Here is a 72,089-nt window from a genome sequence, read left to right on the forward strand (position 1 = left end):
AGTAAATATCCTAATTATCTATATAATACATAATATTTTGTGGAGGTACATTTGATTTGCAAGTTAATCAAATTGTGCACAAATTACATAAGTATATGTACTAAAATCTTCTTTTATATTCATCTTTATCAAATTGTAATCTTTGACTAAAATTTTTTACTATACAAATTAAACAACTTGCTGTCAAGTAATTTCATGAATCTTTACTTGATAAAAACATACTTGATTTTAGATAAAGCTTAAATTCTATAATATTTTCTAATTTTTTAAAATTTTATCATACTCCACTTATATCACTTATAACTTCTAACTATATATATAATTTTTACTTCAAAAAAAAAGAATTTCGCTTTTACTTTTCACATCAACAAGGAGTTCAATACCAAGATCACTTCTGGCAACCATAACCTAAAAAAGAAAAGGAGTAGTAAAGTCAATGTGCATTCTGTAAGATATACTAAATTAACCTAGCAACAAGCATTAAGAGTAATGCATGGAAAAGGTTAAACATTCTCACAGACAAAGTGATAATGAAATTCGAATTTGATATAGAGTATGCACTTTTAATTTTTATGATGACATGTATATCAGTTTCACAACATGTAGTATTGAATGAAAAATTTATAGTACTAAATTTATCAATTTCACAGTTCGCAATATTTAATTACTCGACAAACAAAACAAGTAAAAACTCTTGCAATTTGAAGAGAGGAGAATATGAAGATGTTGCTATAATTTTGGGGTTTAGAGTTTTATATTGGAATAATAACTATATTGAGTCCACTCAACCAATTTAAAACATTATTTTGATCATATTCGAATGCCATGTTAGCACTTAATAGTCTAAATCAACACTGCATTAATGAAAGTTTGGATTGATAGAAAAGAATGAAAATTTAGGAAAGTAAATTTGAGTTGGCTACTTACGAGAGTGAGAGAAGAAAAAAGCTATCTTGATTTATTTTTGAAAATTTAAGTACCATTTTGAGTCTCATTTTTCCAATATTTTATAGCACAAATTAAATTAACATAAATGGTAATAATATAGATGAAGTAGAAACTAATTATTTCACAAAAAGAAGACAAAATCTAATATTTCAGTCGAAAAGTGAGAAAGAGTTCCAAAAAAAAATTGATTTAGTTGATATATCTTAATATTTTTTATTTAATTAGGTAATGGCTTATATGCTTTAATTTAATTAGGCATTAATTCTAATTATTATATCAAAATGTCCATTATTTATTAGGTTTTTGAATGTAAAATTGGATTCTTGGTTAAATTTATTATCCGTGTATTATCACATTTTATGAGAATAAGATCAGGGTTGAATGCATAGTCAACTAGTTGTTTCATACAATGAAACAATGTAACGTTTACTTGTTTTTAGTTGTATGAAGACATCAAAGAACTACAAAATAAGTGACATTCATCTAGTGATTTTCTATATTCCGATTTCAATTTCGCTAGAATAATCATGTATGTGGGTTCTTTATGATACTATAATACTACATTCAATGTACTAACTAGATATTTCATAATGTTTTTAATCCCACTAAAATGGAGTTAAATCCCAAAATGATTCTTGAAATTGACGTTGTGCACTAAAATTGTTTTTGAGATTCCAATTTCACCAATTACATCTTTAAGATTAAAAAAAGTACACTATATTAGTCCCTGGTCTATTTTTCATTAACGACGTGATGACATGGCATGATGACGTGGACTGTAAGTGACACATGTCACTTCATGATTTGGCCACGTGTAATGGTATGATGATGTGGTGACCAACGACACGTGGCATGCTGATGTGGATGGTTGTGCCACGTGTCACAATATTATTTGATCATGTGTCTGTTTGTGCCACGTGTCGCAACAGTATTTGTCCACATGTCATCCATTATGTCATCGTTGTATATGTACCAAATTAGTCCTTCACTTTGCATTAAGTGACTCATTTTAGTCCCTAAAATTGAATGTCGTGCACCAAACTAGTCCATTTTCACCAGTTTTTTCTCTTTTTTTCTATAAATTCAAAATTCTCAATATTTTTGAATGCATTAATTTCAATTCTATTTTTTCACATGTTCTTCAAATAAAAGTGTTTTTATAAAATATTTTTTCTCTTGCGAATATCCTAACCGCTGACTTGGAGTTGACGTGAAGACATTTCAAGTACCTTCACTACCATCTCCGACTTCTTTCAGTACTTTTATAAAATATTTTTTTTCTTGCGGATACCCCTAATAACCGCCGTTTTCGAGTTGATGTGAAAGCATTTCAAACTTTCTTCATTACCATCTCCGACCTCTTTCGTCTAGACTGTAGATGTCAAAGATTGTAGTGAGGATGCTTAAAGTGCATTCAATCTAGCTCATTTACACATAACGAAAACATGTATTTCATAAGAAAAAATGTTTATTTTAATTATTATTTTCTTGTTAAAAACACATGTTTTTTTATGAAAAAAATGTGTCTAATCAATCATATAATTTTTTTTATAATAACATACTTATATATTACAAAATTTAACACTATTAAATTATTAAAAAAATTATATAATTAAAACTAAAATCTTAAAAATTTTTATGAAAGCACTTGTATTTAAACGATATATGAAAAAATAGAATTGAAATTAGTGTATCCAAGATATTAAAATTTTAAATTTAAAAAATGAGAAAAAATTGGTGAAGGGACTAATTTGGTGCACAACATTCAATTTCAGGGACTAAAATGAGTCACTTAATAGTGAGGAACTAATTTGGTGTATATACAACGATGACATAATGGATGACACCTGGACGAATACTGTTGCGACACGTGGCACAAACGGACACATGACCAAATAACATTGTGACACGTGGCACAACCATGCACGTCAACATACCACGCGTCACTGGTCACCACATCATCATACTATTACACGTGACCAAATCATGAAGTGACACGTGTCACTTACAGTCCACATCATCATGCCATGTCATTACGTCGTTAATGAAAAATAGGTCAGGAACTAATATGGTGCATTTTTTTTAATTTCAGATGTAATTGATACAATTGAAATCTCAGGAACGATTTTAGTGCATAATGCCAATCTTAGAGACCATTTTGGGGTTTAACTCCACTAAAATATGATTCTCTAAGATTTACTTGGTATCTAATACACACAAAACACTAAATATAATTTATTTCTTGTAAGATAGAGTAAAAAACATATTATATCTCGATATTTTTTTATATATATCTACTCCTGTTATTTTTCGTTTTCGTCGAGATAACAAAATATATCTATTAGTGTGTCCATTATTTGGCTGTTTTTTTTATATAAAAATTATTATTGTGTTATTCTTAGTAATAAAAAAAATATATTTTAATTTAATATGGAGGTATTCACAAATCAAACATATTTAAAGAAATTTTAATATTGAAATACAAATTAAAGGGTAAGTTTTGTGTTTTAAAAATTTTAAAAAATTAAAATTCACAAATCGAAGAATATATTTTGTGTTATTTCACAAATTAAAAGATGAATTTTGTGTCAGTTCACAAATCCAAGGATAAATTTTGTATTTTAAAAATAATGAAAAAAAAACTTCACAAATCAGAGAGTTAATTGTGATCTCTATATAAAAAAAATACACCAAATTTTACATATTATTAAAAAATACTACTATAAATCCAATATCAAAATTAAAAACTCCCATTATTTTAGTATTGTCCATTCCAAAGTTTTTGAGTAATTTTTTGGCTTGTCTAGTTTAACTAATGCAAGTTCTTTTAATATCTGAATATTTTTGTTATAAAAAAATTATTTTTTCTAAAAACCAGTTTAATTTATTTATAGATAAATTTATCATTACTACAAAATTTTATAAATAGTGTTGGATTTTTTGGGCTTTTTTTCTATATGGAGAAAAAGTCCAAATGCTAGTATCCAAGTCCATGAAAAGTTGAAGTGGCTGAGGTGAGTTAGGATTGAGTGAGAGAGGTCATTTTGAAAAGAGAAAACCAAACATTAGAAAACAAAGAAGAGAGAAAGTTATTTTCGCACATACACAAAGTTGTCTCTGTAAATTAGTCGCTACAGATTCGTCGTTGGATCGAGTTCAAATTTAAACAGTGTGTTCTACACATCTGGTTCTTTGATTTCACCGTTCGGATCTTCGATTCGATGTCTGTAGTTGGAGATATTGGCCACGCACAGTAGCTCTATTTTTGTGGTATTTTCATCTTCTTGTTCTTGTTTTAAAAGCTTTGAAGCTTGGGTTGTTTGACTTGTTGTATGTACGTTTTGTGCAGTAATTTGTGACTTTCTTATACCTTATTTTTTCATCATAGTGAAGCTATATCCTGATCTTGGTGACTTGTGGTTTTTACTTCTCTCATTGAGGAGGTTTTTCACGTTAAAAATCTTGATGTGTTAGCTTGTTTCTAATTTCTGGTTTATGTGATTTTTTTCGCTATTATTGGGTATTATTGTGCTGGTGTTAATATTTGTTGTGAGTGGATATTATTGCTCCTCTAATTCTTGCAAGTAGGAAATTGTGTTTTATTCCTATCAATTGGCATCAGAGCTCAGTTTTGGGTATTTAGTTATAACTTGCTTGAAAGATGGAGGCAAATAATTCTACTAGAATGATAAGTTTGAATGGCACTAATTACCATCTATGGAAGGACAAAATGAAAGATTTGTTGTTTGTCAAAAATCTACATTTATCCGTATTTTCTACACAAAAACCAAAATCTAAAACAGATGAAGAATGAGATTTTGAACACCAACATGTTTGTGGTTTTATTAGGCAATGGGTGGATGATAATGTTTATAATCACATTGCTAATGAGACTCATACTAGGGCTTTGTGAAATCAAATTGAATCCTTGTATGCTTCCAAGTCTGGCAATAATAAATTGTACTTGTTGAATATATTGATGAATTTGAGATACAAGGAGGGGTCACAAATATTAGATCACTTGAATGAATTTCAAGGAGTTCTGGATCAGTTGTCAAGCATGGGAATCAAGTTTGAAGATGAGGTTCAAGGATTGTGGTTGCTAAATACTCTACCAAATTTTTGGGAGACATTTTGTATCTCTCTTACTAATTCTGCTCCGAATGGCAAAGTGAGCATGCAACTTGTTAAAGGTGGCATTTTAAATGAAGAGATGAGAAGGAAGACGCAGAATTTTTCATCACACTCTGAAATGTTAGTTACTGAAACCAGGGGAAGAAATCAGAATAGAGTTCAAAATGGTAGAGGTAAAAGAAAGATGATAGTGGTAATGATCGTGTATCTTCTATTTCAGATGATCTTTTTACTATTGATATTACTGATTATGATTACAAGGTCAATCTTGTTTCTGATGATGAGTTCAGCTGGGTAATTGATAGTGGCGTCTCAATACATGTTACACTGAAGAAGGAGTTCTTCACTTCTTATACTCCAGGTAATTTTGGAGTACTTAAGATGGGTAATGATGGCTTGGTCAAAGTTATTGGTATAGGAGATGTTTGTCTTGAGACTAATATAGGAATGAAGCTGCTACTCAAAGATGTTAGACATGCTCCAGATGTTCGCTTGAATTTGGTTTCAGTTAAAAGGCTTGATAATGAAGGCTTTATAAACACTTTCGACTTTGGACAATGGAAGCTTACTAAAGGCAACTTAGTGGTTGCTCGAGAAAAAGGTACTTCAAGTTTGTATGTGATGCATGCCATGATTGCAAAAGATAGTGTGAATGCGATTGAAAGTAAAGAAGTTTGTAGCTTGTGGCACAGACGACTTGGTCATATTAGTGAAAAATGACTTAATTATTTAGCTTGAAAGGATGCTCTTTCAAGTTTGAAGAATGCAGAGTTGGAAAAATGTTCTCATTCCTTCAAGAAGCATCAACCTTCAAGAAAATCAGACTTCTTAGAATTGGTGCACTCCGATATTTGTGGTCCTTTGAAGTATGGTTTTTTAGTGGAGCTATTTACTTTATTACTTTTATTGATGATCATTCAAGAAAGCTTTGGACTTAGGCTTTGAAAACAAAGAACCAAGTTTTGAAAAAGTTCAAACAATTCCAAGCTTTGGTTGAGAGGCAAACAAGTAAAAATTTTAAATGTATTCGCACTGATAATGGTGGTGAGTATTGTGGACCATTTGATATGTATTGCAAGTAGCAAGGTATTAGGCATGAAAAGACACCTCCTAAAACACCTTAGTTGAATGATTTGGCAGAAAGGATGAATAGAACATTGATTGAAAGAGTTAGGTGTATGCTTACTGAAGCTAAGCTACCTAAAGTCTTTTGGGGTGAAGCGCTACTTACAATGGCTCGTGGGATTAATCTGAGTCCTACAATTGCTTTGGACAATGATGTTCCGGATCATGTTTGGTCGGACAAAGATGTCTTGTATGGTCATTTGAGAGTCTTTGGATGCAAAGCATTTGTTCATGTTCCAAAGGATGAGATGTCCAAGTTGGATGTGAAGACAAGACAGTGCATTTTTATTGGATATGGTCAAGATGAGTTTGGTAACAAGCTTTATGATCCAGTTGAAAAGAAGCTTGTAAGAAGCCGTGATGTAGAGTTTATTGAAGACCAGACCATTGAAGATATTGATAAGGCAGAGAAAAGTCAATCACAAGAGAGCAGTGACTTGACTGATGTAGATCCAGTTCAGCCGCCTCCTTCGTCAGAACAAACAGAGAATCAAGATCAGAAGCATATGCAGCAAAATGAGCCTTTGGTTCCTGATGACCAGGAGATGGGAGATCCAATTGATGCTCTAGTTGATGATGATGCTGATAATCAACCTGAGCTGCCTAAAGATCCACCAGGTTTCCATCCTAGGAGGTCTACTAGAGAGCGACGACCTTCAATGAGGTATCCTTCTAGTGAGTATGTAACATTTACTGATGGATATATGACCTTGACTGATGGGAGAGAACCTGAATGTTATGCGAAAGCTATGGAAGGTGACGACAATAAGAAATGGTTTGATGCAATGCAAGATGAAATGAAATCCTTGTATGATAATCAAACATTTGAGCTTGTGAAGTTGCCAAAAGGAAAGAAAGCTTTGTAGAACAGGTGGGTTTATAGGTTGAAGCATGAAGAAAATTTTCAGTGTCCAAGGTACAAGGCTAGATTGGTGGTCAAGGGCTACAGGCAGAAAAAGAGAGTTGACTATAATGAAATCTTTTAACCGATTGTGAGAAGATCTTCTATTAGGACTGTTTTGAGTTTGGCTGCAAGTCTTGATTTAGAGATAGAGCAGATGGATGTGAAAACTACCTTCCTTCATGGTGATCTTAAGGATGAAATTTATATGGAACAACCTGAAGGTTTCATGGTAAAAAGCAAAGAGGATCATGTTTGCAAACTGAAGAAGTGCTTGTATGGCTTGAAGCAAGTTCCAAGACAATGGTACAAGAAGTTCGAGTCTGTTATGGCAGAATAAGGCTACAAGAAGATTACTTCTGATTATTGTGTATTTGTTAAACATTTTGCTAGTAAGATTTTATTATCCTTTTGAGATATATTGATGACATGCTTATTGTTGGTCAGAATGCTTCTAGGATTGATATGTTGAAGAAGCAACTTGCAATGTCATTTGCAATGAAGGACCTTGGGCCAGCAAAGGAAATTCTTGGCATAAGAATCGAGCGTGATAGAAAGGAGAAGAAACTTTGGTTGTTACAGGAGAAATACATAGAGATAATGTTGCACAGGTTTCAAATGGAGAAAGCAAAGGCCGTCAATACTCCTCTTGCTACACAATTCAAATTGAATTGCAAGTAAAGTCCATCAAGTGATGAAGAGAAGAAAGACATGAAAAAAGTTCCATATGCATCAGCCGTGGGTAGTTTAATGTATGCTATGGTGTGCACAAGACCGGATATAGCTCATGCTATTGGTTATGTTAGCCATTTTGTTTCAAACCCAGGAAGAAAGCATTGGAATGCTGTAAAATGGATAATGAGATATCTTCATGGTACTTCTAAAATGAAGTTATATTATGGAAGTGATAAGCCTATTCTAGTTGGTTACACTGACTCAGACATGACAGGAGATATTGACTCTAGAAGGTCCATTTCAGGCTTTTTGATCAACTTTGCGGGTGGAGTTGTGTCTTTGGCAATCAAAATTACAAAAATGTGTTGCTTTGTCTACTATTGAGGCCGAGTTTATTGCCATTACCGAAGCGTGCAAGGAGATGATTTGGATGAAGAAATTCTTGAAGGAACTCGGGTCTACTCAAGAGAGGTATGTGTTATTTTGTGATAGTTAAAGTGCTATCATCTTGGTAAAAACTCTACTTTTCATTCTCGATCCAAACATATTGATGTGAGGTATTATTGGATACGTGATATTTTGGATGTAGAGTTGTTGAAACTTGAAAAGGTTCATACTAATGAGAATGGTTCTGATATGATGACCAAGGCATTACCAAGATGGAAGTTTGAAGTTTGTTGCTTAATCGCCGGATTGGCGGTTACCTCCACATAATCGTGAGGGGGAGATTTGTTGGGTTTTTTGTGCTCCCTTCCTATGTGGAGAAAAAATTCAGATGGTAGTATTCAAGTCTATGAATAGTTGAAGTGGCTGAGTTGAATTAGGGTTGAGTGAGAGAGGTCATTTTGAAAGGAGAAAACCAAACACTAGAGAGAAAAGAAGAGAGAAAGTTATTTTCGCATATACACAAAGTTGTCTCTGTAAATTGGTTGCTGCAGATTCGTTAACCGTTAGATCGAGCTCAAATTTGGACAGTGTGTTCTACACATATGGTTTTTCAATTTTACCGTTCGGATCTTTGATTTGATATCTGTAGCTAGAGATATTGGCCATGTATAGTAGCTCTATTTTGTGGTATTTTCATTTTCTTGTTTTTATTTTGAAAGATTTGAAGTTTGGGTTGTTTGGCTTGTTGTATGCACGTTTTGTGCAGTAATTTGTGACTCTCTTGTACCCTATTTTTTCATTATAGTGAAACTACATTCTGGTCTTAGTGACTCGTGGTTTTTATTTCTCTCATTGAAGAGGTTTTCCACGTTAAAAATCTTGGTGTGTTAGTTTATTTTTAATTTCTAGTTTATGCAATTTTTTCGTTACTATTAAATATTATTGTGTTGGTATTAATACTTATTGTAAATAGATATTATTACTCTTTTAATTCTTGCAAGTAGAAAATTGTATTTTATTCCTATCACATATAAATACTGATTTACTATGTATGTTACCTTATCTCTGATGGGGGAACTAAGAGTGATAGAAAAGCTATAAACGTGGTGTTTCCCACGCAACTTAGTTTTGGATATCAAGATTGTGACATTCAGAAGCTAACAAAATTTCCCCTTTTCATCTTTCTTCGATACATCTTCAATCTCCTTTATCCTATAGCACCCCATATCTGCAAGATAAATCAATGATATGGTGTGACATTTTCCCCTCAAAAATTAAATAATGAAAATATTATGGAAAAATTTCATGCTTGATTTAATTCTAAAGGTTTTAGTAGATATAGTGTATGTAGTCTTGATAATTAAGAGAATTTTTTAAACTAGTTATTAGTCAAAATTGGACCGTTTATTTAGAATAATTAATATAACTTAAGAACATATATTTCTGATTAAGCTTTATATATAAATTTATTAGACGATTTTTATTTATCATAAAAACAAAAAGTGAGTTCCTTTGGACGAACTTTATCGGTCAAAGTCTATCAAAATTGAGTTCATCAACCAGTCAGTTCATTCATACGATTGAGCTAAGCCACTTTCATATATTAGCTGAAATAAAAACATTAAAATATAAAATTGTATTTAATAAATGAGACAAACATAGAGATATAGAATTAATTTTTTTGTATTTATTTTGATAAAAAAATATAAAAATATTAATAAAAAATATAATTTTTTTATTATTTTTATTAATTTTTTATAATTATATTTTTTGTTATTATATCTATTTTTTAATTTTTTTTTAATGAAAAAAATAAAAATAACTTAAACTTTTATAATTTTTTTAGTTTATTATTAAATAAAATACAAAAACATTAGTTTTTATATTTTTATTTTTTATATCTTATTTTTAATATCTTGTCTTATCTTATTTTTAGAACCAAAGGTAATTTAAAATACTAATAAAATTACTTAAAAAAAAACTAATGTATTTCTTTTTTTTGTGACATCATTGTTGTACTGTACGAGACATAATTCTTGAACCCACAATCTAATTATTATTATTATTATTATTATTATTATTATTATTATTATTATTATTATTATTATTATTATTATTATTATTATTCACAATAAATATGAAAGTTATTGTCACTTATGACTTAACACAAATTAACTCTAGAAATACAATCCAGAAAAACATATAAATAAATTTATTAGAATATACAAAACACATAAATTCTTGACAAGCAACACGGAAAAGTAATATAAAGGACATATTTGTCTTTTTGATAATATCCCAAATTTATAGAAACGAATTCTAATTGAAAATTAAGAATTTTATTTCTTAAAATAGGAATTAGCTCGTTTTCTCTCTTCAAAAGAAAACGGTTAAAGATTAGAGTCAAATTTATATGATTAAAAACTTGAATACAACTGATAATTTAAAAATGATTATACTTTCACCCCGTAATTTCTAATAATTGCAATTCAGTCTTAAATGGTTTAATTTGCATTATTGATTTTAATTTTATTATTATTTTTTATGTGTTTAATTTTATAATTTTATTATTATTTTTGAAAATTTAGAATTTGAACGTAAAACTCTAATTGGACAAACTCGATTACTCGAAAACACACGACAACTCGTTTTTTAAATTAAGTTATTTCTATTCACCCACACCTAGACATAGAGGTAGAATCAACTTTTTACACACACATACAAACCGGTCAAATACACTTTATCTCACTTATTTTAAAAAATTCAACCAAGTTCTTGAAGGTTTAAGTGTGAGAGAGATGCAATTCAAGAGTGATTGAAGGAGGAAGAAGGAGAAGTGGTCTTCCCTCAACACCATCACCAAAGCAAGGAGAAGCTCACCTTTCTTGACAAAGATGTGTATTAGTGACTAAGAATTGTGCTTAACCTATATCGTCAATAAAATAGATTACTTACTAAGAATGTTAATGAGGTGAGACAGGGACGAAAAATTATCTCTCTATTGTTTATTGTTGATAAAATTGTGAAAGAATAAAAAAAGATAAGAAAAAATGAAAAAAAATTTTATTGATTGTTGATTGATTGAATTGTATTGAATTATAAAAGTAAAACTAAATATATATAAAGCATTGTTTATGAAAGATAAAAGTAAAGATAAGATAAGATAAGAAGATAACATAAAGATAAGATAAAAAAATAAAAATTAAAATTGTAATTGAATTTATGTTGTGGGTCATGAGACTTTTTTATTGTTGTCATGGACTAAGGTGAAAGAGTAGTTTAATACGCCCCGTAAGATGGTGGATGGAAGATGTCAATCATCCACAACTTGGATAAATTCGGATGAAATTATTGAGGAAGATATGTTTGACGTAGTGACACAGAGGAAGATGTGTGAGGCGGAGCTAGAGCTGCTGACGGCAAAAATATAAAAAGGAGATGCAGGTTGGGTTTGAGTATGAGGAGGCGGTTAGGGCGTTGGTACGAGTACCGGCTATATTCAGGTACGGTTTGGAAAGTAATTTGAGGCTGAAATTTGAGTATTTGGTTTCACGAGGTTGTTTCTACAACTTAACAACACTATCTAGTCGATGTTAGTAGTTAATTAGTTATTAATATGGGAATAAAAAAATTCAATATTTGATTATTGAGTAAAGTGACATTTAGATACTCGAAAATTTTGACTTAGGACTAATTAATTTTTTTAAAAAAAAGTATCAATTAGATCCTTTAAGATAGTATACAATGAACATGTATATCCTAATGAATAAAAAATTATACAGTAGCATAATAATTGCTGATAGTTGCAATGATGTAACATGATTTTGGCTAATAGCTTTATGAGAAATTGTTGAAGTAAAGAATTTATTTGGTATTTTTCCCTATAAAGTTCGACAGCAGCAGCATGAGCAAGAAGCTGGTGGTGAGCCCACAAGGTAAGGTTCGATGGCAGAATCTCCACCGAAGCAATTAAAGAGTAACCAGCTTGAGTATCTTCTTGAGGCTTTCAAAAAATATGAGCATAGCCTTTCCAAAAGAGCTCAAGTATTTTGAGAAAGTATTGGATCCGTACATTGAAGGATTATAGTTATATATGCTTGTACCTGATCCCAAAAAAGGAGGTAAGCTGGGACTTGAACTTTTTTTATACTTCAATGCCTCAGAGGGTACTTTTTTTTAAAGACAAACGTGGATCAATATGAAACTAGTTATATGTTCATGATTGTCTTCTCATTCTACTTGCACTTTTTTGCAGTGGAATTTGTTCCTTGATGGGATCCAATCACGTATTGTTTCTTCAAAGTGGCGCTCGTGCTTAGATGAATCTTGCCCTGTAATTTTGCAAGTACTTGCGGTTATTTTTAGAAAATTGAATTGTTTGGTTATTTGTGAAAAATTCGGTGAAATTTTGTTTGAAGCAAAGAGATGTAATAATATGTATGAATTAACTCTAGAGGGTTTAAAAGATTAAAAAGTAACATGTTTTACTTCTCTTGAATTTGAAAAATGACTTTGACATAAGAAATTGGGTCATGAAAACATATACCAAATTTCTAAACTTGTTAAGAAAAACTTAGTGAGAAGAATTCCTAACATTAAATTTGATAAGGATATTACTTGTGATGCTTGTCATATATTCAAAGCATGGAACCTTTTAAACAAAAGACATGTTAAAAAGCTTGATTTTTGAGCAAATGAATAAAAATAATCAAGACTCAATTTGTTATTCTTCAGATAATATGCTGCTCATAAAAAATTTTTCTTGTAAAACAGAGTATGACATAATACATTCAGAGTATATGTCCAACAAATAGTAAATTTTTTTTACAACTCGTATGAACTAATATAAAGGCAGGGGAAGAGATACTATAAAAAATGCGTTGAATACTGTTAGATTTATTATTGATGGATTTAGCATCGTATATTAGTATCAACTTTACTAATAAATTTATTAATAATTTTGGTGTGAAATTCGTCAGGTCAAATTATTACCAGCACTACTGACGTGTCAACACTTGGACTTACTTAGCCTCTTAAGCTAAGACTAAATCAGGCTAACCCTCAATATTTAGCAAGAAGGCTAATAACAAAAGAGAACACACGAGAAATGAGGTTTTGGTAGAAAGAACACTTTATTACTTAAGTATTCGTTACAAATGACTCACACACCCAAACTCTAACTCTTATCGTACCAAAAAATATAAACTGTCAAAATTTTAATTTTATAAAATATTTAGGGGCCTTAGTGAAACTCTGCCACTGGTGCTACCTAAGCAACTTCACAGAAAGAAAACTTGAGAAAACAATGAAGAAACACTAAGGAAGTAGGCAATTAGCTACCATTCATGTACCAGAACTAATTTGGTATTTACTCATTTGAGGGAGAAAAAGCAAGCAGCGATCCGAAAAAAACAAGAGGACGCGTGGAGCGCAATAATAGTGCAGATGCAACTACTAAAACAGAATACAGATTGAACTGCTGAAACAGAATGCAGATGGAATTGCTAGAAGAAGGCGCAGATGGAACTGCCAGAAGAAGGCGTAGACAGGCCATAGTGACTATTCCATGAATGATAGTTGTTTTCTGTTAGAACATGTGTAACGAAGACTATTGTTGGATTTTTACTTGGATGGATGTAATAGAGATTGGTTAGATTCTAAGCTAAATTGAAAGATTGATGATTCATTGTGAAAGGATGTTGAAAAAGAAGTAGGGTGATTTCTCACTAAAAAGGTGATAGCTTATGTATCCTCTTCAAGAAGGATACCAATACTCTAATACTAAGGGTGATTTCTGTGCTTGGGTAGCCTATATATATCATAACCATAGCCAAAGACTAAAAGATGTAGAGTAAACAAATACTAAAGATTAGAAGCAGTTTTTTGAGACCCATTGCTAACCTAATGATGAGTTCATTAGTTAATAAGCGTCTTGCTTCGACGACTGTGAAATGCAGGTATTTGATGGAATTCATCGACTATGAAGAGACATAAAAAACGTGTATAACGAGGAAATACTTTTTGATAGCTTACACATCACATTTTGCAGTACTCATCAATCTTTGAAACCCACCAAAAACACCGAATACGAAACCTATCTGCCAGATGAGTTCTGTTCTTCTTTGTCCCTCCAATTACTGTCATCAGGACCTTCTTGGCTCCTTTGAACTAGATGCATAGTTATCTCGATCACAGCAACAAATCCAAGTTGTTAGAAACATTTTTCAAAATTGCAGTACTAAGAATGCTATTAGACCGAATACTTCCTCAAATATGTCAGTTTGCAAGGGGATCGTCGATGAGTCCGAATTTGATTGGGATAACTATACAGTGTGACGAATTCGTGTGAACCTTAACATCACCGTAGACATTTTCGATGATCAAGATAACGATTGTGAATCTGTTGGGGAGAATTAAACGCCGATAGATGATGATTATTGGAGCCAGCAGCAGAGTAAGATACTGATGCCATGCATGGGAGATGAATAGATTTTCTAACTTCTTTTTAGTTTTATCATATTTTTTCAGTGCTCTGATACTATGATAAAATTGTGAAAGAATAAAAAAAGACAAGAAAAGATGATTTTTTTATTGATTATTGATTGATTGAATTGTATTGAATTATGAAGGTAAAACTAAATATATACAAAGCATTGCTTACAAAAGATAAAAATAAAGATAAGATAAGATAAAAAGATAATATAAAGATAAGATAAGATAATAAAGACTAAAATTGTAACTGAATTTATGTATCCTGTTGGGTTGAATTTATAGATTACAAAATTTTTTTATTGTTGTTATAAATTAAAATAAAAAATAGTTTAATCATTTTTAAAATATGAATTATTTAACTATTTAATTAAATATATGAAATTCTTTGATGATTCTAATGTATTGTGTTCGTGTGAAAATAATTTTATTTTAGTGGTCTAAGTGATCTGAATCCATCAAATTTGTTTTGTTGAATTAAAGGTACAAAAATGAGTAGAAGGGAGAGAAGGGAAGGGGAATGAAAGTGGGCTAGTTGTGCCTTAAGATTGGATGAGAATAAATTGCGAAAAAAAGGTTAAAGGGAGAAGAATGAACAACACCCAATTGCAGCCATTGATTCGTTGGGTTGCTTTATGGGCCCTATAAGTTATAATTCATAGGAATAATAATTAATTAATTAAACCATGACCCCACTCCCTCATCATAGCAACTTACTAACTTCTTTCTTATGTTCAATTTGGTATACTTCAATTTAAAAATTATTTCCCGACAAATATCTATAAAAAAATCTTTACAATAATTAAAAAGCCTCATATCAATCTTCTTTGCTCTAAAATTAAGAAAATATAGTCGAATGTTATTATTAGGACAATTTTATAAATATGATCTTGTGTCAAATTCATAAGAATTGAAGGATGAAGCACTTTTCCTTTTCGGAGATATTTTTCAGGATATAGATGTCCCTCTTAGTAGATTTTATTTTACTTACGGAGGATATTTCTATAAAAAAAGTAAAACGTTTTTTTAAAGATATTTATGTATCGTATTATTATTAGACGTATTAATAAATCGATTATTTTAAAATTTTTTAACAAAATAAAATCGATTTTTTATAACAATAACAATAAATTTAATTGTTATAAGATTTGGTCAAACTGACTAATTTACATTACTCTGGATTATAATTTTTTTTGTTTTTTTAAAAAAAAATTAAGATATATTTATCTTTTTATAAAAAAAATTAAACATGATTCGGTTTAAATTATATAAATCAGTCGAATCAAATTGAAGTCTAATAATTATTGTGCAGATAATTGAATTTATTATTATTATTACAATAAACTGAATTTATTCTAGTTTATTAAAAAATAAATTATTAATTGATTTAATAAAAATATAATATTATGACACATGTAAACATTTTTTTAAAAAAATATTTTTAGTGTCTTTATGAAAGTGATCTCTTTTACTATAGTATCTTTTTTAAATTGGACACGTGGCCTTGTCTTTAATTAGGCAATTAAAAGCATCAAACTATGCAAGCTTTGTTTGCGCTGTAAAATGATTGAAATCTCATGAAAGAATAGAATTTAGAATCAGATTTTTTTTTTTTCTTTTTTGGTTGCTTTTCAAAACTGAATTTAGAACTTCATTCCCCTATCCTAACATGCCATAACTGAATCTCGAGTTTATATTCGGAAAGAAATAAAGTCAAATTACTCTAATACAAAGAGGACAATACATTTTTGAATATAAAAAATGTTGAGAAAGCTTATATTTTTATTAAATTTTAATAGTTTTTTTTTTAATTATTATATAGGCCAACTACATAAAGCAAAAAAATAATATAATAATTGAAAAAATAATGTAAATTACACACGCTTCTCTCTTTACTTTATCTTTCATAATTATCTTGTACAATTTATAAAGCTTGTGAAATAAATGGCTAAAATTAATTGCTTGCATTTCTACTCTTTGCTGTAGAAAGTAGATAAAATTAGGTTATTAGAAAAGTTAGATATAATGTATACAAGCTTTTCCTAGTGGAATCTGTTCGTTGGTCGGCTCCTGAACAGGTCGGGTGGACAGAAGATGCAAAGATGGATAGATGAGGGTGTCTTAGTCCTGGGTGCGCTGATCGAGGGTCTGCCGAGCTGGCGAGCACTTGAGTTGGTGAACGGACGAGGGGGGGTGCCACCTGCAAAGACACTCCGACGCTCAAGTCAGGAATCGTACAAGCAGGGGGAGTGATGTAGAAAGTGACGTACCTTGGGGGAAGAGCCAATCTTCCCCTTTTATACATGTCAGTAATGGGCCCCACGTGAGGTCAGGCCCAATTCTCCAAGGACGCTGCCATGCAGCCGGGTGTGAGCCGTACAGGACGCGTGTCCGGGTCGGTTGGAGTGCAGGCATCCGGGTCGGGTAGAACTTGGGCCGGGTCGACCCGTGTGGACCTTGGGCCGGGCCATAACAGTGCCCCCACGCGCCAATGGTGGTCATGGGAGCTACCAATGGCGTGTAGTTTCGCATGTCATCTGGTCGGCCGCTCGTGGGGAGGAGGCGCTCTCAACGCGCGTGTCCTTTGGTTTGCGTAGGCAACCGTTTCGTCGCTCCGTTTCTCGTGCCGAGCATTGAATGCTCATAATGGGGTGGAAAAACCCCGTTTGAAAAGACTATTCTGCCCCCAGGTGTTTTCGCGCTTTGGGGGAGCAGTTTTTTAAACAGTCGGTTTTGTGCTTCTGTGTTTTATCACACTTCCCATTTCTCTTTTTTTTCTTCCCTGTGGCGAGATTTCAGAGCATTATTGTGGTGCCTTCGTTCATCTATCCAGCATTTTCCCAGTTTTGCAACTCCATCTCCTTTTCCTCAATTCAGGTAATTTTCTGATCAACCTCCCTTTTATGCATTATTTCTGTATGCTTGTTATTTGGTTTTTTGACGTTGTAGCCTTTTAGTTGCGAGTAGATGTGTTAGGGGGAAAGTACCATTCCAGGGTAGGCTTTTTCTTCGTTCTTTTAGCCATTCAGTCATGTTTGGCCTTAGTCGGAGAGTCGTGAGGGTGGTGTGTGTGTTCGGTTTGAGCAACCGGTCTCTTAGACTAACTGGATGGTACCCCCATGTAGGTATGGCTCGCACGGTCTCCCGGGCATCCGTCAACCCCGCGGCGTACGACCAATACGCTTGGGTCGTGTCTGACGTAAGGGATTCCCCTAACCAAATGGGAGAGGAGGAGCTCACCGAGTTCCGACAAGCCGGATACTTGTGCGGCGGGACTGACGAGGAGGCCAACTATGACGTCTTCGTCCTGGCTCCTCACGAGCGTTTGTATGAAATCAACTTCTAACCCCGCCAGGTCGCCGACTGGATTTGGTTCTATAAAGCCATGTTCACCCAAGTCGGGGTCCGCATTCCGTTCTCCGCCTTTCAGATGGCGCTCTTAAACCGAATTTCCGTGTCACCGTCGCAGCTGCATCCGAACAGTTGGGCTTCGATCCGCTGTTTCGAGATGGTCTGTGAATATCTCGAACTGCCGGTGTCCGTGGATGTCTTCCTCTTCTTCTTTACCCTCACAAACCCTTCCAAGGAGGGAAAACATAGAAAAGGATTCATGTCCTTCCGTGCTGCCCAGGGTCGGAAGATCTTCGGTTTGTTTGAAGATTCCTACCATGGGTTTAAGGACAAGTATTTTAAGGTCCGCCCTGCCAAAGGTCGTCACCCCTTTTGGTTGTCTTTGGAGGGGGTACGGCTCATCCCGACTTATTGGAGCTTCGGGGCAGGGTCCAATAGTTTTATTAAGGTAAATTATAAAAGCATGTCGGCAGTAGATAAGCAGATTGCCGAGGTGCTAAACGCAGTTTTTGGGAAGAACCCGGTAAATCCCCATCTCCTCATGGGTGACAGGGAGTCCGGCCGTAATTATATTTGTGAGGAGCTTTTCACTTTGCCCTTTGTCTTTTTTCCTTTTATTGATATTGTGTGGCGACTAACCGACCTTCTTTGTCTTCCTGCAGTGGATATGTCTGCGTCGGTGACGGGCCTTGCCGACTTGTTTCAAACCTTTCTTGCCGGTGGTGATGACGAGGAGGGTGACGAGCAGCCTACCCCCGAGGGACCTGATGCTCCTCCGGAGGGCCAGGATGCTCCCGAGCAGAGGGCCGCAACCGACGGGATCGGAACCTCGGCTCAGGGCGCCACGGTAGAAGGTGGCAAGGCGGTCCACGTTTCCCCTATCCGTGAGGTGACCGGGATTGGGGGTTCGGTGCCCACTCCGGATGATGAGGAGGAGGTGGTAGAAGTCTCCGGCCTGAAGAGAAAGAGGAAGAAAGTCTCTACGGCGTCGTCAAGCCCTGAAGGGGTCCTCACCGTCATGGAGAGGAACTTTGATGCGAGCAACTTCATAGATACCCAATTGATCCCTGGTACTGAGGAGTACTTCCACGAGTCATCCCTTGCCGGGCAGGCGAGGTGGATGTATCGAACACTCCTGCGGGGCGCCGTGATAGCCCGGAAGGCCGAGTTTGAGCTGTCCGGGATGGAGTCCCTCCGCAGGAGGTTGGAGGCCAGTGGGAAGGCCAATAATGAGTTGAAGAGTGAAGTTGAAACTCTTCGGGAGCAGCTGACTCAGTCTTCAGAGAAATTAGATGCCGTCGAGAAGAAGGTCACTGCTGCCGAGCAGAAAGCCACTGCCGCCGAACAGAAGGCCACAACCGCTGAGAAAAAGCAGAAAGAATCAGACGCGACGGTTGAACGGTTGGTTGAGCGTGAGATGGCATTGGAGAAACAGGTCGGTGAGGCGCAGAAGCGTGCTGCCGAGGTCGAGAAGGAGAAGCAGGCCGTAGAGGCCGAACTGGCAACGTGGAAGGCTAAGTACAAAGACGTCGTCAAACAGGGTAAAGGCGCGATTTTGGGTACCGAGGAAGCCTTGAAGGCTCAAATTAAAATTGTTGCCCCTGAGTTCGACACGTCGGCTATTGGTGTTTTCAAGATTATTAAGGATGGCCAAGTTGTCGATGCTCCCAAGAAATGAACTCTTTGTTTCGTCGTTTCTTGTTTAGCCGTTTTGTTTTGGCTTGTAAATACTTGATTTTAGCCGTTTTGGCCTATGAACAATTTAGTCTTAGCCGTTTTAATTTTGGCTCGTGAACAATGACTTTTTAGTTGCTTGCTCGTGTTGTCGCGATAAAGTTTTTCTTACTTGTCCGATTGCGTTATCGCTTCTAGTAACCGTTTTTGGTTTATAGTTGTTTATATCGGCGGCCCGTGGGCTCTCGTGTAGTTGTTTGTTACAATGGTAGTTGATGACCTCCCGGGGTGATCAGTCCCGGGTTAGGCGTTGTCGTTAGTCATGACAAGACGATTTATCTGAAAAACGGAGATAAAAGAATGGAGAATTTGCACAAGTATGTCTTATTCAGCAGTCGTATAAAGGACACGTAAATCGCTATGAGAATTTCAAGAGATAAATGAGCAAAACGACTACTTAGCTAGCCTGGTCGGCGCGCCGGCCCTTCCTCTAGGAGTAGAATCTTCTTAGGTTGTCCGCATTCCAAGTTCTCGGGACTTCCTTGCCGTCGAGTCTTTCTAGTTTGAATGCTCCTTTTCCCATCACTTTCTTGACTCTATATGGGCCTTCCCAGTTGGCCGCCAGCTTGCATTCTCCGGGGGTCGGCAGGCCGATATCATTTCGCCTCAGGACGAGGTCGTTTGGCTCAAATTCCCTCTTGAGCACTTTGGTGTTGTAGCGGAGCGCCACTCTTTGTTTTAGCGCCGTTTCTGTCAAGTGGGCCATTTCTCGGGCTTCCTCTATCAGGTCCTTTTCTACGGCTTCCTCCACCCCTTCCAAAAGAAGTCGTGGGCTTGGTTCTCCGATTTCTACGGGTATTACCGCGTCCACCCCGTACGTTAACCGGAAAGGAGTTTCCTTGGTGGAGGACTGCTCGGTTGTTCGGTAAGACCAGAGGACCGACGCTAGCTCGTCGGCCCAAGCACCCTTTTTGTTGTCCAACCTCTTCTTTAGCCCTGAGAGGATAACCTTGTTGGCGGACTCCACTTGTCCGTTCGTCCGAGGGTGTTCTACCGAAGAGAACCTTTGCCTTATACCTAGGCCGTTGAGAAATTCTGTGAACTTTTTGTCAGCAAATTGTGTGCCGTTGTCCGAGATGACGACTTCTGGTATCCCGAACCGTGTTATCACCTGCCTCCACATGAATTTTCTGCAATTGGCTGAGGATATGCTAGCCAATGGTTCGGCTTCTATCCATTTGGTATAGTAATCAATTGCCACTATGAGATATTTGACCTGCCCAGGGCCGACAGGGAAGGGCCCTAAGAGATCGATTCCCCATTGAGCGAATGGCCGGGAGGTCGTCAGCAAGCTCAACTCGTTTGCCGGTGCCTTGGCAAAGTTGGCGTTCTGTTGGCACTTTATGCACTTTTTGACAAACTCTTTGGAATCTGCCATCATCGACGGCCAGTAGTACCCAGCTCGGATCAACTTCCTTGCTAGGGCTTTTCCTCCGATGTGGTGCCCACAGCAGCCCTCGTGGACTTCCCTGAGGACGTAGTCCGTTTGGTCGGGGTGTAGGCACTTCAGTAGGGGCTGGCTGAGCCCTTTTCTGAACAGCTGTCCTTGGATGACGGCGTATTTGGCCGCTTCTCTCCTTAATTTCACCGCATCCTTTTCGTCACCAGGGACTTGGCCGTGTTCTAGGTAGTTGGTGATGGGGTCTAGCCATGAAGGACTTAGGGTTGTTATGTGTAGTGCAATTGTAGGTTCCCTTGTCATGCCTTGGATGAGAGACCGGTTTCCCTCCCCTGGCTTCGTGCTGGCTAATTTTGATAGGAGGTCTGCTCGTGTGTTTCTTTCTCTGGGTACATGCTGGACCGTGACCTCGTCGAACTTTTGGCTCAAGCTTTTGACCTTTTCCAAGTACTTCTGCAACAAGGGGTCCTTGGCTTGATAGCTGCCGTTTACTTGGGAAGTGACGACTTGGGAATCGCTGCATACTTCCAGCCTTTTTGCGCCGACCTCTGTTGCTAGGGTCAAGCCTTCTATGAGGGTTTCGTATTCTGCTTGGTTGTTCGAGATGGGGAACTCGAATCTGACCGATTGTTCGTATACGACCCCGTTTGGACTTTCTAGGATGATCCCGGCTCCTCCGAAGGTCTGGTTGGAGGCTCCGTCCACATGGAGCTTCCACCGTGTACCCATGTCTTCGCCTGGGTCTCCTGTTACTTCAACCAAAAAATCCGTCATCGCCTGCGCCTTGATGGCTTGCCGGGGCTCATACCGTATGTCATATTGAGAGAGTTCGATGGACCAAGTCATCATTCTTCCCGCCAGGTCGGGTTTTTGGAGAACTTGTCGGATCCCCTGGTCCGTTCTGACGACCACTTGGTGACTCTGGAAGTACTGTTTTAACCTTCTCGAGGAAGTTAGGAGTGCTAAGGCTAGCTTTTCCAACTTGCTATATCTTAACTCTGCTCCTTGTAGGGCCCTGCTTATGACGTAGACTGGTTGTTGGGTCCTCCCGTCCTCCCGCACTAGTACTGCGGCCAGGGCTTCGCTTGTTATAGCGAGGTATAGGTACAGTGGTTCCCTGTCCCTTGGCTTTCCGAGAACGGGAGGTGCCGCTAGGATTTCCTTGAAGTGTTGAAAGGCTTCTTCGCACGCGGGTGTCCACTCAAACGCCATCCCTTTCTTCATGAGGTTGAAGAATGGCAGGGCCTTTGTCGCCGAGGCCCCGAGAAACCGGGAAAGCGATGTCAATCGCCCTGCCAACCTCTGGACGTCCTTGACACAGCCCGGGCTCTTCATCTGAAGTATTGCCTGGCATTTCTCCGGGTTGGCTTCTACCCCTCTCTGAGTTATCATAAATCCTAGGAACTTGCCGGCTTCCATGGCGAAGGCGCACTTGAGGGGGTTCAGCCTCATACCATGTTGACGGAGGGACGCAAACACACTTGCCAGGTCGTTTAGGAGGTCGTCAGGTCGTGTCGTTTTTGCCAGGATGTCGTCCACGTAAACTTCGACCGTTTTCCCTATGAGGTCGTGGAATATCCTGTTCATCAGCCTTTGATATGTCGCCCCTGCATTTTTCAAGCCAAACGGCATTACCTTGTAGCAGAAAGTTCCTCCTGGCGTTATGAACGCCGTTTTGTCTTCGTCTGGTCGGTGCATCGGTATCTGATTGTAACCGGAGTAGGCGTCCATGAAACTCAGATACCGGTACCCCGCCGCAGCGTCGACGAGTGCATCTATGTTGGGGAGAGGGAAGCAATCTTTGGGGCATGCTTTGTTAAGGTCAGAGTAGTCCACGCACATTCTCCATCTGCCATTGTGTTTTTTCACCAATACCACATTTGAGAGCCACGTCGAGTAGTCCATTTCTCGTATGAAGCCTGCTTCTAGGAGGCCGGCCGTTTGCTTGGCTACCTCCTCTGCTCTCTCCGCCGACATCTTTCTTCTTCGTTGAGCCACTGGGCGTGCTTCCGGCTTGACGGCTAGGTGGTGTGAAATGATTTGTGGATCAATGCCCGGCATGTCGGCTGGCGTCCATGCGAACAGGTCCTTGTTGGCCCTTATCATTTCAATCAAAGGCTCCTTCAACTCATGCGGGAGGTTCTTGTTAACGAATGTGAATCTTTCCCCTTCGTCACCGATGCTAAATTTCTCCAGGTCCCCTTCTGGTTCCGGCCTCGGGTTGTCCTCTACTCTGGCATCGAGGTCGGCTAGGAATACGCCGGATGCTTCCTTGGACTTCTTTCTGAGGGAAAGACTGGCGTTGTCGCAGGCGACCGCCGTCTCGAGGTCTCCTCTTATGGTCCCTATGGATCCATCATCGGTGACGAACTTCATAACTAGTAGCTTGGTGTTGATTATGGCCTCAAAATCATTGATTGTCTTCCTTCCCAAGATGATATTGTAGGCTGTGGAGTCTCGGAGGATCACGAATTCGGCCATCGCCGACCTTCGGCCTTGCATCTGTCCTACCGAGATCGGTAGGGAAATGACTCCGTCTGGTTTGATGAAGTGGTCGCCTAACCCGATAACCCATGCTGGTGGGTCGTCAGGTCGGCATCCTTCAGCCCCAGTGCGTCGAACACGTTTCGGAACATGATGTTTGAGTCGGCCCCAGTGTCGACAAGGATCCGTTTGACGAGGCCGGTTCCTACTCTGGCCGTGATGACCATGGGAGGGTTTTCCGGGGCGTCGCTGAACCATTGATCTTCTGGGCCGAAAGAAATGGACGGGGGTTTTTTGGTACTCTGCACTGGTGAAGATGAGATCGCCAGAACCTTGGCGTCTTTCTTGTGTGCCGACCGGGATTTTGGTGCAGCGTTCTTTGCCGTTACCACGTTTATCACCGTGAGGCCGTGGTCTCTGTCTTCAGGCTCTTGTCGCCGCTTGACCGGGCGTGTCTTGCCTTCCTCGTCCTGGTCGCGATAACGCCTTCTCGGCTCCCTGATGAGATGGGAGAACGCTGCCAGCTTTCCTTCCCTTATCGCTTGCTCTAATGCATCCTTCAAGTCGAAACAGTCCTGCGTTTGGTGGCCATATCCCTTGTGGTAATCACAATAAAGGTTCTTGTTTCCGCCTGTGCGGTCCTTGAGTGGTCGGGGCTTCGGGAGAATTCCTTTCTCCGCAATTTGTTGGTAGACTTCCATGATGGGGAGGGTGAGTGGAGTGTAGTTAGTAAATTTCCCCACTCGAGGGAACTGTCTAGGTGCTTTGTTTGGCGCCTCCTCCCTGGCCTTTTCTTTCGCCCTCTCCCCGTCGCCACCGAACTGACGAGCCTGGCCGTAACCAGACTGCCGCTTATTGGCAGCCACGACTCGGCTGACTTCTTCATCGTTTATGTATTCTTTGGCCACTGTTTGGATTTCATGCATCGTCCAAACCGATTTCGTTGTAAGGTGCTTTCGGAAGTTCTCGTTAAGGAGGCCGTTCGTCAGGCAGAGACTGGCCACCGAATCGGTTAAGCCGTCGATTTCCAAGCATTCGTCGTTGAACCGATCTAAGTACCTCCTGGTCGGCTCTCCCTGTCTTTGGGTTACCCCGAGAAGGTTGATAGGATGCTTGGCCTTTGCTATTCGCGTTGTGAATTGAGCCAGGAATGCGCGGCTGATGTCTGAGAAATTGTAGATAGAACCTTGAGGGAGGCCGTTAAACCATTTGATCGCTGGTCCTGCTAAGGTCACCGGGAAGGCACGGCATCTCACTTCGTCGCCTACTCCCTCTAGATTCATCCTGGCCTCGAAGGCCGTCAGGTGTTCTAGAGGGTCTTGAGTTCCGTCGTACCTCATGTCCGTTGGCTTGTCGAAGTGTTTCGGCAGCCGGACCTCGAGGATAGATCGGTGGAACGGGGTGGCGCCCATTATCACAGGTTGTCGTGTTCTTCCGTCTTCGCGACCTCTTGTCGCCCGATGGGTCGGTCTGCCTCGGGAGTAGATGATCGTGTCATTTCGTCTCCTCATTATGGGTGACTCCTCCCGCGAACTCTCTGCCTCCGTCCGCGGGTGGCTTCGGTAAGAGTCTTCCTCCTCGCTTCCGGGAGACGGGGTATAGCTCAGATCGGTAGAGCGTCTGTCCCGCTCCCTGTCGGCAAGCTGCCGCTCCAGGTTCTGGACTCGGTGGCGCAGCTCTTGCATTATTATGGCGCTATCGCCGCCTGTTCCTCCGAATGGTCGTGTCCCCGTGCGTCGTTGGGGGGACCTTCGCCGCCCCCCTTGCGAGGCGACGGAGGCTGCCCCCTCCACTCCGGCAGCCCGGCCTTGGTCGCCAAGACCCAGTACAGCTTCCATTTAGACGTCCCCACAGATGGCGCCAATGTTCGTTGGTCGGCTCCTGAACAGGTCGGGTGGACAGAAGATGCAAAGATGGATAGATGAGGGTGTCTTAGTCCTGGGTGCGCTGATCGAGGGTCTGCCGAGCTGGCGAGCACTTGAGTTGGTGAACGGACGAGGGGGGGTGCCACCTGCAAAGACACTCCGACGCTCAAGTCAGGAATCGTACAAGCAGGGGGAGTGATGTAGAAAGTGACGTACCTTGGGGGAAGAGCCAATCTTCCCCTTTTATACATGTCAGTAATGGGCCCCACGTGAGGTCAGGCCCAATTCTCCAAGGACGCTGCCATGCAGCCGGGTGTGAGCCGTACAGAACGCGTGTCCGGGTCGGTTGGAGTGCAGGCATCCGGATCGGGTAGAACTTGGGCCGGGTCGACCCGTGTGGACCTTGGGCCGGGCCATAACAGAATCTAAGTTAAATAATTAATATATAATTTTTGCTTTTAAATAACACATATTATTGCATTTTATACAGATTTATTGCTTCATAATAATCTTAGTTCAAATTTAATTATTATTTAGATTTTAGAGATAAAATAACGAAGGAATTAAAAGAGAGAGAGGATCGCCTATCTCACAATTTATTCACAAGTTTATAAAATTATGAGAAAGTTTAACGTTTTTCAAATAAATATTAAGAGTGTATAGTAACACTTTTTATTAATATTAGTTAATATTTTATATCGTATTATATTTTTATATTATATATTAAAATTTATAATTTAACTAACTCTCTCTCTCTCTCTCTTTCTCTCTCTATATATAAAACTATATTTATTAACTAAATATTAATTTAAAATAATTAATTTTATTAGTTACATAACTAACAAACATTATTCTTTTAAAAATTGAAATTGGACCGAATCATATATAAAAATTATAAAGCAGTTATACTGGAATTCTCTTCTATCTCTACTGTCTCATGGCCAAAATTCTTTTGTTCTATCAAAATTAGCAGTGAAAAAATTGTCCATATATATCGAATTTTATTTGGAGCACTTTGGCTTTATACGTACGTAAGTCGTAAGATATACTCCACGATTTCCGATAAAGACATACATATGATATTCTGCTCACATATCTCAATAAGATAACAACATCTCATATTATTAATCCCAATCAGTAATTTATTCAATTTTTTTATTTTTTATTTAAAAACAAAATTTATTGTATTTTTAAGATATTTCTCATTTTTTAATACAAATACTAGTTAATAGCATGTACACTTTATTACAACAAGACACAAAATTTAAAATTTTAATATGTTTATTATTTATTAAAAAAACAAAACATTTAATTTTTACTAATAATAATTTTTAACACACATCTTTAACTAAATTCAGAATAAAAATTATTCTTGAAAAAAGGTGTATTATATTTTCTTTGACTAAAGCTAATTATAAGAACTTGTGAGTGAGTGAAGTAGAACTGACCAAGTGGCAGTTTAGCATATTAGAGTGCCGAGATTTGGGATAATGAGTTTGTGAATCCAGAATGTCATACCAGGATTTGGCTGAGATTAGGATAAATAATATTACCAACTTCTCCACCACTTTATTATTTATTATTAAAAAAGTTAGATGATTGTTAGAATTTATTAATTTTTAGTTATATTAATTAATTATTAATATTTAATAATATATAAAATATATTATTAGATTATTAAAATAAAAAATTAAATAAAATAAATTAAATTAATAATTAAGTAATGATTAAAAATAATAAATTTTGATATTTTTAATATTTTTTATTATTTGTTATATATTATATTTTACAATATAACATTGACCCTACAGAATCTAGTCTTCGACCATGACAACACATTTAAGACCACAAAGTTAAGGAGCTTAATCATCAAATTGCATTTTTGTATTATTATTAGTTGTCCTCCTATTAATTTTTGTACATATTCTATTAATCTTTTGTTCTTTATCTTCAACTTTTCTTTCTTTCTTTTCTCTTTAACCACGCGCGCATAGAGATTGCCAGATTGGATAGGATAAGGGAATATGATACTTTGAGTTAACACACTAAATTATAATTAAACAAATTTGGTCCAGAGAGCTCATATTTTTTTAACCTGCAATTGACGAATAAAAATTTTAAATACAATTTTTTGAGCCAACAATCAAAGAGATTAGAGAAGAGGAAGGAAGACAGAAAAAGGAGAAACTTAGTTGAAAAATGAATTAATACATCTTGTTTATATTTGTATATGTTATGTAGATATTTATACTTTGAAATCAAAGAGACAGATTTGACAAAATCAAAAGATCAATGATGGTTCAAGATTTAGATTTTGAAAGCGAAACCAAACTCTTTCTTTTGGAAGTATTAGTTTTAGAAAATACATCAAAGTTTCTACTTTATTATCAATGGAAGAAATAAAAAGATGACAAAAATTATACAATATTGGCAGAATCATAAACATGAATGCAAATATATCATAAATGTGATAGAAATAGACTTTATTATAATTTTGCATGAATAAAAATATGAAGCAACAACATCTTACAAAATTTTAAAGTATTTCGAGATACAACTAAGAACCTTTATAGAATTTTGGAAGTTTTAAAGTAAAAAAAGCATAAAATTTGACAAAGTAAAATAGAACCAAAAAAAGAATTTTGCAGAAATGTAGATTACATAAACTTATAAAGTGAAAGTGCAGAACTATAAAGAACAAGAAAAGAAAGACTGGAAAAAAAATCTAACTAGAAGAATTAATTTAGATAAATTCGTAGAAAGTCGATGGGATGCGTGAGAGAATAAATATATTTGTTGAAGAGAATTTTTAATCTTTTATTTTTCGTAAAAAAAAAACACTTGACTAATTCTAAATTGACAAGTGACCACACATAGTTACTTTGCTAACAGCGATTTCTGCCAAAAAATATTCAACTTTTCTATTCGTCAAACCTCTCCTCTAGACCTCCTTTGTCAATTTGACACTTCGATGCTTTGACACGTCGACTCTAACTCTAATCGGCTTCTCCTCATCAATCTTGACACAAATTCTATCGAATAATATAAGATAGATGTATATATATATCTCATTTATATTGTAAAGTATTTACCTATTTTGGCCCTCAAAAAATTTTGGGTCAGACACTTTATTATCTAACTAAAATTAATTACTCGATTGGTCCCTAATAATTAAATCACTTAGGTCCTTGCCTTCGTCAATTCTAATGGAAGACAAAATAATTCTTAACAACTTTAACAGGGGACAAAATGATCCTGACCCATTGTTTGAAAATAACACTGTTCTTTCCTAATTTTCATCATATCTCGCATAATCCTAACATTCATACTCTCATTCTTTACCTTCACAGTCTTCTTTTCTACCTTTTCCTTTCTCATCTTCAGCTCCAAGATCAAGTCATGGTGTAACTGCTACATATGTCGCACCTACCTCAACATGTCATGGACCTCACATTTTCTAATCTCTGTGACTGGTACACACACATCCTCCGCAATTCACCCACCAGAAGCATCCACCTCCACGTCCTCGACAACAGCATCACCTCCAACCCCGACAACGTCTACCACATCCTCAATACCAAGTTCCACAACTACTCCAAGGGCACACTTTTCTCCACTCTCTGGCAAGCAATATAGATTGTTGGACATTAGGACATCATGAGAAGATTCTCCTTCGACATCATATGCAAATTCCATTTGGAATGGACCACGAGTGCTTCATTCCTTATTTTCCGAAGTCCAAGTTGGCAGACAATTTCGACCTCACATCCAAGCTATCAGTACAACGAGCAATGTCGCCGTTGCTGCTCATATGAAAACTGAAGCGATTACTAAACATTGGTTTGGAGAAAAAGTTGAAAGAAGCGATCGGAGTGGTCGATAATGTGGTCATGGATATGATAGGGCAGAGGAGGAGGGAGATGGCGACGACGATAACAAGTCTTAACAAATCAGATTTGATGTCTTAATTCATGGGATTCATCGAAGACGACAAGTACTTGAGAGAATAGTCATTAGTTTCCTGATTATGAATTGGTTGAGAACAAGTTGAATATTTTTCTTTTTGTGAATATTGAAGTTGTATAGTGTGCATTGTGTAGCTTGAAGTTTCAGTGTTAAACTGTTAGTGTTATGCGAAATATGATGAAAATTGGAGGAGAACAGTGTCGTTTTCGAATAGAGGAGGTCAAAGACCATTTTGTCCCCTGTTAGAGTTGTCAGGGACTATTTTGTTCTCCGTTAGAGTTGACGGAACAAAACACCTAAGTGACTGATGAAATTAATTGTTAGGAACCAATCGAGTAATTAATTTTACTTAGAGTCTAAAGTGTCTGATTCGAAATTCTTTGAGAATTAAAATGAGTAAATACTCTACACTGTAAATGAGATATGTTAAATAATATTTTTCTATATATTTGGTTTATAAACGAGTTATCTCATTTTTGTTATTGTTCTTTTTTACACTTAAATGATATATGTATGTATTTATCTTATTTACTTTGATATCGAGATAAATAATAAAATATGAATGTAAATCATTTTAAAAATACACATATTTATATATATAGAATTTAATTAATTATATATTTTATAAAAGAATTCATCAATAAGCCTATTTTTGAAAGTTAGTTTTGACATATAGTATATTATTTATGATATTGCTTGGGAAACCAAAAATAAATAATTTGAATTTATTTTATTTAATATTTATTAATTATTGTGATAATTAATAAATATTAAATAAAAATTTTTGATTATTGTTAACTAATTTATTTTGGTTAACAAATATTTTTATATTATTTATAGCTTGTATGTGTCATACTTTTCGGTTTATGTCACATGCTCTGTTCCAATTTTGTTAATGTTGCCTATAGCTTTAGATCTCATTCAAACTTGGAACAGTTAATAAAGACTAATTAAATATTTGATAAGTTATCGATTTTGTTTTTAATGTATGGATTAAGTCTTAATTTTATTTTTAATGTTTAAAATATTTTATTTTATTTTAAATATTTTGTTTCATTTTATTTATGTCATCTGATCAAAATTAATTTTTTTTAAAATATAATTTTTTTTATTTTATTTTTTTCTTTCTTTTACTCTTGTATTACTTCTATTCCTAAATTTATATAAGGGATAAATACTATTTTAGTTCCTAAAGTCTAAGGTCAAAATTGAATCCATCTCTAACCTTATTTTTTAATTCAAAATCGTTCTTAACGTTTTATTTGGTATTAAAATTGTCCTTTTGACTTTTTACAGATAAAAATATCCTTGTATTTGTTTTGATTCTAATCTCGTCATCCACTACCACTACTTTTACCACCATCACCACTCCTTATTTTCACCAAATACTAACAATCAAATTAAAAAACACAACATTTAACAACAATAATTCAATATTTAAATTCTAACGATTATCAATTTTATCCATTACCAACAATAATACATAATTCAAATTCAACAACAACAACATCAAATTTAGCAACAAAAACAACACACACCGTTCATTTTTTTTTTTAAAATTAGGACAGAGAGGGAAGAGAGATGGAGTGATGGGGGAGGGGAAGAAGAAAGAAGAAGGAGGAGAAGGATAGCATGGCGCTGACTTATAGAGAAGTCGATGCGCCGCTGGAGAGAAAAACAAGAGAACAAGAGGCAGAGAGAGACTCTCTGCTTCCTCTTTCTTTTTTTTTTTTTTGAGTGGCCTTAGCGATGATGTTGATCGTGAAGAAGGTGCTGCCTTCGAGCTACGACAATGACGATGGAAGCAATGCACAACCTCAGGTCGTCATAATCTTCGTGCTCCACGATGGTGTACGGCTCACTCGCCATTATGTCCATCATTGCCTTGTACTTTTTCACCCGCGACCTAAACGACAACTACTAACCATGCGGGTGAATTGTTTGAGTCCGACGGATGAAGTCGATGAGCATCTTGGCCAACCGCGGAGTTGAGGTGGCAGAAGCCATGGGAAATTGAATGGTTGAATCAAAATTTGGAAAAGAAAGACAGAAGAGTGTGAGTATTGAGAAGAGAGAAAGAGAGTCTGAAACCCTAGTCCTATTACTAATAACAATTAGATAGGTATTTTTGTCTGAAAAATATTAAAAGGATGATTTTAATACTAAATGAAATGTTAGAGATGATTTCGAATAAAAAATAAAGTTAGGGACAATTTTGATTTTGACCCTAAATTTCAGATACCAAAACAGTACTTATCCCTTAATATAACCATTATCGCAGTCACCATAATTAAAATTGTTATCGTTACTTAGAAAAAGATAATGAAGTAAAGATGTAGAAAGTAAATCTCTCTCTCTCTCTCTCTCTCTCTCTCTGCGCGTACTTGTGCTCTCTTTTTGGGCTTTGTCCAATTCATAAGGCAGTAGCGACTCTCCTTCTTCGTCCTTCTGTCCCTTTTTTCTTTCATCGTCACCCATCTCCTTCCTCCTGATTTCTGACCCTCCTCTTACTCGACTCTTTCATTCTTTCTCTTCGTTTTTCTCTCTCCTTTCCCCTTCTCTTATTTTCATTTGTTACAAATTAGGTCATTTTATTTTCTAAGTTTTTTAGATTTAATAATTTTTTTGTAGTGTACTTCTCTTTCTTTGTGGTATTTTTTGTTTTTCTTTGTATATAATTTAGTTATGGAGATGCTGATTTCTCAGATTTGGGAAGAAGATACATCAAGAAAAATGATTCTTCCATAGAAATAGTGACAATTAGAAAAAATTTTAAATTTAGATAAAAAAGATATCTCACAATATTGCAGCACATTCTGTGAAGATTTAAGAACTAAAAATGCTTATATTTGTTTCAATTCCTACTTATTAAGATGATCTAAAATCGAAATTTATACTTACTTTTAGTTCATAGTTCAAGATAGATAATATCTCATTTCTTCTTTAGACTTATATCTAATATATTTTTCTTTTATCTATGTCTATCTTTAAACTTTTCTATGAATGGAATCTCTTTTTGTAATGAAAAGAATAAAAATGTATTTTTATAATTTTTTTTAAATGGCACGTTTATTGCTCTTAAATATTCACGTTCTGGTTCGAATTTAGTGTTAGGTCGAAGTGGAAGAAGAACCTATGTAATGTGTGTGAGTGTGTTGTATTGTACCAATATAAAAAATAAAAAAGTATAATAGCTAAACAACAAAACACAAATTCTCATGTTTATCTACCATATTTATGAAATTGAAATTATAAATGCAATTCTTTTATCATTTTATCAACTTCTTTATTTTAGTGTAGTTTGTTCTGTTTTTAAGTATGCGAATAATCGTGCTATAAGTCATACCTACATTTGTGACACTTCGTATGTATATGTGCGCATGAAATCAGCATTTAGTCATCTACACTATAGAATTTTTTTTTTAAAAAAAAAAAGAGAATTCTAAACACATAACAGTTTGGGGTTGTCAAATAGGTTAGTCCGACCCTATTTAAGCTTGACCTGCCTAAGTTTGCAGGTTAATCAACTTAGCCCGTTTTATTTACGGGCTATAGTTGTTCAGTTCGAATTGTTTAGGGCTAGCTCGTTTATCCTTTTATTTTATTTTTTGAAAAATATTTTGACAAAAATATTATTTTTAGGTCAAAAATTTTAAATAAATAATTTTTTTTAGTTGATGGGTTGAATTTTCGAGTTGGATCAAGAAAAAAATATTGATCAAAAGTGTTAATTTTTTTATGTAAAATGTAAAAAATTATTAAATAAGTCGCCTGTTTAACCTATGGACTAGCCTGTTTAATCTGTAATTTTTTTGGGGTTGATCGGGTTCAATCCGTTTAAGTCAAAATTTAAACGGGTTTAATTTTAAAAATGAAGCCTGTCTGTTTAAATGGATAAATGGACTGTGTCTATGGGTTTAGTCCATTTTGACTGTTGTATTATAATTCTTTCCCCTCATATGTGGGCTCAAGCTTTGGATCTTATATACCACCCAAGTTGGGCCTTTCATCAATGACTCTTTTTTTTTTGTCATTATCAATGAAACTTCAAATTCCAAATTTGTTTATAGGCTCAACCAACAAGCTATTGGGACGGATCTCTTTGGTGTAAACCTTTTTGGGCTTTCCTTTTTTATGTTTTGCGCGCTGTTATTGTACTCTTGGAATCACTAATAGATCATTTTTCTTTCCTAGTTCATATTTTGAAACTTCATGTGTAGATTCTTATTAGTAAATTGGGCTGGACATGTTAGACAGCTTAACCCAGCAAACTGTCAAGAACAAGAAAAGAAAAAATAAAAGCCCAACAGAGTGCAAACTGTTAAGCTCTTATTATTGTGGTTGTCAGCCTTTTAATGTAATGACAAAAAATCCTTTTAATTTAATCTTGAGTAATGCTATAGAATCAGTATAATTTATGTTTTTGTTCAATAATTAGTTAATAATATTTAAAAGTATTAATTAAAAGAGTAGTGTTGAACTGTTGGACTAAAAGTATTAGATTGCTAGTTAAAAATATTAGTTAATATAAATTAAAATGGCTGATTCTTAAACTTTTTTCTTTTATCAGGACAAAAAAATTAATTTTATAAGCAAAATAAGTATCTTTTAGTTTAAGTCTCATTAACCATGATGGGATTGGATTTTCTTAAACGTGTCTCTCATTTTGTCAAGGATGATCTTTTAATCTTTTCATACAAAATCTTCTCTTTCATGTAAAGTTTTAAAATTGTTAAGAGTAAAGACTCGATTAAAATTTATCTAAAACATAGTGCGTGTCTCTCTCTCTTTCTCTATATAATAAGTTACTATTTGTATCCATAAAAAATATAGATGGTGAACGACAATTGTAATTATGGAAGATGGTTTTCGTGTGCCAAAAGTACCTGGACGTTGGTTACGTAATTGGTCTGTTAGGTTGCGTTTGGTGGAGAGACAGAAAAACTAAGACTAAGAGACAGAGATTGAGATAAATTTCAGTATTCTGTTTGGTGCAAAGTGGGAGACCGAAATTGAAATAAGAATAAAACTCTAATTTAATTTCGACAAAGGATAAAATTGGAATTAATTGATTAAATTGAGGATATTTTAGCTATAAAATATTATTAAAGTTTCAATCTCCATCTCTAAAAATTTTAGTCCCCTGTGTCCCTACATTTTAGAGGTACTGAAATACTGAAATTTTAGGACAGAGACAGAAATTTTAGTACCAATATCTGACCTAACAAACATGATACTGAGTCTCAGTCAAACGCTACCTTAAGTACATTTGGCACACATAAGCCATCTTCTATGTTACAATTGTTGTTTTATTTTTATATGAGTATATTTGTGAGTGTTATGTACAAATAGTAATTTATTCATATATATTAGGCACATTGGATACCCCAACGCGATTACTGTGATGAGAGAATCTTGCAAGGTTTTTCTGCAAGGAATATTTTTGTTCTCTTAAAATATGAAATCGATTGTGAACCAGAAAAATGAAATCAAATTCCTTTTGAATATCTTGTATGATTCTGGGTCACTGTCTGACATATACTTGCGGTTCCAATACATACTTGAAACTAGAAAGAGAAGTAGCACCCTTTTGTTCTATTATGCCAAAATTGAAGTATAAAAACGAATTGACCAAAAAGAAGTGTTAATTAATTGTCAATCATTATTAAAGATGAAGCATTAACAAGGGTGACAAATTTTATATTAGTAGGAAATCTCAACTCAGAAGCTCTTTTTTGCACCATTTGGGGAGTTCAAGGAACTAAATTTTGGAAGAGGGCCTAAATTCAAATAACAATACTAAATGTAAACAAAAAATTAGTTATCAAATCAATTATTTATATAAAATATATATTAAAGTATAAAATATAAATTAAAAAGGACTTAAATAATATATATTCGTAAACAAATATATGGTAGTTAATTTGGTAGCTTAATATTTTTTAAATTGAAATCGAATTGATGATTGATTGGCATTCAAACTTTACTTGTTTTCAAAAAGTAAACGTGCATGGTGCGTTATAATTCAACAATGGGGGCTGTCTATAATAATAATAATATTAATAATGGCACAGTTGGTGGATGAGCAAATGAATTGTGAAATTGAAGCCTTGAAAGGATAAATAAAGAAATTGGGTGTGAGAACGAGAGATCATGGCAGCCACGCATAGTCGTATTTTTATTTTTATTTGACAAAATTAAGAACAACAGATGTAAAGCCCTTCATGCAAATTTTGAATATGATGATGTTTGTTGACTAAATATATCTCTTTTCTTCGTAAATAAAATAAAAAAAATAAATAATGGGTGTTTGTACCAATAAGTTAGAAATAAATATGTAAAAGATACAATGAAAAAATTACTTAACGAGAAAGTGACATATGAGCGACATAATCTATATCAACAATTACTTTTTTACTTTATTTTTAAAAATGTTATTTAATCTTATAAGAGTATGTTAAACATCTTAAAACTAATCCTAAAAGATTTATTGAGTTTTTTAAAAACTAATAATATTCCTCTAATAGGTGTATTATAGTCATTTTAAAATTATATTCGAATTTTTATTCTCTAATATATTCAAACAATCTTACATTAATCTATCAGGGTATTTAAGTTTTTTTTTTCAATCAATGCTAATTGGTATTTTAGTAAAATGAACTAAATGCATATTTTAAATTTTTAGAATTAATCTTAAAAAAGACATTTTAATCTTTTCAAAATTAAGCAATAGGATATTTAAGTTTTTTAAAATCAAATTCAAATATCTAATTTATAATTTCTAATACAATTAAACAACTTTAATTCTAAAAGATTATTTTAAACTGCTTAAGATTAATCCTAAAAGATTACTTTAATCTTTTAAAAATTAACCGTAAGAAAATTTCATATTTTAATATTTAACTGAAATATATTTCACTGAAATGTTTAATTAATTTTGTCATTTTAGATGTATTCAAATAGTAATGTCTAGGCCACGAACATGAAGGAAGTGACCTAAGGTCAATAAATAATTGCAGAATAATTACAAATCACCTGTCAAAAACAGCTTTGAGAATAACAAAGAATTTAGACGCATGTTCTTATGAAATACATTGAGAATAATTTAGTAAATATGTCAAACTGCCAATCCACTTTAACTAATATTTCTGCGGGATGACGACCCATGTTACATATTTAAACCTCTAAATTGATTATAAAAAGAAAAGGCTATGCAACCCACTAAAGGAGTATAGGCTTGAAAGCCCCAACACCCAAAAAATTCAGACTAATTTGAGACCTAACTAACTGTTCCATAAAGTTCATTACATTAAAAAATTGTATGAGAAGCCAAACCCCACCTGTCACTGGGAACAATCATAAAACAAAAAGAGAAGGGAACAATCATAAAGCAAAGCTGCAGGTATGGGTTTGTGAGACTAAAAATTGGATCCTTTGTGATTGTCACAATTGGCAAACAAACAGACAAAGCTTCTTTGATAACATTATACATAATTTTCTTTTTTAAAATAACATTATACATATGTTATTGTTACAAACATCTAATAAAAAATGCCAGTGCTTGTTAATACTTAATACACTAAGATAAAAAAAAGTTCTAGTTATGAGAGACATAAAAATCATGAGTCTCCATTGATTCTCACTCGTTTCTTAACTTGTTACAAAAATTGTTATTTAAGTTACAAATTCTCTCTCAGAATTGGGAATAGACATAGCATTACTGCAACATGTAAAAAAAATATGCCAAACCAAACAAAAACAATAACCATCATTATGCAAATTCTTATTCTCAAATCTCAACTGCTAATCCTCTAATACCAACGTATTTGTTGTGAATAAAGGTGCATAAGTTCACAACAGATTTGTTAATAGAATTAATTTGAAGTTTTATTTACACAAGGCATACACCAGTGTGGTCTACTGGCAACCCAGCTTGAAGAATGGGACCAAAAAACCCACTTGCATTCAAAGCCAAACAAATAGTTAAATAAATAATAAATAATAAAATGAGTTCATAAAAGCTTTGCACAGGTTTTGGAAGCTTGCCAGCAATTTCTGAAGCCCCAATTTCAAATCTCATTATTGAGAAAAAAAAATAAAGAAAAAATATAACACTATTTTGTGTTGCAATTAACTTCTTACTTTCACCCATACTGCTAAATTTTGCCTTCCCCAAGAATTTGTTACATTTAATTTAATACCACCACCTAAGTTAATCAGAGTTCAGATGCAAAAATTTGTAGTGTAAAATCTGCTAATAAAGTGAAATTTGGTAGCTTTAATATGTTACTGTTTATAATGAACCAGAGGCTTGTAGTTATACACATATACTTGTAATGAACTAAGTTTAGCTTATTTGAGGAAAGGATTTTTAGAAGGAGATACACCCATCTCATAGATGGTGAAAGAGAAAGTAGCTTATTTGAGGGAAAGGGTGTTTTTGTCTCGATTGAACAAAGAGTAGACCATGGATAAGACTTCAATTGGAGATTCTAGTTAAAACCACCATGAGTAAGTCTTAACTAGAATCTTGAATTTAAGTCTTACCACTGTGACTAATCCTAGTCAATATTTGAGGAAAAAGGGTGCTGCGAAAGCTGATCTAATATGATATGATAGAACAAAAACTACTACTGCTATCAGGGTCCAATATCAGATTTATGAAACTATATTACCATCATCAATTTCACAAAACAAACTAATCAGCACTCCAATCCTGACCTAACAGAGAAGAACAAAATAATCAACACACCTCTGAAATAAACAAGAGTCATAAAAGGCCAGAACCCAAGAAGCCAAGCTATATGTGGCTATGCAATTCCACCTGCAGAATAGAAGATAAAAAACAAATTTGAATCCACTGGAAATCGTTGAAAGATAGAGAAAGAAGCACTAAAGGGAAAATCGAAGTACCTGTATCTGGAGACTGAGTGACTATGGAGAAGGAACAAATAAGGTTGGGGTAAAAACACCAAATCCAGCACCTATTCAATTCTCTCTTTTTTTGTTTTTTTTTTCTCCTCAGAGTCTCCCAATTTATACAATAAAAAAGCACAGTAGAAACCTCAGCCTCTCTTTTGATCGAAATCCATTAAAGAAAGAAAAAGAAAAACTACTGTCCAGAGCCTTGAGAATCATCCTTAGAAGAAGGAGTCTGCTGGTGGTGGTGGTGGTGGTGTTGGTGTTCTTGATGGTCCTGGTGCACCCTAGCCTGACCCATCTGCTGGTAAATCTGAGTCAAGGCCTGTGGATTTATGACCCCAATATGTCCATCTTGCGACAAACCAAGCTCCAAACCAGGCATCTGTTGTTGTGAACCACCCAAAATTGATGTAAAGCTCATCGGACCCATGCCGCCACCACCAGCGGCAGCAGCACCAGAGGGAACTGAAAAGTCAAACCCCGGGAACCCAATCTTTTGAAGGTAATTTGATGATCCCTCGTGATGGTGGGGCCATAACCCTGCTGTGGCGGCTGCGGCCACTTGATGATGATGATGATGGGGTCTTCCAACTAAATTCCCAACACCAACCATTGTTGCCCAACTGGTCCTACTGCTGGACCCTCCTAATTCGTCAATCTTTTGGTGTAAACCTGCGGAAAGAGATTGCGTTGCTGACTGATGCGAAGAGATGGTGTTTCCTGCCGCAGCGAGAGCGGAAGCCGGGATTGTTCCGGTGCCGGTTGCGGCTATTATTGAAGGCTCGGCTTGTTGGAGGAGCCACTGGATTGTTTCGCCGTCAGATTTGTGGCCTAATTCTCTGGTCAACTGGAAGATCCTTGCTGCACACAAGGCCGGCATCCTTATCCTTCTTCCTCTTCCTTCCACCTTTGTGTGTCTGTCTTTGTTGGAGCTTCTCTTTGGCGCTAACTGCTGTGAGACCTGTTTCTTGTTCTCTTCTTTCTCTGATACCACAATCTGGAAATCCTTCACTTCTGATGCCTTGTTCTCTCCCATGGTGTTGTTTGTTGGTGGTGGTTGTGGTGACTCCTGTGGCTGCTTTGAGCCCTTGGGATCCATGAACAGTGTGTGTTTGTGTGGGGGAAAGAGAGAAAGTAAAGAAAAAAGAATTAATAAAAAAGAAAAGGGGAAATGATGGGTCCGTCCGGTCCTCTTTGATTGAAGAAGGGTGACCTCAAAAGTCCTAAACTTCATGAGTTTTCACTGTTTCTGGCAAGGATTGAGGGATTCATAAAACCCATTAAAAAAAAAGTTATTGAAATCCCAATGTGCCCCCAATGTCAAATATTTTCACTCCATGGCCTTTGCTTTCTTACCTCTTTCACGGTGTAGTGGGTTTTGAGTTTTGACCAGCCAGATGTGAATTTTGAAAGCTACTTTAGCTGCCAGTTCCACCACCATTCATTCGGGGGATACTGTAACTCACTTCATACTTCAAATGTACATTGCCTTAGTTGATCTCCACTTTAGTTCAGAGATTGACAAATTATACTGATTTAGTTCTTCAGATTTTTACTATTTTAATTTGATTCTTTAGATTTAAAAAAATATATTGCATTAATCTAAGCATATTTTTCATCACAGCAATTCAATCTGTGAATAATGTAGTTTGCTACACTAGATATAATGACGGTTAAATAAGATGGCAAAAAAGTGTAATGGAACCAATTTAATTTTATTTTTTTTATAATTTAAACAAACAACATATTTTTTATTCTTCTTCTTTCTCTTTTTTGTGCATAGTTACATATCAGAAATTCCGATTATAAGTGGCGTCAGAATTCTTCACATTCAACCACCAAAATTCGTAGTGATAACATATCATCGTAGGTATTAGAGTATTGTGGTTGTAGCTTTAGCCTTATGCTTCGTTGATCAACAACAGATTCAAATTCTAACAAATTATTATTTGGATATCTCAACTACAATGTGAGAAATTTTACGTAGTTATTTTATTTTTGTTTCAGCTCACTAGAAAGAAGTGTTGTGGATTGTTTGTGTGACTGACAATAGACAAGAAGAGGTAGGTGAAACTTTGGATTCTGCAATGAAAGTTAGACAAGTAAGACTAAATTTATATACTAAAAATAAACTACTACAAATGAGAATAGAGATGAGAGAGAGAGATATATAGAGAAAGGGGGTGGGAAAACACCAGATGGGTTAACATTGGGAGGGGTAGCAATAGGCAAACGACTAAACAAGGTAGGGAACCTAGAATTTGGAACAACTTAAAGATGAGTATCATTGATTGGAGCTGGATTCTTTCTCTGTATTAGTTGATAATCTCCCGGTTGATATATCAAAACGGGAACTATTTAGTTTGTTCAATTGAACGGATAGGATTAAAGACACTTATCTTGATGGAAGAACAAGAACGGCCAGATCTATCTATTTGAATTCATCTGGTACACCACAAAGGGGGGAGTTTTGAAGGCTGTTGCAGAAATGATCATATGGTATTGAGAGAAAAAATAATTTTTGTAGCAGAAGCAAAGTATAGAAGGAAACCTGAACTGAAGAAGATCAAAGGCAAAGAATTGTAGGATTTCACAAGACAAAGAAAGGAAGGTGGATTTCAACAGCATAGGAATACAAGGAAAGCGGAAGAGCATGTGGATAAGTCTTCAAAGGACGCGTATGTCAAGGACCCAAATAAGAATGGATGGTCGAAGAAAATAGAAATACTGGTGGCAAAAGAAAATGTTATATGGTTACAAAGGAGTATTGTGGGAGGCACAAAGAAGATGACCAGTTTTCAGGCTCTACGTCAAAAGATTTATAATGAATGGCCATGCGTAATGCATGTAAGGGAATTGGGTGCATACAAAGCAATGCTAACGTTTGACACATTAGCTAATGTGGAGGAAGCATACACTTTCAGAATGAATGATCTATTAAAATTGTTCTATATGATATGGAGATGGGATGAGAGTGAGAGGAGTGAGACAAGAAGAACATGGTTGAAATGCTATGGAGTACCATTGCATGCATGGTCAACGGAGACTTTTACAAGATTAGGAGATTAATGGGGTGAGGTGGTAAAGTGTGATAACTTAACGGAATCGTGCAGCTCGTTTAGTGTAGGTCGTATCCTGATAGATACATGTATGTTTGATATGATCAACGAGTAGATTCATGTTACCATTGGTGCGAGTGGATTTGATATTTTAGTGAAAGAGGTAGGTAGAGAGGTATATCGGGAAGAATGTTTTCCGAAGAAGGTTGACCAGCAAGGAGATAAGTGCATAGTGGTCAAGAAAAATGTGCAACATGTTGATATAAGGGATGTAGTCAGTGGTGGCGTTGGGCCGATGATGGCAAGATGGGATCCGGTGACAGGGCTTATAGTGGAGAAATAATTGAGTGATGAACAAGACAAGGGCAAAGTGGTGATTTTGCCTTCTGAATTGAATGAACGGAATATTCAGAATTCAAATTGTTATTATGTGAGCATTGATTATGCGCGAACAAAGGGGAAGGAGATCTCAGTGGGGCCAGGTGTAACTATCCAGGAGGTGGATTCGGATTACACATTATCGTGTAATTATGAGGGGGTTCAAAATGAGATTTCAAATGTTTATGGAAGAGAGCTTATTGGGTTTGTTGCAAAGAAGCCCAATGTGTTGAAAATCAAAGATGGCAAATATAAGGAGAGTAAGCCCATTTGGACACTACAAGAAAAAGCCGTATTTGTAACAAAAAAAATGTTACAAAATGTCAAAATTTTGAAACAAAAGTTTTTTGTAACACACAAAGGGGCCGTAGCAGTAAGTCCCGTTACAAAAAGTTTTTGTAACGAAAAATGAAACTATTACAATTCAATATGATATTTTGTAACAATTTTTTCTAATACAAAAAACCAGAAACCGTTACAAAAGTGGTAACAAATTTTGATTTTCAAGGTATTTTTTGTGACAATCTATTTTTTCCTATAAAAAAATTTTGTTACAAAATGTAACATAATTTTGTAACATTTTTTTTCTTTAGTTACAAAAGTAAATTAATTATTTTGTAACAACTTTTTTTAACACAAATTGCATGCATAATTTACTAAATTATTTTTTAAATTAACTAATATATTAACTATTTTAATAAGCAATTTTACATCTATATAATATGCAAAAACATACATAATTCAAACAAGATCCTTTTAGCTAAAATTGTTTTCAAACAAAATAATATTAGTGAGTACATTGATTAGTTCTACAAGTTATATGTCTTGTATAAGTTCAACCAAAACATAAAAGTTCTAACATAGATTAGTGTCTCTATACATCAAAATATTCTTGAGCCCTCAAGGTAGCATGTGGTCACCATTTCAGCACTCCTGTAAATAAGAAAAATCGAAACAAAAAATTAGAAACAAGATATAACACTAATTATAATTTTTCCACTAAGTTTTATCCAAAATGTTTAGAAAAATTTTGGCAGAAACTCCCCTAAAACTTGGATATTTTCACCGTCTACAGTTCCAACAAAAACAACCAATTCACAACTTATGTCTTAGCCAATACCCTACTAAATTTATCAAACTAAATAATAGGATATTTGTCATTTTTCAACCATGACACAAGTAAAATTTGATAAATAGATCCATATACAAATTAAAGTATACTAATATAAAATGGGAATCATCTATGAAAATGTATTAAAACCATAAGCAATTTTAGGAGTACCTTTAGTGTCTAGCTTGTTTTATTGTCAAAGCACGCTATGAGAGCGTTCACAACAGCTTATTGAGATTCCAATTGAGCTTTCATTTGAGCTAATTCTTCCTCTTGCCGTGTTCGTTGCTCTTCAAGTTTTTCTTTGAGCACATCTATTTCCTTTGTTAGCTCCTCCATCACATAAAAAAAAGCCGAAGAAAAAATCGTCTCTAATTTACAAAGTGTTATTGCAATATGGGTTTTAAGTTTGTCTAGAACGTCCACCTTCAATTCCTTAGAACAAAGCTCTCCAAAGAAAATACTTAGATGTATCAACGGTTCACAAACTTCTTTGGGTAAAACCTCACGAATTGCAAGTGGTAGCAGCTTTTCTATTAGGACATGGCAATCATGGCTCTTCAAGTCATAAATTTTGCAATCTTCAACGTGTACACACCTTCCAATATTTGATGAATACGAATCAGGCAACTTGAGTTCTTTCAAGAACTGACAAAGAATTTGCCTTTCATTCTCCTTCCTGGTCTTTGACAATGTATATTTGGCTATCGGCATTACAAACTTGTTGTCCACTCTACGAGGATGAAGATCTCTCTTGATACCCATAAGTTGAAGATCAAGTCGTGCATTAAGATTGTCCTTTGTCTTTCCATCTAAATGTAACAGTGTACCCAATATATTATCAAAGACGTTCTTCTTTATATGCATTACATCTAAACCGGTTAGGTCTGACCCGGTAGAGGACCTGACCTAGTTGAATGAAGGAACACTAAGTGCAGCGTGCTTTCTTGTTAGTAACCAGCTGCAGCGGAGAAGAAAAGAAGAGGAGAGTCCAGGTGAGAGTGCAGCCGCGTAGGGCCAACGACCTATAGGGCAGGGAGCAGGGGGGACGTAGCGAACGACGGGCAGGCAGCCGGTGTTAACGCGACAACTCTGTCCCCTGTAGGCAAGAACATGGGACAAAGCAATGAGGAGAAAGACCATGTCCATGGGAAGATCACAATAGCACACCAGTTCGAAGAAGGGAATCGATGGAGAAGGAATCTAAAAGGATACGAGACGGAAGGAAAATGACCGTTTGAAGCAAACCAGGAGGGGCGGGAACCTAATGGTGTCGGCGATAGGGCCTTGGCGGCGGGACTGGGAGAAACGAACTGTGATGGGCAGGGAGGGGAAAATGAAGACCAAGTAATACAAAAGACTGACACAGAGGCGAACATGAACGAAGGTTTGGCGATGTATAGCAGCAACCAAATCCAGAGTCGGGAATAGGAAATGGCAGAGAATAAAGAGGCTTGAAAATTGATGGTAGAATCAAGTGCGATCCCATGCAGCGATGAAGAGGATATTATGGCAATTCTCCAAGAGCAAAATGAAGCATTAGATATGAAATTGAGACAGTCGAAACAAAAAGAGAAAATCAGAAGAAGTTGCCCAAAAATCCGCAAACAGGTGTTTAATAAAATTTATAAATGATTTTGAGTTCTTAGAATGTTAGAGGTTTGGGAGGAGTTGAAAAATTGAATATGATAAAAAAAACTTAAAAAATAAGTATAGAATATATATGTTGGGTTTGATATAAACAAAAAAAGAGGTGGTGAATAAATTAGAGATAGGTAGGATGAATCTGTTTTTAAATTGATAAATTGCTACAAAGGATATAGGTGGTTATGTGTAGAAGGAGTGATGACTAAAGATAACTTGCACTGTGCGGTTTGTCTGGTATATGGACTGCATGTGAGAGATGAAAAACTTTTATTATGGGAGGAATTTAGTTATATTATAGGTAGGGATGTTCGCGGTGCGATTTGGTTCTGTATTTTAAGGAAAAATCATCCGATCCAATGTTATATTAATTGTGCGGTTCGATTTGGTTCGTTTTTTTTATTAAGACCATCCGAACCAAACCAAACCAATTAAATTCAGTTTGGTTCGGTTTTTAAATTGTTTTGAAAACCTATCCTATTCTAATCATCAAATCATAGCTAGGGTACTAAAATAATTAACAATTTTGCAAAATCAGCAGATGCAGATGAAATAATGATCAACTTGACTCATAAATCACAAACAAATTAACAGAAGCACAACAAATTAAAATCATTAACAATTTGGTTGCAAAAACAGCAGAAATAGATAGAACAATAATCAATTTGAACTGAATCAAGAAAATCAAGAAATACAACCAAACCAATTCAAAAAATTTTGCAAAAATGGTGCACCAATTCCAAACTGAATAAAAAAATAGAACCAAACTAAATAAAAAATACAACCAAACTAATTACAAAAATGTTCATGTGGTGCGCCAATTCCATAGATTCTTCCTCTTTCACCTTCCCCTTTCCTGCATTAACATTAAATAAATAAAACATTCAGAATCAACCCTAAACCAGAATTTTTCAAAATCAAAAGAGAACAAAAATTTCAAAATTAAAAAAGAAAAATCAGAATCAACAACTCAATCATAGAATCAAGAACAAGCCAACCAAGTTTTCATTACAAATTAAAATCAATAAGAAGACTAAACCAGAATTAATAAAAATAGAATTAGAACAAAAAAATAACCTGAGACTTAGGCTCCCTTGCAGAGGACGACAGAGGTGCAGAATGGTGAGACGGCGGTGGTGACGAACCAAAAACCAGAGAGACTGGACAGATCAACGACAAACGAGAGATGGACGACAAATGGCGGTGGCTTCGATTGCGTCTGTTGCGGTTCGTCAAAGATGACAGCGATTGTTGTTCGTGGAGGAGGTGGCTGCTGGAGAGGTGGTGTGTGGAGCTGTCGAGGCTGAGGGAGAAAGAGAAGCACTACAAGCCTACGAGGAAGAGAGAGGAAGAGAAATGGGCCGCGCCGTCGCGATGGTGCTGTCCGGCAGCGTCGATGGCAGAGAAGAAGAAGGAGGAGCTTCTGTTGAGATTCGGCACTAAAAAGACTGAGAGGGCTCGAGGGAATTAGGGTTTCTGCTAGGGATGGCTGCGGCTAGTTTAGGAGGAAGTGTGGAGGGAGGCTGCTTTTATAATAGGATTTTTAATAACATCGGTTCGGTTCGGTTTGATTTTTTCCACCAAATCAAAAACCAAACCAAACCGCAAAAAAACTGCAAAAAATTATTTTTTAGGTTTTTTTAGTTTTCAGTTTGTTCGGTTATCATTTTTTTTGTTCAGTTAGTCGGTTTTGTTTAGATTGGATCGGTTTTGAACACCCCTAAGTATAGGGCTATGTCAAGTTTCTTTTTGTTACATGGGAGATTTCAATGAAGTTGTGCATACAGAGGAAAGGAAAGGGGCGACTAGCTTGTCAGCATCTGCTAAAGACTTCAGAGCATGGATAAATGATATGGAGTTGGTGAACTTGATGCTTAATGATCGTAAGTATACATGGTTTAGAGAGCAGTCTTGTAGCCGTATTGATAGAAGTCTGGTTAGCCTAGAATGGCTAGACGCGTTCCCGGAGACTCGACTTAGAGGAGGGTCGAGAGGATTATCAGATCATTGCCCCTTGATAGTGGAAGATAAAAGAATAGTTTAGGGTCCAAGACCATCCCGTAGCCTAGACTCGTGGTTCACATATGAAGTCTTCTTAAGGATGTTGAAGGAAGAATGAAGGGGGTTGGGAGATGCACAGTTTCTGGATATGCTGAAGGTGTTGTCAAAACCGCTAGGTAGATGGCACAAGCAACACTTTGGGAATATACGTGAGAAGATTAAAAAGTTTGAGGATGAGATCAAGAAAGTGGACGATATGGTTAGCAACGGGGTATATGATGGTACAGTAGAAGCAAGAAGAAAGGCATTTGTAAGATGCTGTGAGATATGGTATATGAGATAGTATATACATTGGAAGCAAATGTCTAGATGTCGACATGCTAAGGAAATGGACCGAGACACAAGATATTTTCACAATATCGCATCAGCAAGAAGAAGGAATAACCGGATTGAGCCTCTAGTGATTAATGGGAGATTAGTAAGGACTAAGAAATAATGCAAGAATTAAGGTTGCCACTAGGGATTTCTATAGAAAATTGTACCAATAGGAAGCTTCGCTAAATATTAGCTTTCAAGATGGTCTAGTCAATCGGTTGGAGACAGAGGAACCTCAAGTGCTAGAGGTGTTGCCATCGGAGGAGGAAGTAAAGGATGCAATATGGGATTGTGAATCATCTAAGGTGCCAGGTAGTGATGGATACAACATGAACTTTATAAAAAAATGCTGGGAGGAGATTGGAGTGGAGTTTACTAAAGCTGTGTTGACCTTTTTTGAGACGGCAAGGTTGCCAGCAGATTCCAATGTTACTTAGGTAGCACTGGCTCCAAAATTTGTGGGCGCGAAGGAGATAAAAAATCTTAGACCGATCAGTATGGTAGGATGCATTTATAAGATGATATCAAAATTGCTGACAAGAAGAATGAGGAGCATAATGCCAGACTTAGTTGAAAAATCACAGAGTTCTTTTGTTAAGGGCAGAAGGATACATGATAGATCATTAATAGTATGTGAAACGGTACAATGACTAAAACTGAAGAGAAGGGCATCATAATCATTAAACTGGACTTTTAGAAATCTTATGAAAGAGTCAAGTGGAACTTTTTTGATATTATGCTAGAAAAGATGGAGTTCGATAGAAGATGGAGGGCATGGATTACAGAGTGTATTAGGACAACATCTATCCCATAATGGTTAACGGGTCACGATTGAAACCATTCAAGATGGAAAGGGGACTTCGGCAAGGCAATATTTTATCACTATTTCTATTCGTTCTTGTTGTAGATGTGTTGAATAGGATGATTGGAGAGGCAGTAAGGAATAGGAGAATATCTCCTTTTTTAGTGGAAAGGGATAATATAGAGTTATCACACATCCAATTGCTGATGACACTATATTGTTCTGTTCGCTGGAGGAGGAATCAATGAGAAATTACAAGAATGATAATGTTTGTGTTATGTGTAACAAGGAAGTTGAATCTGTACAACGTTTGTTTGTTACGTGTGAGTATGCTTGGTGGGTCTCGTGCGCATGGATTACTCATGTGGGTCGTGTTTGGAGCATCCCAGAGTCCATAAAAGAACACTTTGAGAGTTGGAGGCGATGCCTATGAGAAAAGACGAGCATAAAACATGGTCAGTGAGTTTCTTCTCAGTTATGTGGATATCTGGTTGTGTAGAAATGAACACATTTTTCAGAATAAGACAACAACTACGGTGGGTTGTGTTGCTAGATCGTTTTGTTGCTCCAAGAATTGATGTGAAAACTAACTCACGTTGTTGATGGTTATGCCAGAGATGACATAGGAGTTGTTTTTTTTCTGTCTTTGTACGCTCCACTGAGTGTGTTGAGCTTGTTCTTCTTTCAAAAAAAAAAGTGAGACTAAATTTTGCGGAAAAAATTGAAAAGTTAAAAGTTGAGATGAGAACCAAAAATTGTACATTCACGCATTTTTTTAGTCAATGGGGCTAAAATCCCAGTGAGAGATTACAAAATCCTATTCATTTTGAGAAAAAGTATCTCCTAGCATCATCACTCATAATTTGCCTTAGATTTGCGGAACGAAGATCCAACAAATAGAAGTCTGGTTGACGACCAAACTTTCCTTAGCAAGACGGTCTGCTCCTCTGTTAGCCTCTCTATACACGTGTGCTTTCCACCCTCCAACTTCTTCTAAAAAAAATTAGCAATGCTTTTGGCTATTGGTCTGAATATTCACTGCATCATTCTCTATTTAAAATGGCCTCCAAACTGCTTTGGAATCGACTTCAAGCGCTACTTTTCTCATTCTCAATTCCCAAGCCATTTGTATTCCATGCAAAACTCCATACAATTTTGCTTGAAAAACAATACACTCCCCCACATTAGCTTGAAATCATGCTATCCAATTTCCGTGTTCATCTCTTAAAATGTCACCACACCCAGCCGATCCAGGATTTTCTTGTGAAGCATCATCCGTGTTAAACTTTGTCCATCCCGTATCAGGAGGATACCATCTAATTTGCATTGTGTTCTGCCCATGTTACGCCTTCCTTTCATGTTTGTCTCACAAGCTTCTTGTATAAAATTCACATATTGAAAAATTACCTTCCATACTTCTATAGGTCTCTTGAAAGGAAAATTAAAAATTTCTCGATTCCACCAATTCCAGAGCATCTAGGTAGTAACTAGAAAGATTGAAATCTATTGATTTTAGTTAGAATTTATAATTTCTTTTGTTAAATTCCAGCAAAACCAGATATCAAAAGAAGCTCTAAAGAAGAGATCTAGTTTACTTGGGTGTATTAAGTGGATCCATATTCTAGACGTCATGGGACAATCTCCCAGAATATTGTAATGACACTCAATTTTAAAAATATAAATATAAATATGTTATAATTTATTTTATAGATTGGAGTTCCCTATTTTTAGAAATCATTTTATTATAAGTAATTGAATTAATTTTTATAACTATTTGAGTTCAATCGAAGTTATATTCTAATATATATATATTATGGTGAAATATTCTACATAATTAAAACTATAATTCTAGTAAATTATAAGTAATGAAACTTATATGTATATTTTAATTTGAGTAATTGATATTTTAATTTGAAAATAGAGTTTAGTTAATAATATTATTATCGAGTTTGATATCCGCCGATATGAATAAATATCGGTACTCTTTGGTAAACTTAGTTTTGCTAATACTTCACCAAATATCTTTCATCCTTAAGTTACTAATATCATTTATATTAGTAATTCATATACATTTAATCTTATATATATTATTGCTATAATTATATAAGCATTATTATTATTATTATTATTATTAGCGTTATTCATTACTAGTTCTCCTAAGAAAACCTTATAATATTATAAGTTACACAATTAGATATTGTAACATTATAAGTTACGTTAATATATATAAAGAAAGAGTACTTAGTCACTATATATATATATATATATATATATATATATAAAAGTTTTGTAATATAATATTATGTTATTATAATTCATTTTTTCTTCTAGTATAAGTCTTGTTTATATATATACATATATAACTTACGAAGAAAGAAAACGGTGAAAAAAGAAGAGTGTAACCGAGAGCGAAAAGCGTGAGAACGTAATCCTTCTGGACTTTTGGCTTTGATTCCTTGTAATTCGTAACCTCAATAAAAAATTTAATCCAGTAAAAGTATTTGTATCCTCCTCATCTATACGTTGGTACCACTTTTGATTGGTGAAAGTTGACGGTGACGTAGCTCCTTTATTCCTTGAATTCGGCCAACGGGAGTTTTAGGAGGCACAGACAATTCTGGATGTTTTCTTCTTCGATAGCTCCATCAGAAAGCTTCTCCAGAGCTTCGAATATTTTGATTCCGTACGAAGGTATGGTTTTGGTTTCTCGTAGTTAATGTTTAATGTCAGGTGAAAACTTAGGCTAGAACACCTTAAAATATGAATGAACTGAATGTATAACTGATGGATTGTGTATATGGAATAAAATGTGTGGTTTAGCTATTGTTAATAATTTGCTATTGAAGTTGGTTGATTTTGGGAAAATATTTAATATTGGTATTTGTTTTATTTTAAAATAATTTGTTAGTGAAAATGATTTGAATGATTGAGAGGTGTTTGGTTTGGTAGTTGGGATAGGGTGGCAGAAATTCGAGTTTTAGAGGAGATACTGCCAAAGTTTCTATAAGGATTGGAGTTTTGATTTGAAGTGTTATTTTAAAAAGGAAAGAGATTATTATGTGGCTTGTGTATTTGAGACTATTTGTTGACCCTCTGTCGCAAGATGTAATTGGGCACTTTAACTCCCCGGGTTACCCCATGGGCATGCATATATATATGAATATTAAATATTATATTTGAGCTTGGAGTTTGACTCCATGGAATATTATTGAGCTTGGAGTTTGACTCCATGGAATACTATGTTATTGAGCTTGGAGTTTGACTCCATAAAATACTATATTATTGAGCTTGGGGATGCGCGCACAGGGGGACTGTCCAATAATTAACTACCAAGACATGTCGGGTTGGCTGTATAACCGACATATGAGACTCATTAGCCATAGGACAGGCATACATCATATGCATTTGTTTGCTTTGTTTGAATGTGCATTGTTTTAGTTTGCTTAACTGTTTAATTCTGCTTATCTGCTACTTGTCCTACTTGCTGTAAATGCTTCTCTATTTGTGTTTTTCTTACTTGAATTGTATGTGTATGTTTTCTGAGAAATCCCTCTTAACAAAGGTGTGAGGGGGGAGTTGTTCTACCAGTGTCTCGGAGGATTGGAGGAGTCAGAAAGTGAAGTGTTAAGTTAAAGTTAGATTTAGAACTTTAATACCTTAGATAACTTACCTAATTTCTGGTTTAGCTGAACCCTTAAGTTGAAACCTGAGTGTCGAAGTTCTTGGAATGCCTCTGGCTCTCTTGGGACCTTTTATATTAACTATGCGGGCACCTTTACCATAATGAGAACCTCTGGTTCTCATTTCATATATATTTTGTTTTTTTCAGTTGCAGGTCGAGAGATACCTCGTTGAGCGTCTGGAGGCCCTCCTTACAAGCGAAGAACTACCTTTTGGATTGTCATATTTTTTATTTTGGGCTATGTATATGTGTTTATAGAATCTCCACATGTACATTTTAAGTTTTGTCCCTCCTAGAGGTTGACTTGGAGATACAAGTGTTTATTTTGTAATTTGAGTTTTATTTTGTCTTGTATATATATATATATAATTATATACTCTGGCCGGCCTTAGCTTCGCAGGTCGAGTCTGGAGCTTGCTATCTGAGTTTTAGAACTCTGATATGTATATATGTTTTTAGCATTCTTTTGATCTTACCTGTCCATTTTACGGATATTCATGCGAGTGTGACACGATTTTCTGTTTATCATTTTTTTTGTTTAGCTTATCCTTCAAGGCTCCTAGATACGATTTCATCTAACTATATTTATGTACATATCCTTTTCTTTTAGAGGTTGTAATACCTTGCCACTTCTATTTTACGACTTAAGCGTAAGGCTCTGTGTGGTAGGGCGTTACAAACATGTTCAAGAGTTTCATTGCACCCAATGCATCCATGACAAGTGGGACTCGGTCCAATCCTCTCTTTATCTCTTCATCCAGCATAGGATAAGTGGTGATAGTGTTAAGGCATGGATATGTAACATTGTCTTCTTTATAAAGAGTAACAAAGAAATTACACGCCATGGAATAAAGAGTACCCTGATCTTCGACCCAAACTCCCTTAATGTCTTAGTGTGGTAAGAACATGTGTTTCTATCTCCCTCTGTCATACATTGGTGCCTAAATTTTTGCATCTAAAAAAGTTTTTTTTTTCTGTCTATAATGGTCTCCAAATCCTTTTCCAAATCCTCCAAAAAATGATTATTACCATAAGATGGAGAATTTTGGACACCAGTAATTCTTTTCATTATACGCCTCTTTTCCTTGAAAATTTGTCCAAATATATACTTATTCCACTCTATCAGCTTACTAAAAAGAATACTCACTGCATTCAGAATCGATGCATTATACTCCCAAACTTGCTTTAGAAAAGCATTAAAGCCTGGATGAGTATGCCACATAACCTGGTACCTAAATATTTTCTCTCCCTAGTCCACTCTAGAAGGTTTCAGAGTTGCTAAAAGTGGATGATGTTTGGAGTTCAACCTCAGAAGAACTTTTATACACGCTTCCAGAAATTTTATCCTCCAATCCACATTAGCCAAAGTCCTGTCCAATCTCTTAAAAATACGATCAAGACCATCTCGCACTCCTCCTTTTTAGGTAAACTCTATTCCATAAGAATCCAAATCAATAAGTTGAAAATTCTCTATCCATTTCTTAAATCTGCGACAAGCATGAATATTCGGCCTGCCTCCCTTTTTTTCATGTTCCTCTGCAATGTCATGGAAGTCCCTTATGAGCATCCACGGGGGCATTCATCTGGGTAGTTATCTCCAACAGATCTTCAGCAAGAATCCTTCTTATGCCTTCTTGAGGACTAGCATAAATAGTAGTTAATAGCCAGCTTCCTCTAGTCCCATCTGCAACTTTTATGTGCACAAATTGAGGATGCAACTTCACAATTCTAATATTTAATTTTTGTCTACTCCACAAGATTCACATTTCCCTAATAAAACCAACAGCATCTTCTTTATAAGAAAACTCAAAACCTAAATTTTTAACAATATCATCATCTCTACTACCACTACGTTTAGTCTCAAACAACTAAATTATATCAGGCTTATGCAATTTTCTAATTTCCTTGAGAGTACGAGTAGTCGATTTATTCACCACTCCCTTTGTATTTCATGCAAGGACAATCATTGATATAAATACAGAGAGCAAAGAGTAAGAGACAAGAGGTACCCTTTATGTGCATATCATCTCCTCTGTTTCCAAAAGCATTTCTTCAACATGCATATCTTCATGCATCTTCATTTCCCCCTTCATTGCCTTTGCAGCTTGGATTAATTATTCAGTTCCAATAGACCCAAAATATAGTGGACTGGGCTCAGGTGTATTCATCTTTTCATAGGGCTCTTTTGCTGTTTTCACTATGTGTTGAGTAGTGGGTTGACTATCAACAGTTTGTGAGACCTAATTCTCCTGCAAGTGTTGAGGGCCATGAGGTGAACTGTGCATAGGTGTGTCAGATTGATTAGAGTTTTGTTGATGAGAATTTTGCTGGGTATAAGTTGCAAGGGTTGTGCTATAGTTAGATGATCTGTTTGGACTCATGTGGGTTAATGGTAGAGTGTTCTGTTTGTGAGCTGAAAGAATACTAGTATGGTTTGGAAGAGAAAATGATTGTCTATCATGTGCTTTTTGATTGGAATTTATGATTGGGCTAGGTTTAAATATGGATTGGGTTGGGACATGATTTTTTTTGACTAATGGGCTTTTTGGTAACCTTATTTCGGGTATCATCTTTGGTGTTGCTAGCGCCCTTGCTAGTCATTTCTCAAAGGCTTCCTTACCTGGCCTTGCATCTTTTTCTCCTTCTGCATTAGCAGAGATGTTATTCTCATTAGAATCTTCATTCTTTAGGACGACAAATTAAGAGACATTACCTCCATCCACGTTTCCTTTCTCCACTACTTTGACTTTTGCTTCCTCACTAGACCCGTCACCATCCTTGGTATTTTTCTTGCCACGTGGATTGCATTGACAAACATCCAAGGACAATAGTTGTCCTGTCTCTCCTCAATGGCTTCTTCAACCTCTGCTATGGTTTCTGAATTTTGCACCTCAGTCTGCTTCTTTGTCTTTTGAGTGTCAGAGCATGCTCCTTTCTCATGACCAACCTAACCACATATGAAGCAAACTTGATGTATCCCCTCATACTCCACAGTATGTGTTACTTCATTAATTTAGTATTGTGACACCAGAGAATTTACTAAGTCAACTTGAACACATAGTCTTGTAAATTTATCCCTTGATATTTTAACAGAATTCACATCTACTTTAAGCTTCCTGCCAACAATTTTTTTCATTTTCTCCAGTATTTTTCTATTGTAGTATTCAATAGCTAGCCCTGGCAATCTTATCCTTATTTTTATATTGTCAATAGTGGTTGTGTAAAGGTTGAAATTAGGATTTCAAAATCTGATGGCGAAATAATCATTCAAAATTTTTCATGGACCTTTTGTAAGAACAAAATCCAGATCTTCTACATTATAGAACCTCAGAAAAAAGAAATTATTGCCAAGATCAAGCACGTCCAAACTTCTCATTTTTTCTCACGTAATTTTTAGTCTTTTTTTCATTGCCAAAAGGGAGATCTTTCTTTCCAGAAGCTTGATTATGAGAGATTTCCACCATTATTTCTAGATTTTCTTTTTCACTCCTTTGTCAATGACTAGGTTGTACAACCCATTGGAGGTTTTGCACCACAGTGATGTTCTCTAAAGCATCTTTCTCCTTTAATTCCTTATTTTTATCCCTTTCTGGATCCATCATTTCATCCTCGGTCTCTATGGGGCTCGCTCCTTTCTTCACAATTGATGTGAAAGATCGATTTCCTTGTGCTCTCTGTACCTCAAACACTTTCTTTACTCCTGTTACAACTGGTTCGGACTCTACATGTCCTCGGTCGCTTCCTTAATCCTCTTCTAGCATCCAATCATCCACTCTTAGAGCAGTAGCTACAGTGCCGTGAATTTCTCACCCTCTCCGATTTTCTAAACTTCTTTCCCATCATGTTAAAACTTTCTCCTTCCTTGCACATTTTGTCTCTTTCTCTTGGGTCATGGGGGCGAGAGGCTCTCCCTTTCATATATCCTTCTCTTATAGGGGTTGCTGGAGTCATTCAGAAGTCATGACAGAGAAGAAAAAAATGTACATTCAAGTATTATTTGTGACTATTTTTGTAATGATAGTGGATGAGACTTTCTTTTTTTCAAGGGTTAGGGAGTATGTAAGATTTTGAACCTGAAAATGATTTTAATCATTTGTGGTAATCCATATTCAATCATAAATTCTTTTTCTTCCAGCAACATCTAGTTACGTTCAACCATAAAAGAGAGAATCTTTTTTTGTCTGAAGTTTAGTGGAGAAGGAGATGACGAAGAGTGATTAAAAGGTTGGAGAAGTAAAGTTTTATTACTCTGAAACCCTCAAAATGACATTGTTTCAACTTTTATTTAGCACCAAAACACATACAATGTCATTTTTCTATGTCCAACATAGCAAGAACTAAGACACGTCACTCTCGGCATTGAGTTTCGATGACAGAAATTGTGTTTGGGACTAACATGATACACGTTTTTAATCTAAAAAATTAAATTAGAGCAATTAAAATCTCGAAGACTAAATCTATGTAATTCACTAATCTCAGGAACTAAAATGAGACTCAACTCGTTCATTATTGTCTTATGTTTTTTGTTTCAATCTTAGCTTCTTAAACCCCTCCCAAATTTCAATTATATGGAAATAGATGTAGTGTTTATAAATAAGTTTAATTATTTAATTATAATTTTAGTGGAGACTATACTTATTTAAATTAAGAATTTTATTTTGATAAACTCATAATGTAAAATATTTTATATAATCGTCTAATTATATTTATTTTTTTAAATGACCAAAAATAATTATTTTTACTAATTTAACATTATGTAATTAGATATACGTAAAATTATATTGATATTGTATTAAAATTAAATTTTTAGAATAGTGTCTACTTTTTATACATAATACATATATGTAAAGTATCTAATTTTGCATGTGATTTAGATGTATTATTTTATTCCAAAAATTTATAATACCTAATGTTATTGTTGTTACAACTGAAATAATTTTGTTCTTATAATGGCATGGAACCATCATTCTAATACTATAAAATTAATTTTTAAGCAAATCATCTCTAAAATAAAAGGAAAAAAAAGTATAAAGATTAACTTTCATATTAATTGGAGAACATTTTTTTTGTAGGTAATAAATAATTTTATGTATTTTATTCATTTTTATTAAATATATTTAAATAATTATTTAAAAAATATTTTTTTCGTGACTAAACAAATAAAAAAGACAAAAGCCAAACACCTAATCTAAATCAGAAAGACGTATTTGCTTAAGATCATCACTAGGCTCAACCCAAATAACATGATTAGAATTGCTTCGAACCTCATATTTAGTCAACCAATCTACTGCCATATTCACTTCACGAGCAACCCATTCGAAGTGCACAATCCATTCCCGATAAAAGAGCTTCTAGATTTTGAACATAAGATCTCCGACATTGGCTTTGCAAAAATCATCACAACCAAGAAGAATGAACAAAATATCAAGATAATCAATTTTACAAACAACCTCTTTAATGCCACAATTTTAAGAAAAAAGCAAATCTCTCAAAATCACAAATAATTCACATCGAATAATAGATCAAAAAAAATAATTCCTAAACAATCTAAAATTTAGCAGCCATTAAAATCTCTAATAATATTAGTAAAACCAGCCCAATAAAAGTTAGTCACAATACTAGCATTACAATTAAGTTTAAACCAATTAAGTGCAAGAGATTCCCAACCAACTCGGTTCTTGATGGTTTTAAAGAAAGAACTTCTAACAGTAGCCAAATAAAATTCAGTAGCAGCAATTCTAGCATTTGCAACAACCTTTTTATTTGACCATAAGTTATTGACATTAAAAATGTCATTGCACCTATGTCTCCAAACACACCACAAATTGGTACCAACAATAGCCTCTCTATTAGGAAGAATTAAACGACACCAAATCTCAAAATAACTCCTCCCAATCGTCTCAAGAAAACTTGGATCCAACATATTCCAAATAATTTTGGATATCACACAATTCCTACGACAATACTCAATCGTCTTTATGTCCTCCTTGTATCTTGGGCAAATATCCAAATTAAACAAATGATACTTGTGACGAAAAGCCTCAGTGGGAAGAGTATGATGCAAGCTAAGCCACATATTGAAGTTAATTTTTTTTTAGACTATTGAGACGCCGCAACCATCTCTAGTTATTGTAAACCCCGAAAAAATTAATAAATATTTAGTTAATAAATTAATTATTATTCAAAAAAATTAGAAAATTAAATTTTATAGTTTTGAGAGATAGAAATACTTAAAATATGAATTTTGACACGAATATTAAAAATTTTAGTCCAAAACCGAGTTAATAGACCGAACCGATTGAACTGGATCCAAACCGGACCCAAGGCCCAACATATAAATGCAAGGACTTAGCTTTCTTCTCCCTTTCATAACCATTTCATGCTGAAACTTGGGGAAAGGGAAGCAAGCAAGAACCCTAATTTTCTTCAACCTTCAATTTCACATATCTCTCAATTCGGAGCTCCGATTGTCGCACCGTTTGTGGCAGCGTGACCACCGCGTCGAGCTCTTCAAAACTATTCAAATGAAATGGTAAGAAAGTTTTATTTTCCTACTCAGCCTTTCCTCTCTTCAAATTTTGAAAATTTGGTCTGGGATATTAATGATTGTGGTATTTTGATGTTTTAGGATCAAACTAACTTGAGAAAATTGTTGAATTTTGTCCAAAACAATTGTGGGTAAGGTAAGAAAACTATTAGACCCTTGTAAATTACTAAAATTAGATAGTTTTGTGTTAATTATTGTGAAAATATGTGAAATTAGATTGTATACTTGATTATTAAAGTCAATTGAAGGTCTTTAGTGCTTGAGTTGGAGTAATTGTGGCCGGACTAGATGAATTGAAGCTTTGGAATCTTTAGAAGCTTGTGTAGAAAAATGGTTTTGAGGTGTTTCGGGTCTAGGAAAGAATTGGTCAAGGTATGATTTTGGTTTCTCATAGTTAATGTATAATGTCACGTGAAAACTTAGGCTAGAAGACCTTAAGACAGGGATGAATTGAACGAATTATTGATTAAATTGTATATGTGGTATATGAATTGTGAATGAAGATTGAGTGAGTTGTATGTGTTGGGGGTATGATTTGATGATTATAAAATGATGATAATTGTTGATGTTGCTGAGGTTTGATGAAGATTGAAAATGATGGATTGTGAATTGAATCGAACAATTAGGTGTGGAATGATTGAGAAATGATGTAGGAGCAATTGGTATTGTTTTGGTTGTGAAATTAGTGGTTTGGAATTGAGAATTTTGGAAAACTATAGCTTTTGTAAATTTTGGTAAAAACTGATTTATGACAAATTTCGGTTGGGTATAACATGGCTTCCGAACCCTCAAATTTTGTAAAACTAGTTTTGAATGAAAATTGAGTCCGTGAAGTTTACAATGTTCAAAGAACAGACTAAAAATAATTTTTAACATAAAATTATGCGCGTTTGAAGTTTTGTGCAAAAAATTAATTTTTGCAGACTTAATAGCTTTTCTGGAAAACACAAGGCATGCATACGCGAGAATTCTTTTTGTTCAACATACTCGCATACGCATGAGGTGGATGCGTACGAGACTATGTCAAATTTTCTATCATGCGTACGCAGGAACGTGTATGTGTACGTGAAAGTGCCTTATTTACACTCATCTATACGCGACTGAAGGTCTGCATACGCGAGGATCCCCTTCTGTTTCATAAGCTCGCATACGCAGATGTTGCTCTCGTACACGACTTTGGCATTTTAGCACTCATGCATACGCGAGAGTGGGCATGCATACGCATGACCCATGTTTTGATGAAAAATACAATTTTTAAAATTTAAACCATTTCTCTAGTTTTTCAAACCTCTTAACACCTTGTTAGGGTCCGGTAGCGAGCTTTTAAGCGTTAGAATAAGAGTGGGTATGTTGAATAAGTTGAGGACATATTAAGAAAAAATTGCAAATTGAATGAGACATGAGTTGATGATGATGATGGCAATGATAATAATGAATTTAAAATCTAATTGGCTTATGTATTTGGATTATCTGTTGACCCTCTGTCGTAAGATGTGATCGGGTACTTTAACATCTCGGGTTCCCCCATGGGCATATATATATATATATATATATGAGCTTGGGGTTCTCTCCATGGATAAATTGAGCTTGAGGTATTCTTCATGGATATTTTGAGCTTGGGGATGCACGTACAGAGGGACTGTCCAGGGTTAGCTATTAGGAAATATCAAGTTGGCTATGTAATCGACAGATGAACTCATCAGCCATAGAACAGGCATACATCATGTGCATTTGAATGTTTTGCTTGAGTATGCTTTGTTTTGGTTTGCCTAACTGCTTACCTATGCTTATCTGCTACTTGCTTTACTTGCTGTATTTGTACCCTATTTTTGTTTTTTTTTTTGTTTGATTTGTATGTGTATGTATGTGAGAGACCCTCTTTTGGAGGAGGCGTGATGAGGGTTGTTTCACCGGTGATTAGGAGGTTAAGGAGGCAGAAGGTGAAGAGTTAGATTAGAATTTGAAATCCCTTCGATAGATTACCGAACCTTTTGGTTTAGAATGAATTTTAAGTTTGATTCTGAATGTTGGAGTTCTAAGAATGCCTTTAGCTTTGTCGAGACCTTATATATTAATTATATGGATACTTTTACCATACTGAAAATCCCCGATTCTCATTCCATACATATTTTTGCTGTTTTTCAAATGTAGGTCGAGAGGCACCTCGTTGAGCGTCTGGAAATTCTATGTGCAAGCAAAGATACACTTATGGGTTGCTATATTTTGTTTTTAGGATATGTATATATGTAAATAGAATTCTCCTCTTGTATATAATGTATTTTGTCCCTCCTAGAGATTGATATGGAGAAACAGGTGTTTATTTTGTAGTTTGGGATGGACTTTTCGGTTGTATATATGTATGTATACTCTAGATGGCCTTAACTTTGCAGGTCGAGTCTGGAACTTGATAGCTATATCTCTTGGAACTCTGTTCTTTGTATATATGCTTTAGCTTTCTTTTCGATCTTGTCTATCCGTTCACGTGTAGTTACGAAAGTGTGATGCGATTTTCTATTACGCTTTTGTTTAGCTTCTTCTTCAATGCTCCTAGTTATAATTCCTTTCAACTATATATATGTATATGTCTTTTACTTTTAGAGGTCGTGATACCTCGCCACCATTGCTTTATGATTTAAGCGTAAGGCTCTGTGTGGTAGGGTGTTACAGTTACTATGATTATCCCATTTAAATTTCAGCTTGGCAAGCCATCGATATCCTTCTCTAGCGCTATAAACCTTTGTTGAACCCATCCCCTAAAACCATCCTGGTTCATTCCCAACATGACTAGAAATAGTGCAAGAGCAGATAAACTGTTTGATTTCATCCGGAATTAGAGTAGCTAAACAATCCAGGTTCTAAAACCCATGCTTCTACAAATCCTCAATCTTTAAATCAGTCTCCAATATATAAACATACGGAACGAGTTCACAAAGCTTTCCAAGAGGAGTCCAACTATCATACCATGCTGATTTTTGAAGACTTCTAACACACCACTGAAAGCCATCTTTGAGGATGTTATAAGCTTCCAAAATATTCTTCTAAACTCTTGAAATATTGCTAGATCGGATGTTGCTGAAAAGAGAAGAATTTCAAAAATATTAATGAAATAGAATCTGAACCCACAATTTATCTCTATTATCGAGGCAATCCCAAACAATTTTACCAAACAGAGACACGTTGGTGCTTTTAGCGCCTTTTACTCTGAGACCATCCGAACCTTTCAGAGCAATTACAACCTCCCACTATACCAAGTGCAAACTTTTACCGCTAGCTTTTTCTTTCCATAAAAATTGTATTGTCAAAGAATCAATCTTGTCCCATGCATACTTTGGAAGGAGAGCGATCTGCATGTTATAGACTGGGATGGAAGTCATAACTGATTTCACCAAGCAGAGCCTACTAGCCTTATTGAGCAAACACTCTTTTTCAACTAGTCAACTTTTTCTAAAATTTTTCCTATTATTTTCTGCGCCATCCTCCTAGAAGCCTTTTTATAACCAATGTTAATTCTCAAGTATTTACCTAAATCCTGGCAAAACCGAATACTAGAAATCCTAGAAAGAGTATCTTTCCTTCTGCTAAAAACATGCTTTGAGCACTGTGCCTTGGATTTATTAAAGTTCACTTTTAAGCCAGAAATCTTTGAAAAAGTATCCAAAATCTTTATTACCTCTTCTACTTAAGTCTTGGTAGCTTTACAAAATAATAAAAGGTCATCCACAAACATTAAATACGAGATTTTGGGACCATTCCTTGATACAAAAATCGGAATCCAAGAGCCATGCGAGACTTTATAAGAAATTAACCAAGCTAGCGTCTCCATATAGAGAACAAACAAGTATGAAGACATAGGATCTCCCTAACTCAGACCTCTCTTAGGACTAAAATTCTGAAGCTTATTACCATTCCACAAGATAAACAAAGAAGACGAAGCCACAAAAGTCATGATAAGATTGACAATAATGTTTGAAAATTTAAATATATGGAGAGTAGCTTCTAAAAAACCTTCAATACACTCTGTCATATCCTTTTTTTAAATTGATTTTAAAAGCCATAGTTTGCTTCTTAGGCTTAGTTTTTCTCATAAAGCGCATAATCTCTTGGACAATAATGATGTTTTCTGTAGTGCTTTTACCTGGGATAAAACCTCTTAAAGAGGGCCAATTATCTTATTCAAGAAGGGTTTGAATCGATTCACAAAAACTTTTGTTATAATTTTATAGATAATATTACACAAACTTATTGGCTGAAACTTTTTTAAAGAAGGAGCCTCCACTTTTGAAATAAGAATAAGGGTTATTAAATATAGCCGCTTTAATAGGTTCACCCACAAAGGCATTTTTAACTATCTTCCACACATCCATGCAAAGAGTGTCCTAAAATTCTTTATAAAAAAAGGCTTTAAATCTATCTGATCTTGGAGCCCTAAAAGAATTCATGTCCATCACAACCTTTCTTACTTCATCTAAAGTTACTGGTTCAACAAGTCTCTAGCAGGCTTCATTACTAAGTGAAGGAATAAGAAAGTTCCATCCTCCCTTGTAGCAAATAGTTTTTGAAAGAAAAAATTTGTGTTTGCTTCAAGAATCTTAAATTCTATTTTTCAAGTATCATCATCCAAAAATAACCCATGAATCTTATTTCTCTTGTGCCTAACAATAGTTTGGAGGTAAAAAAATTTTTGTATTCCTATCTCCAAATTTTACTCATTATTTTCTGAATTTTTGGTATCACATGAATTCTTCTTGTAGAATGTTAGTATTCAGATATGCATACAACTTTTGTTCTTTAAATCGCAAATTCTAATCTTTATAAAATTCCAAAAAGACTTGCACATCATTGAGCTGTATCTCCAAATTTTTTAAAAGATGTATTAAATATTAGAATGAAAATTTTTTTCTTATTGCAAAATTACAAATTTTAAAAGTAAAAATATATTGCTTTAATAAGTAAATTCATAAAAAAATGTCAAAGTTTGAATTATAAAAATCTTTTTATCATATGTATTTCCTCACATTTGGTATATTTTGTAACACGTAATTAATTTTTAGAGTTCATGTTTTTATTTTGATAAATAGAGTATGAAGTCCAAAACAATAGAAAAATATGAAAATTAATTTTCATAAAATTTAAAGCTAAATTTTTTATATATATCCAAAAAATAATATTTTATTACTCACAAGATTTAAAGTTAAAGCTTGTTATTAAAAAGATTTACGGTATTGAGGAATTACATGTTTAAATATTTAATTTAATTTAATTTAATTTAATAAAGGAAAGTTTTTATTAGTCTACTGGTAAAACAAAAATCCAGAAAATATAAAATAGATGCATATACATAAAAAGAATTTTTTTCCCACTCCATTAAATATAATTTGTCTTGTAATTTCAAAAAGGCTGGCATGAATTGCGCTCTTAATTTCCTCTCTTGCTGCGTTATCCCACAATTGCAACTCTAGCATAGTAGCATGCCATCTTCTCAAGCGAGGGAATCAATTGCCACGTGGTCAAGCATCACAACCCAACAAGTGGAGCAATGAGTGTGGCTTTGTGCTTTGTGGAGTAGGTAACTTATCAGCGACTCTAGTTCTCATTCTCTACTAGGTCCCTCTTCTCTTCTAAATAGAAACACAATCAATGTATTTAAAAAAAAAAAAAGAAGAGAATAATGGGATCAGCAACCATTACATTAAGTCATGGGAGTCATTGAAGATTGGGCATGTTGCTGCTTACTTAGGCACAAATCATATCTAAATTAAATGGTGGGTCCTTGTATCTTTAAATACAACAGTTTCTGGCAGTTCTTCATCGTGTCCCATCACCCATGTACAAGATAAAAGATATCACTTGTCACCCACTTCTAGTATCTTATGTAGATTTGTATTGGACTTGTTAATTCAACTTCTGTTTTTGGCCAAGTCATGGAAAAATATCCACTTGAAAAAAAAAAAATTAAAATGGTGCTATAAGTTTCCCTTTTCGATAATAATAATAATAATAATAACAATGTGTTTGCTTTCAGGGTAAATTTATATATATCCATACAATAAAAATATAGACAAATAAAAATATGACACAGATTATATTATTCACATTAGTATTATTTTATTTATTTTAAAAACATATATTATATTATTATTTATACTAAAATATTTTTATAATTAATTTAAAAGGGAGAGAAGACGAACTGATGAAGAACAGATTTTTTTTCCAGATTTGGTTTTTGTTTTTTAATTATTTAAAAGTTAAAAATATTTTTTTTGGCAAAGTTAATTTCCTTTTGTTGCTAAAAGAAAATGAGCTTTTAAGCTATTTCACATTACAATAGAATGTCTTAATAGAATATTTTTTATTTCAAAAATAAAAAATTAAAGTTAGTTAAATTTTGATACTTAATAAATTTAAAAGAATAATGTTTGTCAAAAATAAAAAAGAAGAACGTATAAGTCTTTTAATAAAAATAAAAGAATATTTTTATCATTTTTTAATTAATTACAAAGATATTTTAATATAAATAATAATATAATATATTTTTAAAATAAACAAATAAATACTGACGTGAATATTATAGTTCATGTGTCATATTTTTATTTATTCATAATTTTTTATCGTATCGATATATATAAATTTTTTATCGTACAAAACAAACATCTAATAACAATAACAATAAGTACAGTACATTTTTTTGAAAGATTCAATCGCGTTATATCGGTGTTTTTGTCTGCCAGCATTTTATTATAACCTTACTTATGGTATTGATGTTAATTGTTCTTCCCTAAGCCTCCATTCTGTTTTGCAGTTTTGTTGAGAATTATTTCATTAAAATATTAGTAATTTATTTATTTTGTTTTATAGTCTGTATGTGATTGATATTACTAGAAGTTGTAACTCAGTTTCTTTATATCTTTCTTTTTTTCGATTTCAGTGACTAAATCCTAGAAAATTAAAGAACGCATACGATGTCTAGTAAGTGATAAAATGAACACATAATTATAAATCGATATATTATGGTGACTATAATTGTTATGGTTATATATATTAGTTATGAAGTTTTGGGAATACTTATAAAATATAGTCTTTTAAAATATTATAAGAGTTAAAATTTAAATTTTTTTAAAATTAAAAATAATATATAATTATACAATATAAAATAACTAATTATATTTATATAATATACTAATTAAATTATTATTTTATAAATATTTAAACAATATGTGATAATATCGTGAAAGATTATTATGTTAATTTAATTAGTATAATATTTTAATTATTTATAAAATAATAATGATATAATATTTTAATGATTTTAATTAATTACATATTATGTAAATATAGTTGATCTTTTTATATTGTATAACTATTCATTATTTCTGATTTTAAAAAAAATTAAATTTTAATATCATTTTGGAGAGCTATACTTTGTAATATATTTGAAAATTTTTTCAACCTCCAAAATTCTAATAATGATTCTTTAAAAATCGTTTATTATTCTGTTTTAAATTCATAAATTTGTAAAAATATAGATTTTCTGGAATTTGAACTAAAATATAAAAAATATATTTTTATTCTTATTCATTTTAATTTTTTTATATTTTATTTAAATATAAATAGAGTATTTTTTATTGACATTTATGTTTTAAAATAATAAATCGAATCAAGCTGATTCGATTTATTATGTATATATTTTACAGTAATAAATTGAACCAAGTTGAGTTGATATATATATATATATATATATATATATATATATATATATATATATATATATATATATATATATATATATATATATATATATATATATATATATATATAGGGTTAATCTCTACATACAAGTGTTTTGCGCTTACAAGCTTTACAAGTTTGAAGAAAACAAAACCCACTAAACGCACTGCTTATGTTACGTGCCTCTTTAACAGATTTTTAAATCAATTCAAATCAATTAACACACAAATATATAACTTTCATTTTTCAAAAGATTTCGTCTCTTTTTTTTAATTTCTTACCAAATTTGTTAGATCTCCTTCTTGCTTCGTTTTTTTTTTTCGATTTTCATGGTTTCTGAAATCAAGCTTTGAAATTGTTTTGAAAATAATGGAACTTCAAAAATACACCCAAACGATTACAGAAATACCCCCAAACGATTACAGAAATACACCCAAACAGTTACAGAAAGGATTACAGAAATACACCCAAACAATTACAGAAATACACTCAAAGGATTACAGAAATACACCCAAAGAATTTAAGAAATACACCCAAAATATGGGGGAGACAGTATATTTCTTCTTTAAATCTTTTAATATTTTGCTGGTTAAGGATGAGGCACATGACATAGACAATCTAGAAAAAAATCTAGAAAAACAGTAAAACAGTACCTTGATAATGTTTCTTCGTTTTTTCTAGTGATTTTTTATGGAGATTTGGATCTTTTCTTCTTGATTTCTTCTACTCTTCGCGAGAAGTTGGAACGTGTCTTTTGTTTTGAATGTCGCTTGAATCTTGACGGTTTGTGTTTTGATTGAGGAAGAAGAGGAAGAGTACGAATCTTGATGGTTTGCGTTTTGATTGAGGAAGAAGAGGAAGAGTGCGGCATAATGAACGCGTGCGTTGCGCGTGTTTTTTCTTGGACTTGGACCAACTTGTATAGCTTGTAAGCCAAAATGGCTTGTATATGTAGCAGACCTCATATATATATATATATATATAGGGAGCCAATAGAATATTTGTACAATATGTACAATGGAGGTTTATGGAGTATTTGAGATATAATCATTAGTATTACCTTTTCTCATCAGCGTAAACTTTTGGGATGAGTGGTATCATAACATGGTAACAGAGCTTTAGATCCGAAAGGTCTAGAGTTCGATCATACCTACATGGTAAATTGATTTTATTTATATTGAAAAAATGTAAATTAATTTTATTTAATTTAATTTACATAGAAAGTCAAATAAGACATGCATATAACTAAATTCAGTTTAAGACATTGTGTATATTTTTTTCATTCAACTTATCTATATAAATTACGATAAATAATTAGAATTATTAAGAATTATTATAATTTATTATTTTTAATCATGACTTAACTATCAACTCAATTTTTTTAGTTAATTTTTTTAGTTTAATAATTTAATAGTATATTTTATTCTATATATTTAAATATTAATGGCTCATTAATAAAAAAACTTATAAATTCTAGTAACCCTCTAACATTCTGCTTAAATAATAATACTTAGTATAAAATATTTGATATTTTAAAACCAAATGAAAATATATCTAATCTTTTAGAAATCATTTTAGCCATAAAGCATTAACCATTAAATGTTTATCATGACTCACAATGACAATGTCACCGCGCAAGACTCAACAACTTAAATGTTTAAGAGAAAATTTCACTCTCTTCTCATGTGAGATGCTAAAATAATATTTTTTTTTTAATTTATAAAATATATATTCTCATTCTTTATAACTTTTAAAAAACCTCTTCTTTAATCTATTTTAAATTTTTTGTGTTAACTAATATTAATTTTATCTATTTTTTTAAAAAAAATATTTTTTATAAAAATATCCTTTAGCAAAAATTTTATTTTTTGTCGTTAAATTTTGCTTACCAATATACTCTTTAATCAATTATTTTTTTATTGATTAAATTATATTTTTATCACAATATTTTAAAAAAATTTAATAATTAAATTATTTTTTTAAGATATCATTCAATAATTTTTTTAATTATTAAATTATAATTTTACTAAAATTTTTATTAAAAATTTTTTATATTTTACTATTAATTTTTTGATATCAATATATATTATTTTAATATTAAAATAAATCTTAGTAAGATTATTTTTGAATATCAATATATATTAATTGTTATACATATTAATAATGGTAAGATTTTTTTATTCAATGTTAAAATAATATACATTGATATCAAAAACTAATAGTAAAATATAAAAGAATTATTAACAAAAATTTTGATAAAATTATAATTTAATAATTAAAAAATTATTGAAGGATATTTTAGAAAAAAATAATTTAATTATTAAAATTTTTAAAAATTATTTTGATAAAAATAGAATTTAATCAATAAAAAATAATTTATTAAATGATATTTTGATAAGTAAAGTTTATTTTTTAATCAATAAAAAATTATTTTGATAAAAATAGAATTTAATCAATAAAAATAATTTTTGTTAAAGAGTATTTTTGTAAAAAATATTTTTTTTAAAATAGATAAAGTTAATATTAGTTAACAAAAAAAATTTAAAATAGATTAAAGAGGAGGATTTTTAAGAGTTATAAAGGAGGAAAATGTATATTTTATAAATAGAGGAGATGAGAGTGTCATTTTAATATCTCGCGAGGAAAAGAAGTGTAATTTTCTCTAAATGTTATATGTTATTCACCATGCATCGATATAGTAGGTAAGTGCGCCATAAATAAGCTTTGTATATGCATGTTAAAGATGTAGCAATCTGCCATAGAAAGAGCTTGAAATTCGATGTGTATTACTATTAGAGAATTAAAATTCAGTTACACTGAACCTTGAGAAGGGAGAATGAGGTTGTTGCTATTACAAGAGAAAGAGAGAACTGAATTCTAGAACTACTAACAAGATACTAGACTCTGATCTATATACAACTTTGATTGCAAATGAGGAAGTGTAACTAAGACTCCGTTTTGTTAAATGATAATAATAAGATAAAGATATAAAGACATAAAATGACATAGACATAATAGGATATAAAATTTTAAATTTATTTAATATTTTAAAGAGGCCTGTTACATATATAAATTTTTTTGGCTTACAAAAGTTGGCACAAGTTCAACAAAATACACGCATTACACTCCCACATTCAAAAGTAAATAAACGCACGTTATTCAATCACTTCTTGTTTCTAAAGCGCGTTACTCACCATGCATTATGAACTACTACTCTTCTTCTTTTTCTTCGTCCATGAAAACGAGTTTCTTGCCAATTTTGAAGATAATGGAACTTCAAAAATACACCCAAACGATTACAGAAATGCACCCAAAGGATTACAGAAATACACTCAAATAGTTACAGAAATTCACCCAAACGATTATAGAAATACACACAAATAATTACAGAAATATACCCAAAGGATTACAAAATTACACCCAAAGGATTTAAGAAATACTCCCAAAATTCGTTGAAATACTCCTTATGCATAATTCAGAACTCTTTCTCTTTCTCCTCATCATCTTCTACTGCTTCTCCTTTTTCAAAAACGATTTCAGAGCTTGTTGTCAAAAAATAATGAAAATCGAAAATAACGAAGAAAGAAAAAAGAGAGAAAAACACGTAAACGAAGAAGGAGAAAGAGAAGGCAAGAAACGAAAGAAAAGAAGAAGAAGAAGAAGAGGAAGAGGAAGAAGAACGTACAGTAAGAAGAAGAAGAAAGTGCAGTGAAAATATACAGTAACGGTTCGAAGCGCGTTAATATAAATGACTTGTAAAGACTTATATAAAAAACGCTTATATGTGAAAAATTATTCTATTTTAAATATATAATATTACATTTAAATTACAATTCTAACATAAAGTGATACTATTATCTTTTTTACAATTCACAACTACCATCATTACCATCGTCATGCCAATCAAATTATCACCATTAGCAATTTTTAATCTGATCACAAATTCAATTTAACACCAACAAACTAATACAAGATTACTCTAATAAGATTACACTAAACAAACAAACACAACCTTAACTGCATATGTATGTGCACGACGTTAACTGAGTATCCATAATATAGTCAAGCTTCGAACTAGTGACTGACGGAGCTAGTGTGGTGCTAGTATAACATTTGAAATTTGAGTAAAGGACAAATCCGTCCCTAACCTTTTTTTTTGCGGACATTTTCGTCTCCGAGTATTGGAAAATACTTTAATGTCCCTGACCCCTTGAAAAAATGGACATATTTATCCCTCCGTTAGAGTCGTTCCGTTTGTCCTGACGAAAAACGGTGACGTGGCTCCCGTGGCGCTGACGTGGCCCCCGTGGCGCTGACGTGGCCGTTATGGGCTGCCACGTTGGATGGCCTTTTGAAAATAGGACGTATTAGTCCCCAGGGACCAAAACGTCTTCGTTTCTCCCCCACCCCCAATCTATGAAATCCTATGAGCCCTAATCCTTCAAATGCAGTGTGAAGGTGAAGCGGATGAAGGAAGAAAGGGAGCATTCCAACTCATGCCATCCGACGGAGCTCGGCCCCAAGTCCGACGGCCAGACCATCGAGTGGCTCCTCCGCTAGGCCGAGCCCTCAATCATCGCCACTACCAAAACCAGAACCACTCCCGCCAGCTTCTCCTCCGTTTCCGTCTCCGTACGCGGCGGTGCTGGCTCTCTCTCTTCTCCTTCCTCAACCTCCGCAGCGTCTTCGCTCGACCACAAGCCCTTGCTGGCTCCCAATCCCTTCATACTCGGCAAGCGCATACGCACTGACGACGACACTTCCGCCAAGGCCGATGGCGTCTTCGTGGGGCCCGCCATAGGGTCCTTAGTAGGCCCCGGAGCTCCCGCGGGGCTCTGGGCCCTCCCGGCTAGGCCCGATTTTGGTCAAATTTGGAGTTTTGTAGCGGCTGCTCCTCCGCTGGAGATGGTTGTGCAGTCGGCGGCGGTGTCGGTGTCTTAATAGCAACAAGCTTCTTTGTTCGTTCATCATCGGCATCAGCAGCAGCAACAAGCCATTGGAGAAGCTTCGGTGGCGAGGCTAGGAAATTACCTTTCTGGACATCTGAATTTGCTGGCTTCTAAGTCGGAAGGGCCCGAAAAATTTTAGGTTTAGGACTCTTTTGTTTTTAGTTTTTTTAGTGGAGAAGTCCATGAATTCAATTAGGATTTGTTTTAAGTTATTTATTATGATGATGATGAATTGCTGCAGATTGAGGCTGGAAGCGATTTTCAGAACCTTGATCATTAGTGTTTGCTGTGTGCAAGTACAAATGCAGCTTGAAAATTCATAGTGTTGGTTGTGATTAAAAGAAAGTAAAGTTCTCCAAGTTGGAGAGACTAATAAGCTTTGTAATGATAATGGGATTGCATTATTGGTTGCTTGGTTTTTGAGTTTTTCACTTACTCTCGTCCATCATGTCCTAAATCCTAATGGAGTGTACAAGTTTGGTTGTTGTTGCAGCCAACTCAAGTGCAACTAGTAGATTTAGTGTTAATGGTGGTCAAGCTCAACTCAACTTTGTTCCCAATTTATTGGAGTACACAACTCAACACAACACACCACACTACATTCCAATTCCTGTGAAAGAATTCATGTGTTGTTCTTGTTAATCATATGGGTTTTGGCACAGCTTGATGGATGGTGAGTGGTGTGGTGAGTAGTCAATGCTATCCTCTCTCTCAATCTCTCTATTTCTTTCACTTTCACATGTATTGTTCTTGTTAATGATATGGGTTTTGTGAAAGAATTCATATGTTGTTCTTGTTAATGATATGTTCTTGTTCATCATGATGTTATTTTCTGAAGTCACTATAGTGTGGGTGAAAGACCAGTGTTTTTTGAGGTTACAGGATTTTATAGATTGGAGGTGGGGGAGAAACGAAGACGTTTTGGTCCCTGGAGACTAATACGTCCTATTTTCAAAAGCCCATCCAACGTGGCAGTCCGTAACGGCCAGGTCAGCACCACGGGAGCCACGTCACCGTTTTCCGTCAGGGCAAACGGAGCAACTCTAACGGAGGGATAAATATGTCCACTTTTTCGAGGGGTCAGGGACATTAAAGTATTTTTCAATCCTCGGAGACGAAAATGTCCGCAAAAAAAAGGTCAGAGACGGATTTGTCCTTTACTCTTGAAATTTTGAACCTTATATTGACAACTGAATAAAGTTATACACAGTTGAACATTGTTTTCACCATCTATAGAAAAACTAAAATTAGAATAGAGTTAACTGTAAATGTGGCGTTTCAGAAAAAAAGACACTCGTGAATCTTCAAAAATAATAAACCTTCTAAAATTTTTACCAAATTTTGTGATTGAGACACAAATATAATGCCTTACATTGTATTAAGGATTATTTTATGAAAATCGGAATCTTAATTTTTAAGTGCCTAGTTTATCAATT

The 72,089-nt window shown here is 34.5% G+C and overlaps 3 protein-coding genes and 1 pseudogene across 3 annotated transcripts; 1 reads left to right on the forward strand and 3 right to left on the reverse strand.

Moving 5' to 3' along the window:
• Window positions 1-20,174: 20,174 nt before the first annotated feature.
• Window positions 20,175-21,917, reverse strand: LOC130934566 (uncharacterized). Its single transcript, XM_057864124.1, has 2 exons — window positions 20,961-21,917; window positions 20,175-20,855 (listed from the first exon to the last, which is right to left on the reverse strand). The coding sequence occupies exons 1-2, from the start codon at window positions 21,915-21,917 to the stop codon at window positions 20,175-20,177; spliced, it is 1,638 nt and encodes a 545-aa protein (XP_057720107.1).
• Window positions 21,918-23,701: 1,784 nt separating this feature from the next.
• Window positions 23,702-25,465, reverse strand: LOC130934567 (uncharacterized). The gene has a single exon (XM_057864125.1). The coding sequence runs from the start codon at window positions 25,463-25,465 to the stop codon at window positions 23,702-23,704; it is 1,764 nt and encodes a 587-aa protein (XP_057720108.1).
• A 12,645-nt stretch (window positions 25,466-38,110) lies between these two features.
• LOC130935521 (transcription factor TCP20) lies at window positions 38,111-39,670 on the reverse strand. Its single transcript, XM_057865306.1, has 2 exons — window positions 38,372-39,670; window positions 38,111-38,282 (listed from the first exon to the last, which is right to left on the reverse strand). The coding sequence occupies exon 1, from the start codon at window positions 39,612-39,614 to the stop codon at window positions 38,571-38,573; it is 1,044 nt and encodes a 347-aa protein (XP_057721289.1). The 5' UTR covers window positions 39,615-39,670; the 3' UTR covers window positions 38,111-38,282; window positions 38,372-38,570.
• A 30,501-nt stretch (window positions 39,671-70,171) lies between these two features.
• Window positions 70,172-70,792, forward strand: LOC130934568 (transcription factor TCP7-like; annotated as a pseudogene).
• The last annotated feature ends 1,297 nt before the right edge of the window (window positions 70,793-72,089 follow it).

This window comes from Arachis stenosperma, chromosome 6 (assembly GCF_014773155.1).
Source record: "Arachis stenosperma cultivar V10309 chromosome 6, arast.V10309.gnm1.PFL2, whole genome shotgun sequence".
NCBI lineage: Eukaryota > Viridiplantae > Streptophyta > Magnoliopsida > Fabales > Fabaceae > Arachis > Arachis stenosperma.

Excerpts from the sequence above, each read along its gene's own strand:
- LOC130934567 (XM_057864125.1), bottom strand. The coding sequence starts at position 25,465 with ATGGAAGCTGTACTGGGTCTTGGCGACCAAGGCCGGGCTGCCGGAGTG.
- LOC130934566 (XM_057864124.1), bottom strand. The coding sequence starts at position 21,917 with ATGACGGATTTTTTGGTTGAAGTAACAGGAGACCCAGGCGAAGACATG. Across the intron at positions 20,856-20,960 it reads TCCCTGTCGGCCCTGGGCAG|GTGATAACACGGTTCGGGAT; the intron begins GTCAAATATCTC and ends ATGTGGAGGCAG.
- LOC130935521 (XM_057865306.1), bottom strand. The coding sequence starts at position 39,614 with ATGAAGTTTAGGACTTTTGAGGTCACCCTTCTTCAATCAAAGAGGACC.